Source organism: Oncorhynchus clarkii, chromosome 6, assembly GCF_045791955.1.
Source record: "Oncorhynchus clarkii lewisi isolate Uvic-CL-2024 chromosome 6, UVic_Ocla_1.0, whole genome shotgun sequence".
Classification (NCBI taxonomy): Eukaryota; Metazoa; Chordata; class Actinopteri; order Salmoniformes; family Salmonidae; genus Oncorhynchus; species Oncorhynchus clarkii.
The window spans coordinates 43,882,059-43,954,147 of record NC_092152.1 but is presented as its reverse complement, the minus strand read 5'-3'; the positions used below and the strand labels follow the sequence as shown (position 1 = coordinate 43,954,147).

General features: G+C 42.5%; 1 protein-coding gene across 1 annotated transcript; it reads left to right on the top strand.

The window, feature by feature from the left end:
* Positions 1-13,729: 13,729 nt before the first annotated feature.
* LOC139412097 (calcium-binding protein 7-like) lies at positions 13,730-69,711 on the top strand. Its single transcript, XM_071158890.1, has 5 exons — positions 13,730-13,841; positions 68,101-68,244; positions 68,385-68,497; positions 69,099-69,249; positions 69,581-69,711. The coding sequence occupies exons 1-5, from the start codon at positions 13,730-13,732 to the stop codon at positions 69,709-69,711; spliced, it is 651 nt and encodes a 216-aa protein (XP_071014991.1).
* Positions 69,712-72,089: the final 2,378 nt, after the last annotated feature.

The window sequence follows — 72,089 nt, the reverse complement described above, 5'->3', positions numbered from 1 at the left end:
AAGAGGCATTGAGGAGGTCAGACTGCTTTGTTCTTCCAATAGACACTCAATTAGCCTGACGTTTAGGCCCCGATGCAGTCAGTGCCTTCCTTTGTTACCTCAGGCATCTAATGATTTCCCTCTCCCGTGCTGGAGCCTGTGTGTTAGTGTCTCCTACTGTTGTTTTCTGGCTCAACTCTATGTCAGTGGTGTGATGAGTCTTTCGGTCTCAGGGCTAGCACAAGATGGCAGTGCTCCTACTCTCACTGCCCACACCACTCACTGCATAAGCCCTCTCATCTGTCTGAATTCCAAATCGGGAACTAGATTTTGTACCCGCAAGGCAGTTGCGTAGATGTTAGACAGGGTTACAGTAGGTGGTAGAGGATCAATTCGGAATTCATTGTATGTTGTCTAGTAGCATTTCTCATAACCAAACATTAGCTGACCCTGTGTCAGTGCTTAGGTACAACTCCTTCCCACTCATTGCCACTCATGGGCAATTGTGTGCTACGAGCTAGCATATGCCATACCATGATGGCATGGAACTGGGCTCAGCTGAACTAGGGGGACTAGGGGAACAGGGGTGGGTAGCTGAGCTAGGGGGACTCTGGTGATGCCCATCAGGGCTCTGATGACAGCGTGGCGCCACAGATTTAAAGATTTAAACCTCATCATACCGAGCCCAGCTCCTCAGCTCCCTGGCAGTTATTCACCAAAGACAAGAAGGTGGCTCACAGGAGGCTCTTCCTCAGACTCTTTTTTTCTATTGCCAAATCTCTTCTTCAGTCTGCAACAAGGATGTGAAGGAGAGAGACAGGTTTTAGGGAAGAAGCCTGATTGCATTGTTAGAGATGAAAAAAGGTGAAAGATTAATAAAGAGGGAAAGAGAGAGGGGTACACTACCGGTCAAAGGTTTTAGAACACCTACTCATTCAAGGGTTTTTCTTAATTTTTATTTTATTTATACATTGTAGAATTATAGTGAAGACATCAAAACTATGAAATAACACGTGTAATCATGTAGTAACCAAAACAGTGTTAAACAAATCAAAATATATTTTATATTTGAGATTCTTCAAAGTAGCAACCCTTTGCATTGATGACAGCTTTGCACACTCTTGGCATTCTCTCAACCAGCTTCACCTGGAATGCTTTTACAACAGTCTTGAAGGAGTTCCCACATACAATGAGCACAGGTCATCTGATGCAACACTCCATCACTCTCCTTCTTGGTCAAATAGCCCTTACACAGCCTGGAGGTGTGTTCGGTCATTGTCCTGTTGAAAAACAAGTGATAGTACCGCTGAGCCCAAACCAGATGGGATGCTGTATTGCTGCAGAATTCTGTGGAAGCCATGCTGGTTAAGTGTGCCTTGAATTCTAAATAAATCACAGACAGTGTCACCTGCAAAGCACCTCCACACCATAACATCTCTTCATCCATGCTTTACGGTGGGAAATAGACATGAGGAGATCATCCGTTCACCCACACCACATCTCAGAAAGACACGGCGGTTGGAACCAAAAGTCTCAAATTTGGACTCCAGACCAAAGGACATATTTCCACCAGTTGAATGTCCATTGCTTGTGTTTCTTGGCCCAAGCAAGTCTCTTCTTCTTTGTTGGTGTCCTTTAGTAGTGGTTTCTTTGAAGAAATTCGACCATGGAGGCCTGATTCACGCAGAACAGTTGATGTTGAGATGTGTCTGTTTCTTGAACTCTGTAAAGCATTTATTTGGGCGTATCCTATGCAACAACAACATGAACGTATCCTATGCAACAAAGGTAACTCTCAGTCTTCCATTCCTGTGGCGGTGCTCATGAGTTTCATCATAACGCTTGATGGCTTTTGTGACTGCACTTGAAGAAACTTTCAGATCTTGAAATGTTTAAATTGACTGACCTTCATGTCTTAAAGTAATGATGGACTGTTGTTTCACTTTGCTTATTTGAGCTGTTTTCACGCTACATACACTCTAAAAGTTAGCAATAGGCTAGACAGCCTCTTCTACTGTAGAGTTGATCTACAGTCATTTTGATCTCCAATCCAGGGTTTTAACCAAGCCTAGCCCTGCTTAGTTTTTATCTTTGTCTCTGAATACTACCAATGTGCTATTGTGAGAATAATTACTGAGAGACCTCTTAATAACTAAACATATTATTAACTGTTTGTCACACTCTTCTTCCTAATAATAAGGATCGGAGGACCAAAGTGCAGCGTGATGTGAATACATTATTTTAATGTAGGACGAAATAACACGAAGTACACTAAACAAACAAAATAACAAAAGGAACGTGACCGCTATCAACACAGAGTGCACACATGCAATATCCATAGATATAGATAATCACCCACAAAATACTCAAGGAATATGGCTGCCTAAATATGGTTCCCAATCAGAGACAACAATACACAGCTGCCTCTAATTGAGAACCAATCTAGGCAACCATAGACATACAAAACCCCTAGACTGGTAACAACCCCATAAACATACAAAAGCCCTAGACATGTTAAAAAACATATATGCACCCATGTCACACCCTGACCTAACCAAAATAATAAAGAAAACACAGAATACTAAGGTCAGGGCGTGGCTGCACACCAAAGCCTATATGGGAGGGTCTGGGTGGGCATATCTCCGCGGTGGTGGTTCTGGTGAGGGACGTGGACCCCGCTCCACTTCTGACTCGGCCCACTTACGTAATGTCTCTGGAGCGAGAACCCTCACCACCGACCACGGACTAGAAGACGCCACTGGACTGATGGTCGAGTCTAGAGTGAGTGGCGCCTCTGGACTGACAGGCGGAACTGGCAGATCTGGACTAGAGGGAGACTCTGGCAGATCCCGACTGGAGGGAGACTCTGGCAGATCCCGACTGGAGGGAGACTCTGGCAGATCCGGACTGGAGGGAGACTCTGGCAGATCCGGACTGGAGGGAGGCTCTGGCAGCTCCTGACTGGCTGGAGGCTCTGGCAGCTCAGGACAGACGGGCGATTCTGGCAGCTCAGGACAGACGGGCGACTCTGGCAGCTCAGGACAGACGGGCGACTCTGGCAGCTCAGGACAGACGGGCGGCTCTGGCAGCTCAGGACAGACGGGCGGCTCTGGCAGCTCAGGACAGACGGGCGACTCTGGCAGCTCAGGACAGACGGGCGACTCTGGCAGCTCAGGACAGACGGGCAACTCTGGCAGCTCAGGACAGACGGGCGACTCTGGCAGCTCAGGACAGACGGGCGACTCTGGCAGCTCAGGACAGACGGGCGACTCTGGCAGCTCAGGACAGACGAGCGACTCTGGCAGCCTGGTGCGGGGGGCTGCCACCGGAGGGCTAGTGCGTGGAGGCGGCACCGGATAGACCGGACCGTGGAGGCGCACTACAGGTGTCAAGCACCGAGCCTGCCCAACCCTACCTGGCTGAATGCTCCCCGTAGCCAGGCCAGTGCGGCGAGGTGGAATAGCCCGCACTGGGCTTTGCTGGTGAACCTGGTGCCATTTACCCCGGCCCGAGGAGACGCACTGGAGACCAGATGCGCTGAGCCGGCTTCATGGCACCTGGCTTGATGCCCACTCTAGCCCGGCCGATACGAGGCACTGCTATGTACCACACCGGGCTATGCCTGCGCACCGGGGACACCGTGCGCCTCACAGCATAACACGATGCCTGCCTGGTCCCTCTCTTTCTTTCGCTGCCTCCTTGCTGTCCAGAATCTCCTCCCATGTCCAGGAATCCTGAGATCGCTGCTGCCCGTTATCACGCTGCTTGGTCCTTTGGTGGTGGGTGATCCTGTCACGCTCTTCTTCCTCCTCCCCTGACGAGGAGGAGTAGTAAGGATCGGAAGACCAAAGCGCAGCGTGATGTGAATACATTCTTTTAACCTCTCTGAGCACGGAACCCGGTAGCGGGCTGAAATTCCACAACATACGGTGATCGCTACATAAATAGTTATATTAAACATTCATGAAAATACAAGTGTCTCACATGTATCTAAAGCCTAGAATCTTGCTAATCCAACTGCGTTGTCAAGATTTAAAAAAGGATTTACTGCGAAAGAATACGATGCGATTATCTGAGTATAGAGCCCCATAAAAAACAACAATTTCAACCAGCACAGACGTAACATAATCACAAACTGCATTAAAAAAATGGTTTACCTTTGACGATCTTCATCTGTTTGCAATCCCAATGCTAATTGTTACACAATGAATGATATTTTGTTTGATAAAATCCATTTTTATAACCTAACACAAAAACATTTTGTGAACCGCTTGTGTCGTGAATTCCGTCTCATTTCATTTTCAACTACACATTCCAGGTAAATAACCCACACAGAACGTGACTTTTCCAGTCATGTTTGGTTTCACTGCAATCAACTGGTTTGTTTGTAACACAATCAAACCTGATGGGTCATTTTGCGGGACGTATTGACTGAAAGAAACCGATTTGAAGACAACAAGTAATGACATCATTGTGCACCAATGATTTGCCCGCTGTTTCATTGATTGACTGTATTTTAACCAAATGACCACTGATCGTCTTGAAACCTAGCTGGGTAGATAGCCAATGAGCTGAGGTAAACGACAATAGGTCATGTTTATGTGTTGCTAGACCAACCCATGTAGTAAGCTCCGGCGTAAAGAGAGTAATTCGCTATTAAAGTTTCATACCGGAAGAGCAACACATATTACACACAGCGTTGTTTCGCATATTCAGCTGTTTATATATCAATCATTATGGCGACTAAGTCAGGGAAAGCTAAATCTAAGTCTAGATATACAGATGTACAGGCAATTTTAGAATAAATTGATTGGGAAAGTGAGACAGAGATTGTTGTAGGACGATTCATTTAGCGATTCCCAAGTGGAGGAATATTTTTTGAAAGGGAGAGGACATCGTTTTGGAATGGTAAGTTCTTCTCATGCTAATGCCCTTGTTTGAAATTAATAATATAAAATATTATTTGTGATTTTTTTTAAATTTTAGAAGCAATATATAAACATGTAATGTCATGAAATGTGAGATGCGTGTGTCTGCCGCCCCACCCCAACCAACATGAAATAGCCTATTTGAGGCTGTTGAGGGGAGGGCAGGCCCACAACAATGGCCAAAGTGAAATGGAGACAGTAGATACAGCTGGTCTGTTGTAATATAATAAAGACAGTAGATCTAGCTGGTCTGTCATAATATATTCAACCTTATGTTCCCTGTACTCTATATATGTTTATTATACCTGTTGATACAGGGCTCATATGTGAAACTATTCTAACTGAACATTTTCTTTCACAGTGACACTGACTCCGAATGGCAGCCCCCAGAGCCAAGGTCTCCATCCCCCACTGAAGCTGGTTCATCCAGCTCCTGCCACAAGTGGTGTTCATCTGCCCAAATTTATTTTTGCAGGCATGGATGTGCCTCAGGGCCAAAAGGGCACAGCATGGAGGCGTCGCTGTGTTCTTTGCAAAATTAAGTCCCCCATCACCTGCTCAACATGCTTGGTGACCCTCTGCTTTACAGCAGAAAGAGACTGCTATGGCACCTGGCATCAGCAGCACAATATTGTGTAGAGCTTTGGCAAAGTGGGTGGGGTTATATCCTGCCTGTTTGGCCCTGTCCGGGGGTCTCATCGGATGGGGCCACAGTGTCTCCTCCTGACCCATCCTGTCTCAGCCTCCAGTATTTATGCTGCAGTAGTTTGTGTCGGGGGGCTAGGGTCAGTTTGTTATATCTGGAGTACTTCTTCTGTCTTATCCGGTGTCCTGTGTGAATTTAAATATGCTCTCTCTAATTCTCTCTTTCTCTCTCTCAGAGGACCTGAGCCCTAGGACCATGCGTCAGGACTACCTGGCATGATGACTCCTTGCTGTCCCCAGTCCACCTGGCCTTGCTGCTGTTCCAGTTTCAACTGTTCTGCCTGCGGCTATAGAAACCTAATCTGTTCATATTTACTCTTGAGGTGCTGTCCTGTTGCATCCTCTACAACTACTGTGATTATTATTATTTGACCCTGCTGGTCATCTATGAACGTTTGAAAATCTCGGCCGTGTTCTGTTATAATCTCCACCCTGCACAGCCAGAAGAGGACCTGCCACCTCTCGTAGCCTGGTTCCTCTCTTGGTTTCTTCCTAGGTTTTGGCCTTTCTAGGGAGTTTTTCCTAGCCACCGTGCTTCTACACCTGCATTGCTTGCTGTTTGGGGTTTTAGGCTGGGTTTCTGTACAGCACTTTGAGATATTAGCTGATGTACGAAGGGCTATATATATACATTTGATTTGATAGAGGACTGAGGGTCTTCCAAATATTGAAAGTGTATAAATAGTTACCCATGTTATTTTGTAAATGTATATATTTTTTTCTTCATATTTTTTTCTCAATGTTTTGGGGGGGGGGGGTGTGTTAGAATACCATTTTGGTATTTTGTATATAGTTATTTGTTTCAAAATGTATACCTTCACCTATTTGGCCACTTGGGTACATTTGGGCTACTTGTGTGGGACACCTGGGGGACTTCATGATAAATGTCATGTAGCACACTCATTTTGGAAGTTATCATTCTGAAACTTTGCACAAGTACTGATGCCCTCTTATGTTTTTCACTGAAATTGTCCCCATCATCCTATCTGAATGTTTGTTTTATCTTGTTCATTTTAAATATTTTTAAAAAAGTATGTTTTTTTTCATTGTATTATCTAAACCAGATCTATTGTGTTATATTCTCCTACATTCAATTCACATTTACACAAACTTCAGAGTGTTTTATTTCAAATGGTACCAAGACTATGCATATCCTTGGTTCTGTGCCTGAGCTACAGGCTGTTAGATTTGGGTATGTCTTCAGGCGGATTTTTAAAAAAGTAGGGGGTAGCTCTATTAACAACACTATCAACAAGGCAGGTCCTACAGGCCCTAGTTTTGTTACACCTGAACTATTGTTCAGTCGCGTGGTCAGGTGCCACAAAAAGGGACTTAGGAAAATTGTAATTGGCTCAGAACAGGGCAGCATGGCTGGCCCTTGGATGTACATGTAACAGTATAACTTTACCCCGTCCCCTCGCCCATACCCGGGCGCAAACCAGGGACCCTCTGCACACATCAACTACCTTGTATAACTACCTTAATTTTGATGGAACCCAAGAAGTGTAGCTGCTGTTTTATAATTTGGGCTAACTATCCTTTTATGTCACCAAATTCACATAGACATATGAGTTATATATCTGTCATTCTCATTGAATGCAAGTCTAAAAGCAGTAGATCTATTCTATGTGCACTATTTTTATGCTTCCCAGTCTTAAGTTTTGTTTTTGTGTCTTTTGCTTTGTTTGGTACACCAACTTCAAACAGCTGAAAATAAAATATTTGTTGTTATTAAAAATATTTCACAGCGATTCTTAACACGAAATATTGCTTGTTTTGTCAGATAAACTGTAATTAGGTGAACCATTATAATTTTCGCAAACAGGAAATGGCAGAGCGTTTTCTGCATATTGCACCTTTAAGTATGAAAAATGTTTCTGGATTTTCAGACAGTGGCTCTTCAATGTCTTTTTGTTCTGTGATTAATAAACTATTGAGTGTTTTAAAAGATAATTCAAGTCACATAGCCTACGTTCCCAAGTGTTGCTTCTGAGACTGAGGTATTTGCGTAACAATGGACAAAGGCATATATATATATATACACACTGCTCAAAAAATAAAGGAAACACTAAAATAACACATACTAGATCTGAATGAATGAAATATTCTTATTACATACTTTTTTCTTTACATAGTTGAATGTGCTGACAACAAAATCATACAAAACTGATCAATGGAAATCAAATTTATCAACACATGGAGGTCTGGATTTGGAGTCACACTCAAAATTAAAGTGGAAAACCACACTACAGGCTGATCCAACTTTGATGTAATGTCCTTAAAACAAGTCAAAATGAGGCTCAGTAGTGTGTGTGGCCTCCACGTGCCTGTATGACCTCCCTACAATGGCTGGGCATGCTCCTGATGAGGTGGCGGATGGTCTCCTGAGGGATCTCCTCCAGACTTGGACTAAAGCATCTGCCGACTCCTGGACAGTCTGTGGTGCAACGTGGTGTTGGTGGATGGAGCGAGACATGATGTCCCAGATGTGCTCAATTGGATTCAGGTCTGGGGAACGGGCGGGCCAGTCCATAGCATCGATGCTTTCCTCTTGCAGGAACTGCTGACACACTCCAGCCACTTGAGGTCTAGCATTGCCTTGCATTAGGAGGAACCCAGGGCCAACCGCACCAGCATATGGTCTCACAAGGGGTCTGAGGATCTCATCTCGGTACCTAATGGCAGTCAGGCTACCTCTGGCGAGCACATGGAGGGCTGTGCGGCCCCCCAAAGAATTGCCACCCCACACCATGACTGACCCACCGCCAAACCGGTCATGCTGGAGGATGTTGCAGGCAGCAGAACGTTCTCCACAGCGTCTCCAGACTGTCACGTCTGTCACGTGTGCTCAGTGTGAACCTGCTTTCATCTGTGAAGAGCACATGGCGCCAGTGGCGAATTTGCCAATCTTGGTGTTCTCTGGCAAATGCCAAACGTCCTGCACGGTGTTGGGCTCTAAGCCCAACCCCCACCTGTGGACGTCGTGCCCTCATACCATCCTCATGGAGTCTGTTCCTGATCCTTTGAGGAGACACATGCACATTTGTGGACTGCTGGAGGTCATTTTGTAGGGCTCTGGCAGTGCTCCTCCTGCTCCTCCTTGCACAAAGGCGGAGGTAGTGGTCCTGCTGCTGGGTTGTTGTTATATGTAATTACAGTCCATCAGAGACATAATGAATATAATGTTGAGAGTGAACACAACCACACACACACACACACACACAAACACACACACACACACACACACACACACACACACACACACACACACACACACACACACACACACACACACACACACACACACACACACACACACACACACACACACACCACACACACACACACACACACACAGTGCCTTCAGAAAGTATTCATACCCCTTGACGTATTTCACATTTTGTTGTGTTACAGCCTGAATTCAAAATGTATTAAACATATGTTTTTTTTCAAATGTATTGAAAATTAAATACAGATATCTCATTACATACATATTCACACCCCTGAGTCAATACTTTGTAGAAGCACTTTTGCCAGTAATTACATACCTGATTACAGGCGTGAGTCTTTCTGGGTAAGTCTCTAAGAGCTTTCTACACCTTGATTGTGTAACATTTGCCCATTGATCTTTCAAGAACATTTCTGCGGCATTAGTAAAGATGGGATCAATACATGTTGATGATTTAAATCCTGTGCTGTTTGTAACTAGCCTGGTAGGTTGACTGATAACCTGAACCAGGTTGCAGGCACTGGTTACATTTTAAAGATTTTTCTTGAGTGGGTAGCTTGATGAAAGCCAGTAAATATTTAAATCACCCAGAAAATGTAACTCTGTTGATATCAAATACATTATCAAGCATTTCACACATGTTATCCAGATACTTACTGTTAGCACTTGGTGGTTTGTAGCAGTTTCCCACAAAAATGGGCATTAGGTGAGTCATATGAACCTGTAGCCATATTACTTCAACAGTATTTAACATGAGATCATATCTAAGCTTAACAAGAATGTGGTTCTGAATATAAACAGCAACACCTCCACCATTGGCATTTCTGTATTTTCTGTAAATGTTCTAAACTTGTGTTGCTACCACTGTATCATCAAAGGCATTATCTAAGTGAGTTTCAGAGATAGTCAGAATATGAATGTCATCTGTTACTAGCAATTTATTGATTTCATGAACCTTGTTCCTTAAGCTACATATGTTAACGTGGCCTATTTTAAGCATGTTTCTTCTGGGATGCTTACTTGTTTTCATTGCTTTACTGGGAAGTTTAGCAGATCTAAATATGCTCATGTTATTTACAGTGGACTTCCTACTAGGGCACACTGCCTCAGTGCTAACAGTATAAATCTGGTTCATAGGCACATCATTACTGCATACAATAGCTATAGGATCAGCAAAGGCATTCAGGGCAGTTATAGGGACATAAATGAGGTTACTTACATTGTGTCTACCAACTCCCCTGGTACAATGTACATTTGCTGAAGCATTATGGCAACTCAGCATCACAATGGTAGGGATTAACTGAGCTGGGCTTGGGTCATTAATAAGTCAATGCCTCAACTCAGCCTTATAATGCTGTGAAATGATCCAGGAACCCAAATGATTTTGGTGGATCCCATCCTCCTTATAAAACGTGTTACGTTTCCAAAAGTTATCGAAATTCTAAACAAGAGTTGCACACATTGAGCTTCAATAGTCACGTAGCCAGTTGTGAGGTGAAAGAATCCAGCCAAAACTTTCAATGCCATGATTTAGAGAGAGCACAGGGCCAGATATGATGGGTTTTTTATTACTTTCTAGCAGAGTGTCAATCAGCTCTATAAAATCCAGTTTCAACTCTTTAGAGCTGCCCTTTATAATGTCGTTAAAACCCACATGGACTACGATATAATCGATTTCCATGTCCTGAAGTAGTAAATTCAGGAGCAGCTTAGTAATGTGATATTCTCGAACTCCAGGATAGGACATTGTTTTTGCACCAGGAACGGTCACATTTCTTACCATGGAGCTGCCCAAAATCACGGCTGGCGAGAAAGACGAGGAAATCCACCCACTCCCACACATCACAGGATTCGGAGAACCGCTTATGGATGGGTGAGGCCTCCAACAGAGCGAGAAGCCCGGCTCGATCCAAAGCAGGGATGGAAGGTTGCCAACGTCGACTTCAAAATCGTAGGAGTAGACACTGCGGCCGGCAGGCACAGGTACAACCAGCGATGAAGGTGCAGGAAGATCAGGCTCCAGGACGACAAAACTATTCGTTGTTTGTATCCGCTTATTTCCCCAGTTTCTTACGTAGGCTGGCGACCTGCGTGATCAAGGAAGCCACCTCAAGCCTATAATCCTCAGCAAGCAAGCTATGGACAAGGTATGACAGCAATCCATGCTTTGGTTTTATTTCCCTGACACTGTTTCCAAATGCTAAAATTTTAGCATTTGTGGCACAAATCTCCTTCTAGCCACGGTATTGATATTAGCATTTTTCACACATCATGTCCAAATGGTTAGTGCCGATAAATTTGGAAACAGGGCCATGAAATCTAAACCAAATCCTGTATTGCTGTCCCTAGACTGCTTATAGGGTAAGGAAACCAACATTTTATTTTGGAATTTGGGTGAACTATCCCTTTTTTAGAACTTCATGAAAGACACTTGTGACTTCACTTACTTTAACTTTAAATGCCTGCCTGCCCTATTATTACACATTTATGTGGACTCCCCTTCAAATTAGTGGATTTGGCTATTTCAGCCACACCTGTTACTGACAGTTGTATAAAATCAAGCACACAACCATGCAATCTCCATAGACAAACATTGGCAGTAGAATGGCCTGTACTGAAGAGCTAGTGACTTTCAACATGGCACCATCATAGGATGCCACCTTTCCAACAAGTCAGTTCGTAAAATTTCTGCCATGCTAGAGCTGACCCGGTCAACTGTAAGTGTTGTTATTGGAAACCTTTAGGAGCAACAACGGCTCAGCCACAAAGTGGTAGGCCACACAAGCTCACAAAATGGGACCACCAAGTGCTGAAGCACGTAATGCATATAAATCGTCTGTCCTCAGTTGCAACACTTGCTACCGAGTTCCAATCTGCTTCTGGAAGTAACGTCAGCACAATAACTGTTCGTCTGGAGTGTCATGAAATGGGTTTCCATGACTGACCAGCTGCACACAAGCCTAAGATCACCATGCGCAATGCCAAACGTCAGCAGGAGTGGTGTAAAGCTCACCGTCATTGCACTCTGTAGCAGTGGAAACGCATTGTCTGGAGTGATGAATCACGCTTCACCATCTGGCTGTCTGACAGACGAATCTGAGTTTGACAGATGCCAGGAGAGGGCTACCCGCGAGAATGCATTGTGCCAACTGTAAAGTTGGTGCAGGAGGAATAATGGTCTGGGGCTGCTTTTCATGGTTCGGGTTAGGCCCAGTGATGAGAAATGTTAATGCTACAGCATACAATGATGTCCTAGACAATTATGTGCTTCCAACTTTGTGGAAACAGTTTGGGGAAGGACCTTTCCTGCTTCAGCATGACAATGTCCATGTGCACAAAGCGAGGTTCATACAGAAATGGTTTGTTGAGATTGTTGTGGAAGAACTTGACTGGCCTGCAGAGAGTGCTAACCTCAACCCCCATCGAACACCTTTAGGATGAACTGGAACTCCGACTACGAGCCTTGTGGCTGCTCTTGTCCCTGTAGCAATGTTCCAATATCTATTGGAAGCCTTCCCAGAAGAGTGCAGGATGTTCAAGCAGCGAAGGGTGGACCAACTCCATATTCATATTCATGGTTTTGGAATGAGATGTTCGACAACCAGGTGTTCACATACTTTTGGTCCTGTTGGCATCACATTCAGTGGTTTCTGGTCAACAACCTCAATGGCACACATGGCTGTTCAGTGTTTAACATTTGGTGTGCAATTTAAGGTTTCAGATATAAAAGATAAAATGTATTAATTTGAGAGGAGAGGCGCCAGGGGATAAATCATCGGTATGCTATTGTGCCTCGTTGTCATTAATCACAGCTCTCGTTGTTTATGTGATACCAGTGGAGCACGTGTGACGCTACGGGATTTAGTTGCGCGCTGTCTGGATTTCAGGTTGAACGCGTAAAGAAAGATGCACACACAGTTGAGTCGGGGTACGGAGTGTGTGTGGACGGGTGTGTGAGAGAGCTGACTATACACAGGGTCCAGGGCTGCCGTTCACAAGAGTCCCTTACCTGTGCGGAACAAATAGTGAATTGGAGATGAAAAGGCGCCCCCGTGCCAATGACCAAAATAAGGGCGAGCGAGTGCTTAGGCTGAACGCATAGGCTATTTTAGTGAATGTTCTAACGATTCCTGAGACAGTTTTGAGTGAAGGTAAATTTGGACTCTTAATTCCTACTCTGTCAGTCTTTAATTTGTATTTTTCACCTGGATTTGTATCACTGTGTGATTTTTATCACTGAGTGCTCAATGGAAGAAGAAAATAACTTGCATTCAAGAGATCCAACAAGTGGCTGAATTAATATTATTTATCTGCATGAACGACTGGACAAAAACAACGGATTAAGCATCGTTGAATTGTCTCATTTTCTTTGTCTGCCTCTTTTCTACCGCAGTGAGATAAACCGCTTGTCTTTTTTATTTGCATGTTGCGCTGAAAGCTCACTGGCAGTGTGTCTCAGCAGATGGAGTCGCCGTGATGTGTTTAGTTTTGTTCAGCTAATAGCAATTATACCTGTGGCAATATAGGCATGTTTCAAAAGTTGCCAATTAATTCCCTCAACCTAGGCTTGATCCATCTCGCAATGTCTGTAAACATAACTGTCAACTATCCAGATAAATAAAAACGATATACTGTGACAACGTCACGTCTATAAAAAATAATAATAATCTATTAGGCTTCTTAGTGTTCATTTACCAAAGAACGGGGGAGGAATTCACGGATCTTCTCCTCTCTCCTGCCTCTCGATCCTGTGGCCACAGCGGTTCCTTCCTATCCATGGATTTGACCCCCGCACCCTCTTTGAAAGTAAAGTTGTGAACGACTCTCTGAAGAACCACTCATATGAAGACCAGGTCAAAGGTGGCAGCCCCAGACCGTCACCGCAGCCATGCCTATCATGCATCCAATCACCTCCAATTTGATGTACCGGGGCATCTGCACTATCCCGGACATGCTCGCCTACCGAGCTCCGGTCAACCTGCCCGAGGACGAGGTTGAAGGTGAGGATGAGACTTTACCTGTTATATAATCTGCTCTGTTTCGGTTACCAGCTCTGATCGTATTCTGTTGCCTAGTCAATATATAATCATGGCTCTTTCAATGTGTGAAAAAATGTCAGGTTAAGGCAGTTGTATTCACTATAGGCTAATTGGTGTGGCTCTCAGCGAGCGGTTTGAGTTCATTCAGACGAAGTTGCTGTCAACGTTATCAGATTAAGCACCATGGACAGCGCCACTCAAAGCGTCTGCATTTCAAGCAGTCCCTCGCCTCACCGTGATAACAATGTGTGACTCCGTTTAGACCACCCAACCACTGTAGATTGTCATTCACAGATTTTTATTTTTTTCTACCTCAACTTTATAATTTAATAAATTATGAAGCTATCAATTAATCAATTAATTTAATCATCAATAAGTGGGATACTTGTGTGTGGTTCGAGCTTCACCTGTTTGCAGGTGAAAGGGGAATTGTGAGAGGAGTGGGAATTGTGAGAGTAGTGAGATGTCCACATATTCTACAAGCCTGTCCATTGAGTCCACATATTTTGTTTATTGGTGTATAATAGTGCCTTATTGTGGACTTGCTTATCAGTGACTGACCAGTACTTGTTCTGGTAAGAAGGCAGTACTAGCATTGATACTGTCTCTCGAACAAAAAGGTTAGAGATGTGTGTTAATGTATGTATTGCTGCACCCCGGCACACGTTGCCCAATAGCAATAATGTATGTATCCATATAAATAGCACTTGAAATGTAAACCCCTGGCAGACACATAATCTGTATTACACAGAAACCTTGTAGAGGAATCCTCTCAATGAGACAGAACACTCATGCGTACATTGTGACTGAAATCTCACACTGTCGTGGTGGAAATCACCTATTGTATGAAGTTTCAATTTTTTTTATGTCAAGTGTACAAGTACAGTGAAATAGTACAGTCATTGTTTATTTCAAGGTACAGTATGTATTTCGTTTTGCTCTCTGATCTTTATTAGCCGATAGAACTTGCAGGATATCATGGTAGCCAATGTTTGTGGTAGCCATTATGCCTGGATTTACTGTTACTGTTGCTAGTAACGTTAGTAACGTTAGCACTCAGGTTAGCATGTGGCTAGCTATAGCTAACATTTCCCAACGAGAGCATTTTAGCCAGTTTTCTTATATTTACATTTAATGAATACCATGATGGTAAAGGTTTATCTTGACTTTGTGTAACAGTATGAGAAATGCTGATGTGCTGAACTGTTAATAAGTGATTTAATTCAAGGTTGCTAGTGGTTAGTTAGTAGGGGCAAGCCAGTAGGTGTGTAAAAGTGTCTATGCTAAAAGTCTGAGCGTTGTATAAGTGATACAGTTGAAATAGGGAAGTTTACATACACCTTATCCAAATACATTTGAACTCAGTTTTTCACAATTCCTGACATTTAATCCAAATAAAAAAATCCCTGTTTTAGATCAGTTAGGATCACTACTTTATTTTAAGAATGTGAAATATCAGAATAATAGAAAAATGTGATTTATTTCAGCTTTTATTTCTTTCATTACATTCTCAATGGGTCAGAAGTTTTCAAACACTCAATTAGTATTGAATAGCATTGCCTTTAAATTGCTTAACTTGAGTCAAACATTTCGGGTAGCCTTCCACAAGCTTCCCACTGTCACGATCGTCGTCCTCCTCGTCTGAGGAGAAGTAGTTGGAAGGCTCGGACGACCAAAATGCGCGTGGTATGTGCTCATCGTGAATTTAATGAACAGAGAACACTTGAACAAACTATACAAAACAATAAACGAATAACGACCGTGAAGCTATAATAAGAACTGTGCTCACACAACCAACTAATATAGACAATCACCCACAACCCACAATGACAAAACAGGCTACCTAAATATGGTTCCCAATCAGAGACAACAACTAACACCTGCCTCTGATTGAGAACCATATCAGGACAAACACAGACAAACATCCAACATAGAATGCCCACTCAGATCACACCCTGACCAAACAAAACATACAAACATACAAAGCAAACTATGGTCAGAGCGTGACACCCACAATAAGTTGGGCGAATTTTGGCACATTTCTCCTGACAGAGCTGGTGTAACTGAGTCAGGTTTGTAGGCCTCCTTGCTTGGACACACTTTTTCAGTTCTGCCCACAGATTTTCTATAGGATTGAGGTCAGGGCTTTGTGATGGCCACTCCAATACCTTGACCTCGTTGTCCTTAAGCCATTTTGCCACAACTTTGGAAGTATGCTTGGGGTCATTGTCCATTTGGAAGACCCTTTTGCGAACAAGCTTTGACTTCCTGACTGATTTCTTGAGATGTCGCTTCAATATATCCACATAATTTTCCTGCCCCATGACGCCATCTATTTTGTGAAGTGCACCAGACAACATGATGCTACCAACCCCAGGCTTCACGGTTGGGATGGTGTTCTTCGGCTTGCAAGCCTCCCCCTTTTTCCTCCAAACATAACAATGGTCATTATTGCCAAACAGTTCTATTTTTGCTTCATCAGACCAGAGGACATTTCTCCAAAAAGTACAATCTTTGTCCCCATATGCAGTTGCAAACCGTAGTCTGGCTTTTTTATGGCGGTTTTGGAGCAGTGGCTTCTTCCTTGCAGAGCAGACTTTCAGGTTAAGTCGATTTAGGACTCATTTTACTGTGGATATAAATATTTTGTACCTGTTTCCTCCAGCATCTTCACAAGGTCCTTTGCTGTTATTCTGGAATTGATTTGCACTTCACACCAAATTACGTTCATCTCTAGGAGACAGAACGCGTCTCCTTCCTGAGCGGTATGACGGCTGCGTGGTCCCATGGTGTTTATACTTGCATACTGTTGTTTGTACAAATGAACATGGCACCTTCAGACATTTGGAAGTTGCTCCCAAGGATGAACCAGACTTGTGGAGGTCTACAATATTTTTATGAGGTCTTGGCTAATTTATTTAGATTTCCCCATGATGTTAAGCAAAGGCACTGAGTTTGAAGGTAGGCCTTGAAATGCATCCACAGGTACACCTCCAATTGACTCAAATGATGTCAATTAGCCTATCAGAAGCTTCTAAATCCATTACATAATTTTATGGAATTTTCCAAGCTGTTTAAAGGCACAGTCAACGTAGTGTATGTAAACTTCTGACCCATTGGAATTGTGATACAGTGAATTATAAGTTAAATTATCTGTTTGTATACAATTGTTAGAAAAGCTACTTGTGTCATGCACAAAGTAGATGTCCTACCCGATGTCACGCCCTGGTCTTAGTATTTTGTGTTTTCTTTATTATTTTTGGTCAGGCCAGGGTGTGACATGGGTTATTTATGTGGTGTGTTTTGTCTTGTTTTTTTTTTGTAGGTTATGGGATTGTGGTATAGTAGAGTTGTCTAGGTAAGTCTATGGTTGCCTGGAGTGGTTCTCAATCAGAGGCAGGTGTTTATCGTTGTCTCTGATTGGGAACCACATTTAGGCAGCCATATTCTTTGAGTGTTTTGTGGGTGATTGTTCCTGTCTCTGTGTTTGTTTGCACCAGATAGGGCTGTTTTGGTTTTTCATGTTACGTTTTTGTATTGTTCGTTATATTCTTTATTAAAGATGTATGAAGATAACCACGCTGCATTTTGGTCCCCCTCTCCTTCGACGGAAGAAAACCGTAATACCCAACTTGTCAAAACTATAGTTTGTTAATTTAACTATTTAATAATAACTAAAAATGTTACACTGAAAAATCTACACTAATTAACACTGGTGAATGTATGTATGTTAATGTAATGTTGCCTATTGTTTTTGTCTATGTATGTTTGTTTATTGCAAGAAAAAAAATCAAATTAAAACAAGTCATGACGGAAAACCATTCAGAAAAGTGACTTCAAGAGACGGACACACGAGTGAAAACACAGCTGGAGTGAAGCCGCTGTCCACAAAATATAGTAAAGAACCATAGCATACCAAGTCCTCATTGCTTTTGGAAAAAAAATGTGGCACTCTGAATGAAGTCAACTTATCATCTGACCATATAATTTGATTGAATTGTTCTGTATCAGCAAAAAAAGTAATATAGACAGTTGAAGTCACAAGTTTACATACATTTAGGTTGGAGTCATTAAAACTTGTTTTTCAACCACTCCACACATTTCTTGTTAACACTCAGTGTGGTAAAATAACCCCACTGTTGGATTCCAATATGAATTTCACATCACTTTGCAAGCCAGCATAATATGACTTGCAGGCCTGATGTGGCCTGTAGACTGAATTTCAGGGAACTGTATTAGGGTAAAACTAGGCACTCAAAAGATCTTATGAAATATGTATTGTATTATATTAATTTTAATGACAACATATTTACTTAGGATCTCTATTGGTGAAGACCACAGGACTTAAAATGAATAAATGCAACAATCGTGTCTTTGTCACTAGCAAACAGTCATGGGGGGTAACTCAAAAATTAACTCGATAGGCACCTTGGGAAATGTGCAAATAATGCTTAAAACCCTACAGCAAACCCTTAAAACCCTTCAATTCCGGTCCTGGAGGTCCAACATACATCTGGTTTTGTATTTATGTATGGTTCTTTAGAGAACCTCAAATGTTTCCCCTGTGGTATCGCTCTCAATAACCTTATTTGGTTCCAACTTGGACCTTTTATTTGTAAGGGTGTATAGAAACCCAGTGGATTAATAATCTCAATGATAGAGAAATGCTCACATTGTGACAGAAATCTCCTATTGTGGCGATTCACTCAGTGTTGTGTTGTCTGGCTGGCTTACCCTTGTCACCTGATTGAGGTTTATGGATCAGCTACTGTATATTTATAGCTTGTATTTAAAGGGAACACAATTATACTGTAGTGTTGAGTTCAGATAGAGAGAGGAAGAAAGGCTCAAGGCACTCAACCCACTCTCAAGTCCCAGTTTGAGACAGACAGCATTTGGCTGCATGGTTGAGCTTTGACAGATTGGCTGAAACTGTTGGTATTTGGTGTTGCTTTTCGGTGTGAATAGATGTATATCAGTGTACAAACAATTCAAATGCCTCACATTTTGGCTTATCTGACCATGACAGAATGCATGCATAAGTGTGAATGACAGCATCTGATTATGTCTTGCAGGTCAGGTCTTGTGAGAGACCTCACTGTGTGGTTGGTTACCAATGAGGAAATTCCCTGGGACAAAAACCAGATGAATAGCTAATTGAACCTGGAGTCACATATGCATGCACATACACGCACAGGGTCACACGTGCACACACGCACTCACTCACACTCGCTCTCACTCACACTGTAAAGATGGCACTGGAGAAGAAGGCTGAAGTTTTACGTGTCCCTAACCAATTGTGGTTTTTTTTGTTCGTTTCTTTGCGTTGTTTGTAACTTATTTTTTCACTTATTTTGTACATAATGTTGCCGCTACCGTCTCTTATGACCGAAAATAACTTCTGGACATCAGGACTGCGATTACTCACCACGGACTGGCAGAATCCTTTTTTCCCTTTAACGAGTGTGACGAGCCCAACGTGAATGATATACTGCTCTCCTGGGAACAGGCCCAGATCCCCGTGATTTGCGTGAAGAGAAGGAGGAGGCCAAAGGGCAGGCTGCCTTCTGAGAATTCGTAGGCGATCGAATAAACCCCCACTTCCTTCCATTCTGCTAGCAAACAACCAATCTTTGGAAAATAAAATAGATGACCTACGCGGAAGATTATACTACCAACGGGACATTCAAAACTGTAATATCTTATGCTTCACGGAGTCGTGGCTGAACGTCGACACAATCAACATAGAGCTGGCTGGTTATACGCTGTACCGGCAGGATAGAACAACGGCGTCTGGCAAGACAAGGGGCGGTGGACTATGTATTTTTGTAAATATCAGCTGGTGCACGATATCTAAGGAAGTCTCGAGCTATTGCTCGCCTGAGGTAGAGTATCTGATGATAAGCTGTAGACCACACTATCCACCTAGAGAGTTTTCATCTGTATTTTTCGTAGCTGTTTACATACCACCACAGACTGAGGCCGGCACTAAGACCACAATCAATGAGCTGTATTCCGCCATAAGCAAACAAGAAAACGATCACCCAGAGGCGGCACTCCTATTAGTTGGGGACTTTAATGCAGGGAAACTTAAATCCATTTTACCAAATTTATATCAGCGTGTTAAATGTGCAACCAGAGGGAAAAAACTCTGGACCACCTTTGCTTCACACACAGAGACGCATACTGTCACGTCTGCTCCCTCTCCGGCCTCTAGGTCCCCAGGCTCCTCGTTATGGCGCACACCTATCACCATCGTCATGAGCACCTGCACGTCATCAGACTCACCAGGATTCCATCCCTTCCCTGATTACCTTCCCTAAATATGTCACTCCCTCTGATTCCTTCCCCAGAGGTTATTGTTTCTGTTCCAATGTTAAGTTTGTGCGTTGTTCGTGTTTGTTTTGTTTTATGTTGCGATTATTTATTAAAACACTCACTCCCTGAACTTGCCTCCTGACTCTCAGCACACATCATTACAGAATAACGCCTCACCTAAGGGAAGCATCAGGGAGTGTTTTTTGTTTTTCGTTTCGGTGGAAATGATGTCGGGTCCGGAAGCCGCTACAGGCTCTCATGCCTCAGCCGAATCGCCAGGCTCCCCTGTTACAGCCGGCTTGTCAGTCTTTCATGCCTTCACCGGATTGCCAGGCTCCCCTGTTTCCACTGGCTCATCAGGCTCTCATGCCTCAGTCGGTCTGTCAGGTTCCCGCGGCCCAGCCGGCAACAGATTTGCGCGTCAGCAGGGGTGATCGGTCCGCTCCTGATCCCCGGGATCGTCCCTTTGGTTGGTGTCCTGCGGTTGGAGCCGAACGCACCGGTGAGGGGGAACCGTCATGTCTCTCCGGTGCTCTAGGTCGCTATGCTCCTGTGTCTCAGCTGCACGGACAGGTTTCCCGTGCCTCAGCAAAGGTGACCGGTCCGCTCCTGATCCCCGGGATCATCACTAGCAGATAGGCCTTCGGCAACGTCGCAACGGAAGAGCCTGTTGAGACCACCTCGGACGATTACGTCGGCAGACCATAGTGATAGATCGGCGGGGCTCCGTGTTGGCAGTAAAGGGTACAGGCCAATTGGCAAAAGAGGTATTGTAGCCCAAGAAATCAGCTGGTGGACCTCTTCGGCTAGCTGGGAGATGGGCCTAGCTCAAAGCTAGCTTAAGGCTAACTGGTGCTTGCTTCGGGACAGAGACGTTAGCCAGGAGTAGCCACTCGGATTGCAGCTAGCTAGCAGCGATGCTCCGGTGTAAAGGTTCAGAGCTTGCAGTAGGCATCGGGAGATGTGGTAGAGAAAAAGCAATCCTATATGCTCTGGGTTGATATCGCCCTGTGTAGACTGGCAGGTATTGACCGAGCTGAGGCTGGCTGGTGTCCGAGTTAATGGTGAAGACCGCTAGCAGTGGATAACTGACTACTAGCTAGTAGCTAGTTAGCTGGCTAGCCTTTGATGGGTTCGGGTTCTAAAGTATAAAAATAGCAGATCCTTACCACATTGGGTGAGGCAGGTTGCAGGAGAGTATATTCAGTCCGTAGATGTAAAGTCAGATTAAAATATATACGAAATATATACAAAAACATTTCAGGAAAACAATATTTACACGGGACAGGACGGGACAAGACAAAACACACGTCCGACTGCTACGCCATCTTGGAACATTTCTGGTCCAAGCACACCAAGACAGTCGTGAAGAGGGTACGACAAAACCTATTCCCCCTCAGGAGACTGCAAAGATTTGGCATGGGTCCTCAGATCCTCAAACAGTTCTATAGCTGCACCATCGAGAGCATCCTGACGGGTTGCATCATTGCCTGGTATGGCAACTGCTCGGACTCCGACCGCAAGGCACTACAGAGGGGAGTGCAAACGGCCCAGTACATCACCGAGGACAAGCTTCCTGCCATCCAGGAACTCTATACCAGGCTGTGTCAGAGGAAGGCCCTGAATATTGTCAGACTCCTGTCACCCAAGTCATAGACTGTTCTCTCCGCTACCGGAGAGAGCGCCAAGTCTAGGACCAAGAGGCTTCAAATCAGCTTCTACCCCTAAAGCCATAAGACTCCTGAACATCTAATCAAATGGCTATCCAGACTATTTGCATTGCCCCCCCACACCTCCCTCTCTTTTACACCGCTGCTACTCTCTGTTGTTATCATCTATGCATAGTCACTTTAATAACTCTACCTACATATTACCTCAACTAACCGTTGCCCCCACACATTGACTCTGTACCGGTACCACCCTGTATATAGTCTCGCTATTGTTATTTTACTGCTGCTCTTTAATAACTTGTTACTTTTATTTCTTATCCGTATTTTTTAAACTGCATTGTTGGTTAGGGGCTCGTAAGTAAGCATTTCACTGTAAGGTAACCTTCAGTGTAACCTGTTGTATTCGGCGCAAGTGACAAATACAATTTGATTTGATTTGACATGCACACAGGCACTCACGCACACACAGACTCACATACGCACACACAAACACACACTCACACGTGCATGCATACACACACACAAGATGTGAGCAAGTACGTGCATGCACGCACACACACACACACACACACACACACACACACACACACACACACACACACACACACACACACACACACACACACACACACACACACACACACACACACACACACACACACACACACACACACACTTTGGACTCGGCACAGCACAGTAAACCCATTCTGTGCTGTGACTGGTTACAATTAGAAAAGCTGGCTGAAAAACGTGAATAACAAAATTATTACATTTTGTATGGATGATGAGTTTCAACTCTCTATAGACTGAGCATGTGATAAAATCAACACTCCTCGAGTGTATGCCAACAGGGTTGTTCAGACAGTGAGTAGTTTCAGAATATGTATTTCTCTCTCTCTCTCTCTCTCTCTCTCTCTCTCTCTCTCGCTTTACCAGCAAACATAGAGAAAAATAGAAGATGAAATACACTACCTAGTTGCTTCTTTTGTCAACAGACTTATTGATACTGAGACCAACGTATATTTAAGGGATGAGCCCTGAATTACGGAAATGACAGAAAATACACACATCAAAATATAAATAAACAGAAAGAAAAACACGGTCATAAAAAACAAACACATTCATCAGTAATAAGTTCCTCAATCAGCTTTCTGAATTGCCCTAGAGGCACCAGAACAACCAAACAGACAAGTTTTTGTAAAAGGGCGCTATGTAATGAAAACATAACAATGTATCAACCTATGCGACATCAAAGAGGGCAAACCAACTTTCTGGTAGAGAATTCAGTGATGAGTACTAAAACTGTGCCCGTAATAAAGCATAAACTGCATTTAATTATAAACTGCATGTAATGGCTTTAATGAAGTTGAAGTCTAGGACCAATAGGAACGTCGACTGAATAATCTGCTTTCTACTATTTAGTGAAAGGATGACCTATTTCTAGAGAACAAGCCCATTTTTGTTATCAGCTTCTAACTCATCAATATGCTATTAAATTACATATTTTCATCTTTCCAAATGCCAAGATATTTGTAAGCAGGGACATGATCAATATGGACACCATCCAAAGGAGATACAGTATGCTTAAATCATAATTTTATTTTTATTAGTTATTTTTATGCACTCTAGAGAACATCATGTACTTACTTTTCAATGCATTCAGTACTACACTGAACAAAAATATAAACACAGCATGTAAAGTGTTGGTCCCATGTTTCATGAGCTGAAATAAAAGATCTCAGAAATGTTCCATATGTAAAAAAACGTATTTCTCTCAAATTATGTCCACAAATTTGTTTACATCCCTGTTAGTGAGCATTTCTTCTTTGCCAAGATAATCCATCCATCTGACAGTTGTGGCATATCGACAAGCTAATTAAACAACATGATCATTACACAGGTGCACCTTGTGCAGGGGACAATATAGGCCACTCTAAAATGTGCAGTTTTGTCACACAACACAATGCCACAGAGGGAGCATGCAAGTTTTGAGGGAGCGTGCAATTGGCATGCTGACTGCAGCAATTTCCACCAGAGCTATTGCCAGATAATTAAATATTAATTTGTCTACCATAAGCTGCCTCCAATGTAGTTTTTAAAAAATTGGAAGCTTTTAACCTGCGGGATCGTCTGAGAATAGCCAACCAGACAGCTGATAAAACTGTGGGTTTGCACAACCGAAGAATTTCTGCTGAAACCATCTAAGCCTAAGGGAAGCTTATCTGTGTGCTTGTCGTCCTCACCAGGGTCTTGAACTGACTGGAGTTCAGCATTGTAACCGACTTTAGTGGGCAAATGCTCACCTTCGATGCCCACTGGCACGCCGGAGAAGTGTGCTCTTCATGGATGAATCCCGGTTTCGACTGTACTGGCAGATGGCAGACAGAAAGTATGGCGTTGTGTGGGCAAGCGGTTTGTTGATATTAACGTGGTGAACAGAGTGCCCCGTGTTGGCGGTGGGGGTATGGGCAGGCATACGCTATGGACAACAAACACAATTGCATTTTATCTATGGCAATTTGAATGCACAGAGATACCGTGATGTGATCCCGAGGCCCATTGTCGTGACATCATCACCTCATGTTTGAGCATGATAACGCACAGCCTCATGTCGCAAGGATCTGTACACAATTCCTGGAAGCTGAAAATGTCTCAGTTCTTCCATGTCCTGCATATTCACCAGACATGTCACCCATTGAGCATGAATAGGATGCTCGAGCTTGATGTGTGGTCCAGTTTCTGCCAATATCCAGCAACTTCGCATAGCCATACAACATTCCACAGGCCACAATCAACAGCCTGATTAACTCTATTTGAAGGAGATGTGTTGTGCTGCATGAGGCAAATGGGGGACACACCAGATACTGACTGGTTTTATGTTCCACGTCCCTACTATTTTAAGGTAGGGACGTGACCAAAGGTATCTGTGACCAACAGATGCATATCTGTATTCCCAGTTCTGTGAAATCCAATTTACTTATTTCAATTGACTGTTTTTCCCATGTGAGCTGTAACTAAGTAAATTCATGGACATTTTGGCTTGTTACACATTGAGTTCTATCTATTAAGTAACTCCTGAACCAGTTACATGCAGCCAAGTCTAGGCCAATTGAGGAAAGCCTCTGAATTAGCAATGAGTGATCAACAGCATCGAAGGCCTTTGCCAGGTCATTGAAGAGGGCAGCACAATGTTGCTTTTTATCCATACAATTAAGCAAATAATTTATAAATAGGGATGCAGCAAAGCAAGTGCGATGACCTGGTATTAAACCTGACTGATGTACATTTAGAATACATTTAAAAAAATAAGAAAGATCTTAGCTAAGAATTAATCAGGGATTCTAATATTTTAGCTAGGCAAGAAAGTTTTGAAATAGGGTGATTAATCATTTAGGTTACAAGGGTCACCAACTTTGGGAAGGGGGAGTGCATGGGTTGCCTTCCAAACCTTGGGTGTAGTACCAGATATAATAGTCAGGTAAAAAATATGGGTTAATATTTCAGCAATCAGGAGGGCAGAGTTGAAGAAAAAATGTATCAAGCATATCAAATCAAATCAAATTATTATTTGTCACATGCACCGAATACAAATTCAGCTAGAGGCTGGCAGAGAGCAGTTGATTGACTGACTAGGGTCAATTAAACCAATGTTTGGAAGGCAACCCATGCACTCCCCCTTCCCAAAGTTGGTGACCCTTGTAATAAAAAGCCTGCTGAGGTAAAATTACGATTAAAAACATCACTTATCTCATTCTTCTCAGTTAATATGCCATAGTCAGACAGAACATGCTTAGGCATTTAAAAAGAGGAATTTGTACATTTCAGTCCATTTACTGTTTTCCAAAATTTTGAAAGATCACCAGCAGAGTCAAAGACCTTAAAAATGTGCTTGATTTAGCATTCTTAATCAAGATAGTACATCTGTTTCTCAGTTGTCTGAAAGATTGCCAGTCCACGACAGGGGCAGTGTAGCTGGCAAAGCTCCAAACTCTCAGCATATGAGGACTGATGATGTGAATGATACATGGTGTGAACAGCACTATTTGGTGCACTACACTCAACAGTGTTTTGCCAGACCCTAGGGTAGTGGTTGGTGCTGTGTAAAGCTGGGTTGAGTTGAGGTGGGTCTGGTTGAGCTGTGCTGTGTTGTGATGTGCCGTGTCTGTTTGAGTTGTGCTGAGGTGGGCCTGGTCTGGTAACATGGGAGGGAGGTTCTGGCGGAGTTGAAGAGGGTGGTGTGCAGAGCATTGTGGCCAGCGATGCTACAAACTCTGTGTGGGGCCTCTGTGACTTTGTACGGCTTGGGAATAGCTCAGTGTACAGTGCCTTGCGAAAGTATTCGGCCCCCTTGAACTTTGCGACCTTTTGCCACATTTCAGGCTTCAAACATAAAGATATAAAACTGTATTTTTTTGTGAAGAATCAACAACAAGTGGGACACAATCATGAAGTGGAACGACATTTATTGGATATTTCAAACTTTGTTTTGTTTTGCTGGCCAGTAAAGACTATTTTATAAATCAGATATTTTGTGGGCCAACTCCCCGCACTCGCTTTAAGGAGCGTGTGACGGTTCAGGCACCATGTTATGCGGTGATACGCACTGTGTCTCCAGTGTGCATTCACATCCCCATGCTTATCAATTGTTTCCCATTTTTTGATCCTCATTACCAGTTCTTTCCATGTTTTCGTGCAGTTTTGGTGTTCAGGGGCCTAATTTATAAACGTTGCGTAGGCTTGCATGTTTCCAGTCTGTCAGTCCTGAGTTTGCTAAATTAATTTTCTTCTTAGAAAGTTTGCTGCAGAAGCAGAAGAGGCTGGTGTTTCTTACAGAATACACCAATCAACTTCTAGGGATTTTTTTCACCACTCACCAAGGTCTTCCTGAAATACTGGTGGTGGCAACTTCTTCCATCACTCTCATTCCTTGGGAAAACAAAGATAGGGGGTACCTCACTTGGTCCTCTGCAAACTAGTTGTGTCCCAATGCTGTCAGTCAGAACTTAAGGCCAGTCAGCAGGGTCTGTAGACAGTGGTTCATCCTCAGCAGCATGTTTTGGTGGGGATGCTGCTAAAGGCATTTCTAATGGAGATCACAAGGGCATTAGTTAACACACGTTATTCACAGCATTTCTAGTGGTGGAACATCCCACATACATACCCAGTAATAATACAATCATCAATGTTACCTACAATATGGAAACTTAAAACTTTGCAAAAGGGAAAATATTTATACACCTGAAGAATCCTGCTGGGGAGAAGTGGAAGCAAATGGGTCTTCATCCTCAGGCTCAGACAACATTTGCAAAGACACCTGTGTGGCTGAGGAGGTGGATGGCTCCTTATCCTGAGGCGCCAAGATAATTTTTGAAGAGGCCTGTGTGGCTAAGGAGGTAGATGACTCCTCATCCTGACCAGTGCTAGAGGGTGCTCCAAAATATTTCAGAAGTGCCTCCTGAATTTGCATTGAAGGACAGTATACATACATTTGTTGCACAAATAAATATACATGTCATTATGCCCAATTTATCAAACTTTCAGAATAGGAACCAAATGAACCATACAACCTCCTTGGCTAATATTAGGCATAAGACTAGGCATAAGACACTCCAAAAGACAACAAAAGATACAAAATATCAGCATAATATAGACGTATTTTAAGTTAGCCTACAGCATTGGAAATTCCCCTTACTGAGCTCAGGACCTAGTCAATACAATCACAGAAAACCTTTATGATGTCACCTAAATGAAAGTTAACCAAATTAATAATGTGCTAGTTAGGTTGTAATCGTTTTGCTGCAGGCTACATACATTATCATGATGAAACTATATCCAATGTTATGAAAGCAAGTAGGACAGAAAACTGAATATTGTCGCCCTATGTGTAATAGCATAGCAAGCAATATAGCAACGTAGGCTAACAAACGTAAGTGTTATACTAGCCTATTTCATTACATGCATAATATTATACTCATAAAGAGATGACAAAGTTGAAATCGGAAGTTTACATACTTAGGTTGGAGTCATTAAAACTCATTTTTCAACCACTCCACAAATTTCTTGTTAACAAAGTAGTTTTGGCAAGTCGGTTAGGACATCTACTTTGTGCATGACACAAGTAATTTTTCCAACAATTGTTTACAGACAGATTATTTAACTTATAATTCACTGTATCACCATTCTAGTGAGTCAGAAGTTTACATACACTGAGTTGACTGTGCCTTTAAACAGCTTGGAAAATTCCATAAAATGATGTCATGGCTTTAGAAACTTCTGATAGACTAATTGACATCATTTGAGTCCATTGGAGGTGTACCTGTGGATGTATTTCAAGGCCTACCTTCAAACTCAGTGCGTTTGCTTGACATCATGGGGAAATCAAAAGAAATCAGCCAAGACCTCAGAAAAAAAATTGTAGACCTCCACAAGTCTGGTTCAGCCTTGGGAGCAATTTCCAAATGCCTGAAGCTACCACGTTCATCTGTACAAACAATAGTATGCAAGTATAAACACCATGGGACCACGCAGCCATCATACCGCTCAGGAAGAAGACGCATTCTGTCTCCTAGAGATGAATGCACCTTGTGTGAAAAGTGCAAATCAATCCCAGAACAACAGCAAAGGACCTTGTGAAGATGCTGGAGGAAACAGGTACACAAGTATCTATATCCACAGTAAAACAAGTCCTATATCGACATAACCTGAAAGGCCGCTCAGCAAGGAAGAAGCCACTGCTCCAAAACCGCCATAAAAAAGCCAGACTACGATTTGCAACTGCACATGGGGACTAAGATCGTACTTTTTGGAGAAATGTCCTCTGGTCTGATGGAACAAAAATAGAACTGTTTGGCCATAATGATCATTGTTATGTTTGGAGGAAAAAGGGGGAGGCTTGCAAGCCGAAGATCACCATCCCAAACGTGAAGCATGGGGGTGGCAGCATCATGTTGTGGGGGTGCTTTGCTGCAGGAGGGATTGGTGAACTTCGCAAAATAGATGGCATCACGAGGCAGGAAAATTATGTGGATATATTGAAGCAACAACTCAAGACATCAGTAAGGAAGTTAAAGCATGGTCGCAAATGGGTCTTCCAAATGGACAATGATCCCAAGCATACTTCCAAAGTTGTGGCAAAATGGCTTAAGGACAACAATGTCAAGGTATTGGAGTGACCATCACAAAGCCTTGACCTCAAACCTATAGAAAATTTGTGGGCAGAACTGAAAAAGTGTACGCGAGCAAAAGGCCTAAAAATCTGACTCAGTTACACCTGCTCTGTCAGGAGGAATGGGCCAAAATTCACCCAACTTATTGTGGGAAGCTTGTGGAAGGCTACAACCGAAACATTTGACCCAAGTTAAGCAATTTAAAGGCAATCCTGCCAAATACTAATTGAGTGTAAGTAAACTTCTGACCCACTGGGAATGTGATGAAAGAAATAAAAGCTGAAATAAATAATTCTCTCTACCATTATTCTGACATTTCACATTCTTAAAATAAAGTGGTGATCCTAACTGACCACAGACAGGGAATTTTATTAGGATTAAATGTCAGGAATTGTGAAAAATGTAATGTCTGTATTGTTACGACTTCAAGGAGTAGTGGGTGTGGAGTCAGGCACAGAGAGCAGAAGGTTTAGGACAACCATATTTATTCCGGTGACAGAAAAGGTCACGCCAAAACTCCAGGTGCATACAATGACCGGCCCAAAAACAGGACCCAAACAGTCCGGAGAAAATAAGAAAATAGCACATCCACAAAATGAACAGAGAAACAAGCCCGTACAAAAGCAGGCGGGCATAACGGGCTTAAATAGCCCTAACCAAAACCCAAACGAGAAACAGGTGTAACCAATAAGACAAAACCAACAGAAATGGAAAAGGGGATCGGTGGCAGCTAGTAGACCGGTGACGATGACCGCCGAGCGCCACCCCGAACAGGAAGAGGAGCCACCTTCGGTGGCAGTCGTGACATGTATTTGGTTAAGGTGTATTTAAACTTCCGACTTCAAATGTAGCTGCATACCTTTATCTTTAGCGTGTTTCTCCTCTTCTTCTTTTCTATTTTCCTAAACTGGGCACCTGATGGCTTAGACCTTTTCTTATCCATTTGTGTTGATTTAGCACTTGAGCATCAATACATTTCCCATCCTCCAACACTGTCAACCAAGAGTCAATACTAAACCAATTCACCTTGGTGGTGTGCGGACTGGTTTTATATTATTCTTAACAATTTCGCACAAACCAGAAAAAAATGCAACAATATGTCTGTGAAACAATATATTCACAGTATTATGAATGAATTGTGATTTATTTGGTAGCATTTCGTAGTGTGAATGATTTGACTAATTGCATTAGTACTGTACAAAGTTAGAGGTACACTATTTGATAGATTCCCCCGCTCCCACTACCTCGGGCTTCCAGTGGGGAGACCTGAGGTCAACCCCTCCCCATCTCGTACTCCTGAGTGGGAGACCTTCCCAGGCAGTAGCCTGCCTAGCACACAAACTAGGATCAGGGCGCCCAATCCGACAAGGTTAATTGACAAACAGTCCCACACGTTGACATGATATAATTGAATTGCCGTGCAAATGATCAATAGCAAACGGATTGCCCATACCTAAATCCGCTGCTGCTTGCCGGAACCAAGTCGATCAATTTCTCCAAATAAAACTATCTTCCGTAACCTCTAGATGTGCAGAACATTGCAATGCACTAAAATAATTAAACTCTTCACATATAATACAAATAATTTGACAAAAAATGTAAAGGAGGAGCACTTCTTAAGGGCTGCTGTTCATGGAATTGGTTGCTAGGAGATGTCGTAAGAGCTAGCTGTCTAGCAGCCATAAATCTCCATTTGACAGGGTAATAGAATCTCGCTTTGTGCAACAGGTAGTGGCAATTTAATGCAAGATTCACAATAAAAAAGTATTCATGTATTATTCTGCTGTGTTATGCTTCACCCAATTCAGTTGTCCACCACAAATCATCAGCAAATGGCAAAAAGAGTAGAACCAGCTCTTCTTTTATACTATGACTTGTCTGTTAGATGTTCAATGTTTGATTTTTTAAATTTTTTTTAATTTAAGGAATAGTTTCACCATATTAAAACAGTTGACCTTAAAATGAAGGAATAATCACTAATCACATTAAATAAATAATAGTCTTCAGAAATGACTGGCAAAGCAACAAAAATAACTAGCCTTTATAATGATGATGAATACTTGGAGATATGTTGGGATTAAGTGGGTTAAAATCCCCCTGAAAGTCACAGAGTCACAAATGCAGAATTCCTTTAGCAAGTCTTTATTCATATTAACAATCAGATTGATTGAATTCTCCATGTGGTCTATATTAAATGGCACTTCATTTATTCTAACAGGCTTTGAAAATGCAATTTTGGTGCACAATCTTTACTTAAAATATCAAAAAGATATAAAAGGCACTCATTTCATGAGACAACCCTTTTATTTGTGGTCTACAATAGCCTCAGGCTCTTTGAACAGACACCGTTTCATTTTGAATTTGTCTAATGATATGAGACTAAATGAAAGGTACTGGCTCACTGCAATCAGCCTCTTTCAAAATGAGCTAAGCCGCTAAGGCTTAACACACAAATCTGTGCCAGACGGCTAGGCCATGGTGGGTAGTGTTTCAGACAGACAAAATTATAAAAACTGTTTTATAGAAAGACACATCCTTTTAAGCAGCTGTGTGAATCACAATAATCACAAGTGTGCTTATTTTGAACAATTTGAATACTCACCATTCAAGATTTTAATCAACATGTAGGAGCAAAGTTGGGGTGGGAGAAGATTGCACAGAATTTACGTCCAATAGTACATAAACTCTTTAATGTACAATCCATATTTGGCTTCTGAGTCTGTTGGGGGGAGGGGGAGAATTGTCTCTGGTTGTCAGAGATGTTAAATGATTTAGCATCAGCCAGGCGATTGAGGAGGCATGGAGGGGTCAAATTGGTGTGTGAGAGGGTATGGCCGACTAATGACACACACAGCCCAAAACTAGATTTTCAATTACCAGCTTGAACACTCAGGAGGATGAGGCAACCAGCATCGCTCTCCCAACGCCTGAGAGGGGTTGTCAAAAGCTATAATTGGAACAGAATAGAATGCATTTTGTTGTTGCTCTGGAGGCTTAAGTGTATGTGGGATAACATTTTGCAAATGTACAAGAAGACTAGGATTAAGGTGATGTGATCTCAACATTTCCTCCTACACTACTGGGGAGGAATGAGGGTTGATCCTATTCAAAACAGATTCCCATCATCCTCAAATATGATGAGAGCCAGATGTATGGGAGGGAGACAGTACACAGAGATTACCGGGATAGCATCTATGTAAATCATCCTCAATGATGTCTGAGGTGAATATGATTGCACCCTAGCACTGATCCACTTTCGTTGTAGCAAGCTTACAGTGGCCCATGAGCAGCCCACAATTGGCAAAGGAAGCGGCCCAATGTGCATACTGCTCATTGGCTTTGCAGTGGGCCGACACTTCAATAGCGCCATATTGACTTGGTTAACCATGAACGGTGTTGTGATGCTAGTGGCATTGGTGGTAGACATGGGTCCAATATCAGCTGCCAGTTGTCCGATAAATGCTTGCTAGCTCGCCTACAACCACTGATTTAGGTTTCCCACCTTTTAAAACTCTCCCAAGCAAACACTCCACACTCCTTGAGCCATATTCATAGGTAGGCATGCCGAAAGCTCTCTCTTGATCACTGTCAGGTTAACTAACAAATGCAACTGTTTATATAGCGAGTGCGCTAGCGTACCCCTTTGGGATAAACTGTTTTACAGACTCATAAACTGTTTTACAGACTCATCCAAAGTAAAGTGTTTGGAATCATCTGAATCAACCAAATGAACAGTCACATCTCTCCATCACCGTGCCTCAGGAACTGTGATGGGCTTCCACCTTGATTCATTAGGAAAACCAAATGGCTGTCATCTAGGATTGAGATACTATTGGCTGTCGTCCTCCAGAGACAGGAAGCTGAGGCAAATCTAACAGGAAGTGACTTCAATAATAGAACACAAATAAGAAGAAGTCTATCTTATGTGCTTCTCTGAGACACATAGTAATACTACTCAGCCTGTATTGTAATATTGTCTTTCAGTTTATCTTAGTAGCTGTAGGAAAGACATTGTTTTCTTATTTTCTACCAGGTTGTATTTTTTACTGCAGCAGAAGCGCAACAACTGTTAAATGCAGAAAAGTGCATGTCTATGAATGTATTTGCTTTTATGCACTGTCTATTGTTTTGATTGACAAACTCACTTTGGATCTCAAAACCATTTCACAATGACAGCAGTGTATTCCTAATGACACTGACAGCCTGCAAGGCTATGTTGATATTTATGTTGCTCCCCTTGTAAGTGCAGAGGAAACACTGACAATAGCTGATAACCTCAAGGTGAAGGTTTTCTTTCCATTTCTGTGGAAATACTTGAGTGAATGCAAATGGGGATATTTAAAGACTCTGGCATATGCTCATTAGGCTTAGGCAGAAATGATGAACATAATGTATGCCTGTGCAGAATTTATGGGTGTTGTGGGGGTGTATTTTCAAGGGGTCAAACATCACCCGTCCTTTGAAAACATATGCTGCCGTGGTGTTAAGGACAACAACACATACTGGAACAGTGACCAATCTTCATTGCAAAGATGTGTTGGCTGGTTATCAGGTTCTCTGGGTGCAGGAGGACCAAATACACATACTGTACCTTGCACTAAAAGAGCAACTTGTTACTCCTGATCGTTGAGAATCTTTAATCTATTTAGTCCACCCCAAGGCTTTACTTGTTTCCCAAGGGTAATGAATAACAAATTATTACTTTTGATATTGCCGGTAGACTTACGGTATGTTAATAGTTTATGGAGTTATTAGGAATCAGGGTTAAGGATTTCATACAAAACTAAGATGTGAAAAAGTGTGCATTTAAAATTCTATAAGCTCTACGTTTTATTTAATCAATGCCATCATGTTTCCCATCTTCTGTCAAGGCCATGTAACAATACGAGGTGTATCTGGTGAATTCCTGTCTATAACCCTGCATTGTCCACATCTAACAAGGAGTTGAGTTATGAGCCATCGACGGCACTCACAGTCCTGTCATCATGCAATTAGTATTGAACAAGATGACAATATGCCATCGGCCTATTGAGCTATCACAGCATCAGAGATGTATGACTTCAGTGCCATGCTGCTCAAGAGAAGTTGCACTGTAATGAACAGATGGATGATGGTAAGGATGACTTAAACTCCCTCTCTCTCCTTAGCAAGAGGATAATGAAGTGAATTGCAAGATTACTTGTTTGACAAAGTGTAAATCAATTGTGTAGTACCCACCAGGGTTGGGGTCAATTCCATTTAAATTCTAGCCAGTTCAGAAAGTAAACCAAATTCCAATTCCAACATTTTCTCATTGAAGAACATTGCAAGATAATGAAATTCCAACTCCAAATATGCCTACAGAATTTACTGGAATTAAAATTAAATTGACCACAACCCTGGTAACCACCCATATTTGTTCATTTTTTGTAGTACTACTGATTGATGAGACAGAAGCAGTAGAAGCAGAAATGTCTACATCTAAATTAAAACATGGATGGAGGTGAGAAAAAAATAGGCAGCCATTGAAACAGAGAGATAAAGATTGTATGTCTAATAAATGTTTGTTTTTTTAATGAAAATAACATAATTTACTTTCCTGAGCCTCCTATTGCCATTGAAATTCTCAGTCTGATTGTGTGGGCATGTTAATACAAATGTAAATACATATACAGAGATCTGATTGGCAGATAGGACCATCTAGACCAGGGTTTCCCAAACTCGGTGCTGGGTTTTTGTTTTTTTCCCTAGTACTACAGATCTGATTCAAATAATCAAAGTTTGTTGATGAGTTGCTTATTTGAATCAACTGTGTCATGCTAGGGCAAAAACCAAACCATGCTCCCGGGGGGGTCCTGGGACTGAGTTTGGGAAACTCTGATCTAGACCAACGTTTCCCAACTCCAGTCTTCCAGTACACCCAACAGAACATATTTTTTTTTGTAGCCCTGGACAAGCACACCTGATTCCACTTGTCAACTAATCATCAAATCATCAAGCCCTCTATGAATTGAATCAGGTGAGTTTGTCTGGTGCAATAACACAAATATGTGCTATTGGGGGTACCTGAGGACTGGAGTTGAGAAATTGATCTAGACTCTAGACTAGAGCTTACCCCTTCAAAGTAGGATGAAACACACAGTCATGAAACTCATTTTTCAACCACCACAAATGTTTTAATAAACTATAGTTTTAGTAAGTCGGTTAGGACAACAAAAAAAGTGTATAATTCGTATAAAAAGTATAATTCACTGTATCACAATTTCAGTGGGTCAATGTCAATTCCAATTCCAATTCCAGTGGGTTACATACACTAAGTGACTGTGCCTTTAAACAGCTTGGAAAATTCCAGAAAATGATGTCATGGCTTTAGAAGCTTCTGATAGGCTAATTGACATCAATTGAGTCAATTGCAGGTGTACCTGTGGATGTATTTCAAGGCCTACCTTCAAACTCAGTGCCTCTTTGCTTGACATCATAGGAAAATCAAAAGAAGTGTAAATATTTGTATGAACATAACAAGATTCAACAACTGCGACATAAACTGAACAAGTTCCACAGACATATGACTAACAGAAATTGTATAATGTGTCCCTGAACAAATCGGGGGTCAAAATCAAAAGTAACAGTCAGTATCTGATGTTGCCACCAGCTGCATTAAGTACTGCAGTGCATCTCCTCCTCATGGACTGAACCAGATTTGCCAGTTCTTGCTGTGAGATGTTACCCCACTCTTCCACCAAGGCACCTGCAAGTTCCACATGTCTGGGGGGAATGGCCCTAGCCCTCACCCTCCGATCAAATCAAATCACCAAATCAAATCAATTTTTATTTGTCACATACACATGGTTAACAGATGTTAATGCGAGTGTAGCGAAATGCTTGCGCTTCTAGTTCCAACAATGCAGTAATAACCAACGAGTAATCTAACCTAACAATTTCACAACATCTACCACATACACACAAGTGTAAAGGGATGAAGAGTATGTACATAAAGATATATGAATGAGTGATGGTACAGAACGGCATAGGCAAGATGCAGTAGATGGTATCGAGTACAGTATATACATATGAGATGAGTAATGTAGGGTATGTAAACATATAAAAGGGGCATTGTTTAAAGTGGCTAGTGATACATTTTTTTACATAATTTCAATATTAAAGTGGCTGGAGTTTAGTAAGTATGTTGGCAGCAGCAACTCGATGTTAGTGGTGGCTGTTTAACAGTCTGATGGCCTTGAGATAGAAGCGGTTTTTCAGTCTCTCGGTCCCTGCTTTGATGCACCTGTACTGACCTCGCCTTCTGGATGACGGCGGGGTGACCAGGCAGTAGCTCGGGTGGTTGACCAGGCAGTAGCTCGGGGTGACCAGGCAGTAGCTCGGGAGGTGCTGCTGCGCCTTCTTCACCACGCTGTCTGTGTGGGTGGACCAATTCAGTTTGTCCGTGATGTGTACGCCGAGGAACTTAAAACTTACTACCCTCTCCACTACTGTCCCGTCGATGTGGATAGGGGGGTGCTCCCTCTGCTGTTTCCTGAAGTCCACGATCATCTCCTATGTTTTGTTGACGTTGAGTGTGAGGTTATTTTCATGACACACACTCCGAGGGCCCTCGTCTCGTCATTGTTGGTAATCAAGCCTACCACTGTAGCGTCGTCTGCAAACTTGATGATTGAGTTGGAGGCGTGCATGGCCACGCAGTCGTGGGTGAACAGGGAGTACAGGAGAGGGCTCAGAATGCACCCTTGTGGGGTCCCAGTGTTGAGGATCAGCGGGGTGGAGATGTTGTTACCTACCCTCACCACCTGGAGGCGGCCCGTCAGGAAGTCCAGTACCCAGTTGCACAGGGCGGTGTCGAGACCCAGGGTCTCGAGCTTGATGACGTGTTTGGAGGGTACTATAGTGTTAAATGCTGAGCTGTAGTCGATGAACAGCATTCTCACATAGGTATTCCTCTTGTCCAGATGGGTTAGGGCAGAGTGCAGTGTGGTTGCGATTGCGTCGTCTGTGGACCTGTTGGGGCGGTAAGCAAATTGGAGTGGGTCTAGGGGGTCAGGTAGGGTGGTGATATGGCCCTTGACTAGTCTCTCAATGCACTTCATGATGAGAGACTAGTCGTTTAGCTCAGGAACCTTAGCTTTCTTGGGAACAGGAACAATGGTGGCCCTCTTGAAGCATGTGGGAACAGCAGACTGGGATAAGGATTGATTGAATATGTCCGTAAACACACCAGCCAGCTGGTCTGTGCATGCTCTGAGGCCGCGGCTGGGGATGCCGTCTGGGCCTGCAGCCTTGCGAGGGTTAACACATTTAAATGTTTTACTCACGTCGGCTGCAGGTAGCAGGCCTTGTCAGTGGCACTGTATTGTCCTCAAATTGAGCAAATAAGTTTTTTAGTCTGTCTGGGAACAAGACATCCTGGTCCGCAATGGGGCTGGTTTTCTTTTTGTAGACCGTGATTGACTGTAAACCCTACCACATACCTCTTGTGTCTGAGCCGTTGAATTGCGACTCTACTTTGTCTCTATATGGACGCTTAGCTTGTTTGATTGCCTTGCGGAGGGAATAGCTACAGTGTTTGTATTCGGTCATGTTTCTGGTTACTTTGCCCCGGTTAAAAGCAGTGGTTCGCGCTTTCATTATCCCTCGAATGCTGCCATCAATCCACAGTTTCTGGTCTGGGAAAGTTTTAATAGTTGCTGTGGGTATGACATCACCGATGCACTTGCTAATTAACTCGCTCACCGAATCAGTGTATTGATCAATGTTGTTGTTTGACGCAATGTGGAACATATCCCAATCCACGTGATCGAAGCCATCTTGAAGCGTGGAATCAGATTGGTCAGAACAGCGTTGAACAGACCTGAGCGCGGGAGCTTCCTGTTTTAGTCTCTGTCTATAGGCAGGGAGCAACAAAACGGAGTCGTGGTCAGCTTTCCCGAAAGGAAGGCCGGGGAGGGCCTTATATGCGTCGTGGAAGTTAGAATAACAATGATCCATGGTTTTACCATCCCTGGTAGCACAATCAATATGCTGATAGAATTTAGGGAGTCTTGTTTTCAGATAAGCCTTGTTAAAATCCCCAGCTACAATGAATGCAGCCTCAGGATATGTGGTTTCCAGTTTACACAGAGTCAAATAAAGTTTGTTCAGGGCCATCAATGTGTCTGCTTGGGGGGGAATATATGCGGCTGTGATTATAATCAAAGATAATTCTCTTGGTCGGTAATGAGGTCGACATTTGATTGTGAGGAATTCTAAGTCAGGTGAACAGAAGGACTTGAGTTCCTGTATGTTGTTATGATCACACCACGTCATGTTAATCTTAAGGCATACCCCCCCGCCCCTCTTCTTACCAGAAAGATGCTTGTTTCTGTCGGCGCGATGCGTGAAGAAACGAGCTGGCTGTACCGACTCGAATAGCGTGTCTCGAGTGAGCCATGTTTCCGTGAAGCAAAGAACGTTAGTCTCTCTGGAATGCTACCCATGCTCGGATTTCATCAACCTTGTTGTCAATAGAATGGACATTGGTAGTATGCTAGGGAGTGGTGAGCGAGAGCCTGACCAGAAGACCTTTTATGGCGTCGTTGTTCTGGTTTGCCGGTTGGGATCCGATCCATTGTCCTGGGTGGTGGGCAAAACACACGATCCGCTTCGGGAAAGTTGTATTCCTGGTCATGATGATGGTGAGTTGACGTTGCTCTTATATCCAGTAGTTCCTCCCGACTGTATGTAATAAAACCTAAGATTACCTGGGGTACAAATGTAAGAAATAACAGGTTAAAAAAATAAAATACTGCATAGTTTCCTAGGAACGCAAAGCGAGGTGGCCATCTCTGTTCGGCGCCGGAAGTAGGAGCCAATAGGTCCCAGACGTTCTCAATGGGATTGAGATCCGGGCTCTTTGCTGGCCATGGAAGAACACTGACATTCCTGTCTTGCAGGAAATCACGCACAGAATGAGCAGTATGGCTGGTGGCATATTCATACTGGAGGTTCATGTCAGGATGAGCATGCAGGAAGGGTACCACATGAGGGAGAAGGATGTCTTCCCTGTAACGTACAGAATTGAGATTGCCTGCAATGACAACAAACTCAGTCCGATGATGCTGTGACACACCGCCCCAGACCATGAAGGACCCTCCACCTCCAAATCGAGCCCGCTCCAGAGTACAGTTCTCGGTGTAACGCTCATGCCTTCGACGATGAACGCGAATCCGACCATCACCCCTGGTGAGACAAAACCGCAACTCGTCAGTGAAGAGCACTTTTTGCCAGTCCTGTCTGGTCCAACGGCGGTGGGTTTGTGCCCATAGGCGATGTTGTTGCCGGTGATGTCTGGTGACAACCTGCCTTACAACAGGCCAGAAGCCCTCAGTTCAGCCTATTGCGGACAATCTGAGCACTGATGGAGGGATTGTGCGTTCCTGGTGAAACTTGGGCAGTTGTTGTTGCCATCTTGTACCTGTCCCGCAGGTGTGATGTTCGGATGTACCGATCCTGTGCAGGTGTTGTTACACGTGGTCTCCCACTGCGAGGACGATCAGCTGTCGGTCCTGTCTCCTTGAAGCGCTGTCTTAGGCATCTCACAGTACGAACATTGCAATTTATTGCCCTGGCCACAGAACTGCAGTCCTCATGCCTCCTTGCAGCATGCCTAAGGCATGTTCATGCAGATGAGCAGGGACCCTGGACGTCTTTCTTTTGGTGTTTTTCAGAGTCAGTAGAAAGGCCTCTTTAGTGTCCTAAGTTTTCATAACTGTGACCTTAATTGCCTACCGTCTGTAAGCTGTTAGTGTCTTATTAACGACCATTCCACAGGTGCATGTTCATTAATTGTTCATGGTTCATTGAACAAGCATGGGAAAGAGTTTAGACTCTTTACAATGAAGATCTGTGAAGTTATTTGGATTTCTATGAATTGTCTTTGAAAGACAGGGTACTGAAAAAGGGACATTTATTTTTTTGCTGAGTTTAGTATATTTGCTGAGTGTACAAAAAATAGGAACACCTGCTCTTTTCATGATATAGACTGACCAGGTGAATCCAGTTGAAAGCTATGATCCCTTATTTATGTCACTTGTTAAATACACTTAAACCAGTGTAGATGAAGGGGAGTAGACACGTTAAAGAAGGATTTTTAAACCTTGAGAAAATTGAGACATGGATTGTGTGTGTGACATTCAGAGGGTGAATGAGCAAGACAAAATATTTAAATGCCTTTGAACTGGGTATGGTAGTAGCTGCCAGCCGTATCGGTTAGAGTATGTCAAGAACTGCAATGCTGCTAGGTTTTTCACGCTCAGTTTTTCACACAGTTTTCCGTGTGTATCAAGAATGATCCACCACCCAAAGGAAATCCAACCAACTTGACACAACTCTGGGAAGCATTGAAGTCAATATGGCCCACCATCCCGGTGGAATGCTTCCGACACCTTGTACAACCCATGGCCCCGGGAATTTATGCTGTTCTGTAATCATTGCCTATTACCGACCGGGTACGCAGGGCACATGCCCAGGGGCCCTGACCTCTAGGCCCGCCCCACTGATTTTGTTATTTACTCTCACTCAGATATCATATTAACATGGCATAAATAAATAATGGCAAAATGTGTATAATTTCAGGAAAATAGCTGTAAAACGGCAAACAATTTAAAAGATATTTAAAGCAAACACATTTGTTTACCTTTTGTTAACAGGAATTTAAGCTTTCTGCCATTATCAGATATGTCTATCTCCTGGGACATCTTCTTCCTCGTGGACGGGACACCGATCCCCGAAGAATTTATCAAAATACTTTTTCTGCTAACAGATCCCTCTGTACGTATTCAATTATTGTTTTTAATCCCGGTGCTGAGTTCAACCTAAACTAACTAGAGCAACAAGAGTATGGACAAGTAAGAGATGGATTTCATGCATTCTTTATTGTGAAAAAGAGAGAGAGGAAAGAAAGGAGACACTGGAGGACGTGCACGGCATCATAAATCTACTGTACACATAGCTTTACTAGGCAGACCAGCCATCACAAAGCTTTAGCTAGTTGTTAGACCTGACAGCATTGATCATTCTACAGACACTGAAAGAAAGCTATCCAAAGCTGTACAGCGGCCTTGACATATAACATCAAGCTAAAACCCAGTGCAGAACCCTACTCACTCCACACTCCACAACTGATTCCTCTGACATTGCTGCCAAGAGTGAAGAAAGAGCTAGAGGTCATACAAGAGTTCAAGGTTGTCGTCATAGTGGAGGAGCACAAGGACTGGAGTGTCAGCATGGTGGTTGTTCCAAAGAAGAATGAGGACGTGCGGATATATGTCGATTTCACTCGTCTCAACGAGTCAGTATGTAGGGAAAAATACAAACTTTCCACTGTTAAACAGACCCATGGCTCACTTGCCGAGCGAAGATCTTCAGCAAGCTTGACACAAACATGGGTTTCTGGCATATCCCGCAAGCTGAGGAGTCGGTTAAGCTAACAACCATCATCACATCTTTCGGACGTTACTACTTCAACAGCCTGCCTTTTTGTGTCTCTTCTGCACCTGAACACTTAAAGAACAGAATGGTGACAGAGGTCACCGAAGGCCAGAAACCAGATCCGAGTCCAAAAACAGTGCAAGGGGATAGGCAGGCGGGTAGTCAGAACAGGCAAGGGTCGAAACCAGGAGGACTAGAAACAAACAGAGACTGGGAAAAATAGGAGCAAGGAAAACATTGGTTGACTTGGCAAACAAGACGAACTGGCACAGAGAGACAGGAAACACAGGGATAAATACACCGGGGATAATAAGCGACACCTGGAGGGGTTGGAGACAATCACAAGGACAGGTGAACCAGATCAGGGTGTGACACATTGTTGTTTTCCAAATTAATTGGACGGATTACAGTGTGGGCCAGATAACATCTGTGAATTTATTGGAGCTAGGGTAGGGTTAAATCATTTACTTTCCTTTTGATTGATTGCAGAGAATCACTGGCTATAGCAATACTTTATTACCTGTGAAATTAACTGTGATTAGTTTGTGGGTGAATCGCTTATTTGTTTTTCAATCAAAGAAACCACCGTGACGATATTGTGTCTTCGTTTAATGAAAAGTAATTCATTGGATATAGAATAAGATACTGTACACATATTTTATGTTATCAAAATATAATTGTGCAGTTACCAATATTCCAACTTTGTTGATATGCAAGATCAGTTGGATACACACTTAGAAAACAGGTTTCCAAAAGGGTTCTTTGACTATCCCAATAAGATAACCCTTTTTGATTCTATGGAAAGGGTTCAACATGGAACCCGAAATAGTTATACCTGGAAGCAAAATCTTTGTACCTTGAACCAAAAAGGGTTCTTCAAAGGGGACAGCCAAATAACCCTATTAGCTTCTAGAAAGCAAATGTTTTTCTATAGAGTGCATGGATTGTGGAAATTTTCTGTAAATAGCTTGGATACATTTAGGATCAATTTTGTACAGATTTGTTTCTATGCGTAGTATTTGATATTTGCATTTGACCTTTTTGGGTGTTCTCATGGTTCTAGCGTGAAGGCTCAGGTTTATCCCACAGAAACAGAATGAACACCAACTTAGAGATCCATCGCAGCTCTATGTAACATCCTATATCCATGGGTCAAATTGGAATTTGTAAAGTGGCAGAGCTGCATAATTCTTAGCATCTGGTGGAACTCTACCCTACTGACTTCTTGCCCATTTTACCCCTATATTTAACACATTGGGTGAGTAATATAATCAGGTCAGAACTTATTGGCACCCTTAATAAAGATGAGTAAAAAATACTGTTTAAAATAAACAATTCAAATATTGAGCTGTGTTGTATGCAAAAAAAGGAGAACATATACTAATAAAATTGCTCAGAGAAAGGGGTTTTGTTTAACAAGTAATATATTGTCTCTCGAAAAAGATAAGGGTCAAAGTGTTTGGCACCCATGTTTTCAATATCTTTCAATACCTCACCCTGCAAGGATAACTACAATGAACCTTTAACAAATATATATATGAGATTGGAGAACACATTGGGAGAGATTTTTGACCATTCCTCCATACATAATATTTAAAAGGTATTGAAAACAGGGGTGCCAATTATTAGGACCCTATCGTTTTGAGAAAAAAATACTTTTTGTTAAACAAAATCTCTACCATTTTTTAAAATCTATTTTTGTTAGCTCAGAATTTGTATTGTTTATTTTATACAATATTTTTGTACGATAATCTCGGGGACTATGTGGGACAGATGTTTGACAAGTTTGGCATTGGAAGTCATGGAACGATCGGCACACTTCGACAAAGCATTGGGACAATTAGCTTTACTCAAGATTCTGTTAAATACCGCAGAACTTTTGCGGATCACATGAATCACTCCCTTACCAAACAATCGCATTACTATCGTTCCCATCGTCCGCCTCATAACGCCAGCCAGGCCCGATCTCTGAGGCACAAATAAATCTATTATCCACTGTTTACTAAAAAAGTGTATTACTTTGAAATGCACCTTTGTGTGTGTGTGTGGGTGTGAGTGTTCGATCATGGTTGATCTCCAGAGAGAGGGGTGTTGGACTGGGAAGAAAGAGCAGGTGTGGAGGCCTGGGGGCCTGAAAAGTGCTATAGGTTCCCAGGTGCACAGAGCTGAAGTGGTAGGCCCAGGGAGGACAGGCAGGCGGGCAAGCTGGGCAGAGAGAGTAGGCCTAGAGGCCTGGAGGTATGGACTTAGGCTGTGGAGAGGAAAAAAGATCCATGGCTGGGGAGTGATCTGAAGTGATAGGCCCAGAGAGAGTAGGCCTAGAGGCCCCATCACCCCCATCAGCCCCTGGTAACCTGTTTGTAGAGCGAGAAGTGCAATGAGCGAGAAGTGGGACCCAGCAGAGCTCCTTCATTGATTATTATTGGGTAAATAATTGCCTAAAACGACCAGTGGAGCACCCCTATGGCTGATCCCACGTGGGGGGGTGTTAGCTCCCCCTAGAGGGTCTCGCCTAACCCAGCCATGGACCCCGTGCCCACCCCCGAGGGCCCCTGGAGCCCCCCCTCCCCGCACCCCATGACAAGGTGCACAGCTGGACTTGTTGTCCATTTGGGACCTGGGATTCTTGGTTTGCAGGTCCTGGATAAAAAAAAATGGCCTTCGTGGACAATTAGGCTAATGCTCTACATGTTGACCCAGTGAACCATTTTGAAAGTGAAGGGCACCGAGGTCCGCTACAATTCCAGATTTAGTTTAAATGTTACTGATAATAAATGATTGTATTTTTTTTCTGACTGTAATATATGCCACTTAGCAGATGCCTTTATCCACATTGACTTACTGTACAGTGAGCGCATACATATTTAGCAGGTTTGAGATCCCTGCAGGAATTTAACCCGCAACAGAGGACCACAATCCCGTGAGTATGTTGCACATTAAGCAGGGTAATGTACTACTTCAAACCTCATAACATATCTGCTACCACTAGAGAGGGTTTTCATTCAAAGCTGGGAGTTTACCAAAAACACAGACAGCATCCCCTTTAGAATACTCCAGAGCCGTGTTAGGACCCTGTTACAGCAATATTGAAAAAATGTTGGATGTGCAAGTAGGCCCCTTTCCAGCAGAAGATGGGTTAGTGGTTTAAAAAGAGCCTGCAGAGCCACACATCACACACAAACACAGTTAAAAGATCGTAAGCATAGATTTTTAAGGGCCTTACATGAAGAGCTGCTGCAATCACTGATGTGAGGGAGTCGTCCTGGCAGATGGGAGCTTGACTGGAGGAGTACAACACACACGCAGACAGGGTCTGACTGGAGGAGGGAGTACTTCTCTGGATCTGAAGCATGGAGAGAAACCCAGGATTATAGGAGTGTGTGTTCATGCGTTTGTTTGTTTGTTTTGTTTGTGTATGTGTGTGTGTGTGTGTGTGTGTGTGTGTGTGTGTGTGTGTGTGTGTGTGTGTGTGTGTGTGTGTGTGTGTGTGTGTGTGTGTTTGGTTGGTTGGTTGAGTGGATCCCAGGATGGTAGGAGTGGGTATTTCCTCTCCTCATGCCACTTCACAGCTCTCAAAGCCATCACTGCAGCTAGTAATTAGGAAATTTTAACAGCAGATTATTAAAAACTAAACTCAAGGCAATAATTTTACTGTAGGCAATGGATGCCTCAAAATCCTCAATAGATACAGTGGGGCAAAAAAGTATTTAGTCTGCCACCAATTGTGCAAGTTCTCCCACTTAAAAAGATGAGAGAGGCCTGTAATTTTCATCATAGGTACACTTCAACTATGACAGACAAAATGAGAAAAAAAAATCCAGAAAATCACATTGTAGGAGTTTTAATGAATTTATTTGCAAATTATGGTGGAAAATAAGTATTTGGTCACCTACAAAAAAGCAAGATTTCTGGCTCTCACAGACCTGTAAGAGGCTCCTTAAGGAGCCTTCTTTAAGAGGCTCCTCTGTCCTCCACTCGTTACCTGTATTAATGGCACCTGTTTGAACTTGTTATCAGTATAAAAGACACCTGTCCACAACCTCAAACAGTCACACTCCAAACTCCACTATGGCCAAGACCAAAGAGCTGTCAAAGGACACCAGAAACAAAATTGTAGACCTGCACCAGGCTGGGAAGACTGAATCTGCAATAGGTAAGCAGCTTGGTTTGAAGAAATCAACTGTGGGAGCAATTATTAGGAAATGGAAGACATACAAGACCACTGATAATCTCCCTCAATCTGGGGCTCCACGCAAGATCTCACCCCGTGGGGTCAAAATGATCACAAGAACGGTGAGCAAAAATCCCAGAACCACACGGGGGGGACCTAGTGAATGACCTGCAGAGAGCTGGGATCAAAGTAACAAAGCCTACCATTAGTAACACCCTACGCCGCCAGGGACTCAAATCCTGCAGTCATATGGTCAGATGAAACCAAAGTAGAACTTTTTGGTAAAAACTCAACTCGTCGTGTTTGGAGGACAAAGAATGCTGAGTTGCATCCAAAGAACACCATACCTACTGTGAAGCATGGGGGTGGAAACATCATGCTCTGGGGCTGTTTTTCTGCAAAGGGACCCGGACGACTGATCCGTGTTAAGGAAAGAATGAATGGGGCCATGTATCGTGATATTTTGAGTGAAAACCTTCCATCAGCAAGGGCATTGAAGATGAAACGTGGCTGGGTCTTTCAGCATGACAATGATCCCAAACACACCGCCCGGGCAACGAAGGAGTGGCTTCGTAAGAAGCATTTCAAGGTCCTGGAGTGGCCTAGCCAGTCTCCAGATCTCAACCCCATAGAAAATCTTTGGAGGGAGTTGAAAGTCCGTGTTGCCCAGCAACAGCCCCAAAACATCACTGCTCTAGAGGAGATCTGGATGGAAGAATGGGCCAAAATACCAGCAACAGTGTGTGAAAACCTTGTGAAGACTTACAGAAAACGTTTGACCTCCGTCATTGCCAACAAAGGGTATATAACAAAGTATTGAGATAAACTTTTGTTATTGACCAAATACTTATTTTCCACCATAATTTGCAAATAAATTCGTTAAAAATCCTGCAATGTGATTTTCTGAATTTTTTGTCTCATTTTGTCTGTCATAGTTGAAGTGTACCTATGATGAAAATTACAGGCCTCTCTCACATTTTTAAGTGGGAGAACTTGCACAATTGGTAGCTAACTAAATACTTTTTTTGCCCCACTGTATGTCCTGTGAAGTGTGCTTTCATTCAGGTACGCAGATTGTTAATCTAGAGACTGAAAAACAGCTTCTATCTCAAGGCCATCAGACTGTTAAACAGCCATCACTAACATTGAGTGGCTGCTGCCAACATACAGACTCAAATCTCTAGCCACTTGAATAATTAAAAATTGGATCTAATAAATGTATCACTAGTCACTTTAAACAATGCCACTTTATATAATGTTTACGTACCCTACTTTACTCATCTCATATGTATATACTGTACTCTATACCATCTACTGCTTCTTGCCTATGCCACACGGCCATCGCTCATCCATATATTTATATGTACATATTCTTATTCATCCCTTTACACTTGTGTGTATAAGGTAGTTGTTGTGAAATTGTTAGATTACTTGTTAGATATTACTGCACGGTCGGAACTAGAAGCACAAGCATTTCACTACACTCGCATTAACATCTGCTAACCATGTGTATGTGACCAATAAAATTGTATTTAATTTAATTTATTTCAGCATTCAGCAATATTTGTTTTACCTTGGAAGTAGTCTATGGTTCATGGTTGACTGTAAACTACAGATGTAGTATCTTAATTTGACCAGTTTCTCACAGCAGGAAATTAATCCTGCAGCAACAAGAGATGTGAATTATTATAATTAATGAACATTTATTTTTTTGCATTTTTTGTTAGGGCAAATCAAGTCAAATTTTTTAAAATGAAAATGACAAACTTTAGAAGCCTTTTTTAAATAATTGGCATTTCCTGCAGCGCACAGGATCACACAGCAGTGTGATCAAACTAAGATTGCACACTGTACTATTCGTGTACTACAGCCACCACAGGCTAAGTTTAGCATCAGCTACTTGCAAACACAAGGGTTCTATAACACCCTCTGAAACACCTTGGCTGAAAGGCACTTCAAAACTGCTCAATAATAATAATATTAATAATTCTGTAGATTAGGTTTCTAGCACCCCTGTATTGATCAGGGTGTTTCATTTGGTGTAGTCGACCGGATCTTTTTTTTTTAGTCCAATCCTGCTGATTGTTTTGTACAACTCTGTTACATGTTTTGTTGACTGTGCCCACATGTTCTCTCAGCTTATGTGGGCTCAATCAACAAAACTCCTCCATAATTCTACTCCCACTTTAGCATTGTCTGAATTCTGAGCCAAAATCACCTCAAAGTAAGATCAACCCAAGTCCTTCAGACAAGTTTCAGATAGGAAGTCTCCTTTGAGTTTCCTGTGAATATTGCTGCTATCCCAACATAACTTACATGTTGAACTGATATCTGTCTGGCTCCCAAGTAGTTTCTGTCTGATCAGATACTAACTTAGTTGTGAGCTTCAGTGAGATACTGTTAGTGACTTTGTGCTTTATTGATTTACAGTACTCTGTGGGGAAAAAGACTAGGACACCTTTCTCTTGTGGGGTTAAACTTTAAATGGTTTTGTAAAACTCAGTGATCTCCAGATCTTCCCTAGTGTGTTTTATCCTCCATCAAGCCCCTAGGGGACTGAACGTAATGGCGTTCTATCTTTGAAGTCCAACAAGCACCTTTTTACATCAAAGCAAATGCCACTCAGTACAAATAAAATGGTGGCAAACACTCCCAGAGAGAGGAGGATGCGGCTCTGAAGCTCACCGAAGCAAACAGGAACAAAGAAAAAGAAAGGGAACAAACACAGATCTGTTTAAAGAAGGTCAAAATCAGTTACAGGAAATCTGCGGCAGCAAGGAAACATTATCTGAGATAGGGCCAGGGTCAGGAAGTAATGCTTGCTTACTTGATCTGTTTTTAGGTGAATATTTTCTACAGCATGTCAATCTTTTCCATCCCCTATGGGCTATACTATACCTTACGTTTTGTCCATGACCATATGCTGTCCATCGCCCTAGGTTGTATCTTGTAGAGATAGACAACTTTAGTACACGGTGAACTGATATTTGAACAGGTAATGTTTGAAACAGTCACATTTACATTCAGGGCTATAGTTTAAGTTGAGGATTCAGAAAGTGGTGGAAACGTCCCCATAATTGATATGATTCCCCGTTATCATTTTGTATAGAAATCTTTCAAATAATTTTTTTCTGATATTCCCCTCCTCATTTAATTGTTGATCATATTCATAGGAGATTCATAAGAGATTGACAGTCTTTAATTTGACTAATAAATTGTGAATATTACTGTTACAATTCTCTGCCCATATGTCTGAAAATGTGATTGCATCTCACTAGTAGAAAAAATTGATAAAAAGCAGAGCATTTACTATAGATTGCCCTTTAACCTCTGTAGCCTTCTGCCTGGTGTGTTTAACTTGTCTAAAGTATGGTATCTTTAAAGCAATTTTTTTATTTGTATTTTTATTTGTATTTTTTTTCTAGTTGAGTATATTATTTATATTGCTTTGTCTTGTCTTGTCTGTATGTTCAAAACTTAATAAACAGAGTTGAAAAAAAAAATGAAAAAAAAAAGCAGAGCATTTTATGTCTCTTGGGGACAATTAAGACAGGACATGATCTCTTTGTAGATTTAGCTGTGTGTCATGTGGCCCCAAAGAGAAACAGAATCTGCAGTATTATGCTGAATCAAGCTCCATTTGAAGAATAATTGGAGTGCACGCTATACATTTTTTTTTACATCTTTGGGCTTTGTGATTCTTTTCAGATAAATATAGTTAGGGGTTTGTCTTCATTTCAAAAACAGTAGTTTGAGGTATTTTGATTCATGCACTGTAAAACTGGATAAGTTAGCAGAAGCAAATACATTTGTGGCAACTGATTGCTTCAGTTTTTTGTAGTTATGAAACTTAAAAGTATTGATGTATACAATACTTCATAATTTCTGTTAATTAATATACACATTTGATTACATGTAACTTAAAGTAATTACAATTACTAACTTTATTACACTGATCTATAGTGACTTAAAATATATATCGATTTAACCAATTTTGTATATGTAAACATAACACACACCTTTCAGGTAGTTTTACGACAAACTTCATGTTGAATGAACGTAATATTTTTTGTTATGCTTACTTCCTAGCCATTAGCCTGTACTCAATTACAATTAAAGTTGCGACAACTAATACACAAATTAAAAACTATAACTTACTTAAATCAAAAGGTAGTTGTACATCTAATCAAAACCTTTGTGGCAATAGTTTTTTTTAGTAGCATCAACTAAAACTAAATAAATGCAATGTTAATAGACATTAAAAAAAACTAAAAAACATGTACAAATGAATGCTTTTAAACCAGGAATATAATGGATTAATTGTTGCATTAACAATAACACATTTCCTGAAGAAGAAAAAAACTCCTGATCAAAGTACATTTAAAGAGAATACAGTAAAAGGTTCACATGTTAGATAACATAGTGCAAGGTTCACAATTAAAGAGCACAGATTGAGGTCAATGTGGCAGGGGAGGTCAGGTTCTGTTCAGTCATTTTGGTAAGTAAACTGAAAATCTAATATTTTCCTCATTGCCTTCTTTGAGGAAAACATTAGAATTTCAGTTCACTTCCTGAATTGACTGAATTTAAAATGGAATTGACCCGACACTGACCTCCACTGAGACATTGCTCTTATGTAATCCCCAAAATCAACTTGTCAGTGTTACAAACGGTGGACAACACGCTTGAAAAAAGTAACAGTTGTAGACCTATTCAAGTGCCATGTTAATAACGGTAGACAACATGCTTAAAAATAGTCATCTCAATGCATTTGAGCAAGGAAATAATAAGTTAAGGAAAATGGTAGATCTAAGAAACACCATGACCTACAATTATTAGCCTACACACTGCAAAGGTTCACTTTTAAAGAGAACACTTTACAGTAGCACTTCCACCATGGTCGGTGTCAATTCCTTTTCAATTCAAGAAATGGAAAAGGAATCAACCGAGGGTGTGACGGTCAGGTTCTGGTTTGTAATTAACTGGAACTCTACATACTTCTGCATTTGGAATAGACAGACAACAAAGGACAGTAATTTAGAAGTTATCACAAGTTTGGAACACAGAATCACAATTTAACTCAGTATAACTAATATATTAAAGCAGGTCAAATTAGTGTAAAAACAGTATTGCAATTTTACCTGCGACTCCATGCCCAGAGCACGCCAGAGATCATGGAACTCCTTTACAGGTAGAGTGTCAGTGACTATAACCTGGCGCAGCAGGGCGAATGTGGTCTCCATCTTCCTATTGATCAGGGGTAAGTTCCTTTCCATCTTCTGAACTTCTTAGACCATTTCCTGCCTCAGCGTTTCAAGACTCCACAAGTCCTCTCCAAGGGGGAAGTTTGGCAGAAAGTTATCTTCAGCCCATTTAGTGCAGTGGTTCATTCTCTGGATAGTTCTGCTTCTTTTTCCTGCATTTACAGACCTCCTGACATCCTGCTCTCCTCAACTTAGTTCTGTAGTTACCCATCTTGAATTTGATGCTGTTCTTCCATCCATTCCACCCAGTGTCAGATCCTGCCTCTTTCAGAGAAGTGTTTCGTAACAAGAGCTTTAGCTGCCTTTCCTATCTCTCGATCATTTGGGTAAGCCTTGAAACTGTACACAGTAGTAGAAATGTCATATTTTTGGTCTCTAGACAACTGAAGATATATTTCATTCCTTTCAAAGGCAGAATTTTCTTCTCTAAGATTCAACTCTACCTCCAATGCAAAAGTAGGCATGTGAAAAACGTCTGGTGGCCACCTACTGAGGCGCTCTGGGGAAGACACATCTGAAAGTATTTCTGTCAGCTGTAAAACTTGTATCTCAATTGGACAGACAGGTTAACTTGTGTAGATGATAGCTCATAGGAACAAAGATGTTCTACATATCATGACTCAAAGTGACTGCAGAGAAGATAAAATGGTTATTCACAAGATATATCTGAGCAATTTTGCAGAGCTGAGGCAGCCCCCCATTGACTAGAACTGACACAAACATGCCAGGGGCATAGTCTGTGCCATCAACGGTGACCTTCGATGTAGTGTAGATTGTGCTGCTAGTTGTCTGTCCCCAAATGTATACTTGAGCTAATTCTGGTAGTGTTAAAACTAGGATATAGTTAACATTAGATGTTTGGGTCTGTGGTGTGACAAATGATGGAGCACTGAGATGATACGCCATCATGTACTGGTGTCTGGTTGCCAATGTCTTAAAGTTCTGTGTGTCTTGTACAACCCTTTTGAAGAAACAATGTTTGCCCTCAAACCGCACAGTCAAAGTCTAAATGTGCACCAAGGACCCAAAACACTTAATAAGGTTGGGATAGTGCTCGACATAGTGATGTTTAGGGCAAAGTCTATACTCAGGGAAGATCTCTAAGAATCAGTCTGTGATCACTAATTTGACACTGCAAATACTTAATGGTCTCATCTGTAAACGCTGGACACAATGCCAATTCTATAATTTATTTCAAGTCCATCAAAACTATGAACCATCACCCTCTGGGACTTCACGGCCCACCAACAATGGGAGTAATCTGAAGAGAGTGGCATTCTCATGTCCATTCCCCCCTGTTGTCCTTTTAGAAGTGAATGTCTTGGGAATGGGCTGTGATCTATCAACTTTGTCTGTGTACTGATATGGAAACAGTGCTATCTTCCTGTTTAAGTAATTGAATGTGACGTACTTAAGGCAAATCATATCTTTTAAGGCAAAGAGAGTTTAACAGGACAAATACCTTCCAAAAGAACATGAAGTATATCTGGTGGAAAACCTGTGATGGGGTGGAAATACCGCAGTGACTCACACAGGACACAATCCACTTTCACACCAAACTGACTGCTCAGAGTATCACTTTGCACAACATTTTGTACATGAATGTCATGGTTGGCTTTAGATCTCAGGCTAAACTCTCCTTCATTGGACCGAAACTGTTTGTTGGTGGCCAGACAGAATCTACAAACCTACTCTGCTCTGAAAGACTAGAACCCCCCCCCCCCAATCCATGGGCAGCAAGATTGTGAGCCAAAACACAAAAGATGGTTCCCTTGACATTCTGACCAATGGATTCAATGAAAACGGCATCCTGATCAAGAGAACGAATGTCATGTAATAATGGTACAAGTACAGCCACAAAACCATACTTTTGGAGGTCTGTCACTTTACACAGTACAACAAGCTGTACAGTGTGTAAGGCGGATTAATATTTATTGGGTAGATTGGCAAGGACCCAGTATACTGCTTATCGTTTGTGATTTTTTTGGGATGTGCCAAGTGGGTTAGCAATTTCGAAATCATCAATATACAGTTGGAGTGACAGTTTAAGTTCTCCTGTTGAGAATAAGTAATTTCCTTGAAAATTTGAACCATCTTTGTGGGACATGTAGTGACTTGGCTCAATATTTGGTTCTGAGATCTTGTTTATAATATCAGTGTTTTTAAACAGTTCTTGAATCATCTGAAGTATTGGAACATAGACCAATGTGTATCCAGGCTGCTCGAAGTCTAAAACATAATGTACCAGATGGCGTTTTCTCCTCTCGGAAGATGACATCTGCGCACCTTCAGCAGTAGCACTTGCAAGAATATTACTGTCCATGACCGCATCGACAACTTCTTTAAGCATAGTATCACTAATAGTGTGGTCATGCTTCTGCAATACCTCGTTAAAGGAGAATATCTACTTTAATATGTGGTCAACTATTTATTGTGTAGCTGTGTCTGACACAATATACTGCATTTTTTAAATAGCTACATTTTGTTTCAGCTGATTCCCCAATTCACCAGTGGCATCATCTGTTTCTGTGCTCTGTCTGGGACATTCTTCACATAAGTCATCTGATCTAGTGGCAGGAGGGTTATGAGTTTGCTGACAGACAATGTCATGACAAAAATGTGACCTAACATTCACTTGGTGTGTTCTACTCTTGTGTGAATTAAATGACAAGTACACATTTAACTACTAGCCTTCTGTCTAGAGCACCAACATCCTTCAGTCAGGCCTGTAGAGAGAAAGCATCAATAAAGAATTAGTATTACAATTTGTAGTGGTAACAGTTTTAGGGTTGGAAACTAGTATGTAAGCCTACTACTGTTCATTCAGAGAATTACAGAAAATGATATTCATAACTTTAGATATGTGTTTCACACTCAAGCCAAATATCAACGTCAGAAAATAAGCATATGTTATTTGAATAGTACATAACTAATTCAGAATTCATGTTAACTTTCAAAACTGCATTGTAATTAGGAAGCATGCCATTGACTCAAGCTTAGGCTGCGCCATTTTTTAGCACCTGTCACATTATACTCAGCAATTACAGACATCCTATCAGATATCAAGGTAAGACCCAGATGCAGACCGTGTCGAGGTAACAATGTTTATTATAGCAACAGGGGAAAAGCTACAGGACGGCAGGCAGGCTTAGGGTCAGGTCAGGCGGAGGTCGGTAATCCAGAGGTGGGGTAAAGGTACAGGATGGCAGGCAGAGTGGACAGGCACATGGGTACAGGATCAGGACAGGCAAGGGTCAAAAACCAGGAGGACGAGAAAGGAGAGACTGGGGGAAAGCAGGCGCTGACACAAAAATGCTGTTTGGCTTGACAAACAAAACGAACTGGCAACAGTCAAACCTAGAACACAGGTATAAATACACAGGGGATAATGGGGAAGATGGGCGACACCTGGAGGGGGGTGGAGACAATCACAAAGACAGGTGAAACAGATCAGGGTATGATAGTACCTGGCGTCTTACCTGGGCGCATATCTGGTTGACCGGGGTGGTGTCGGTGGAAGTCGGCAATGAAGTCGGCAATGAGGGCTGGGTCCAAGATGTCTCTAGCGGGGACCCAGCATAATTCCTCTGGGCCATAACCCTCCCAGTCAACCAGGTACTGAAAACTGCTGCCCTGTGGTCGAACCCTCAGGAGCAGCCACACCGTGAACGCCGGATGGCCATCAATGACACAGGGAGGAGGGGTGGGCCTGGAAATAGAAGACAAAGGGCTGTGAGACACAGGTTTAATTCTAGACACATGGAATGTAGGATGAATACGAAGGGTACCGGGCAACAGAAGGTGGAGAGCAGAGGGGCTGATGATCTTGGAAATGGGGAAAGGGACGATAAACCGGAGGGATAGTTTGAGAGACTACACCCAGAGGGGCAGATCCCGGGTGGACAGAAATACCTTCTGCCCGAGATGATACTAGGGAGCCAGGGTCCGATGGCGATCCGCTTGTCGTTGATACCTGGCGGTGGTCTTGAGGAAGGCTCTCCTCCTGGTATGACGTCCCCGGCGGACAAACATCTGGGCAGAAGGTATGCCAACCTCCTCTTCCTGCTCAGGGAAGAGCGGGGGCTGATACCCCAGGAAACACTCTAAGAGAGATAGGCCCATGGCAGAGCATGGAAGGGTGTTGCGGGCGAATTCGACCCACACAAGCTGCTGGCTCCAGGTGGTGGGGTTGGCAGAGATCAAGCAGCGCAGGATAGTTTTGAGGTCCTGGTTGGCTCGCTCCGACTGAACGTTGGACTGGGGGTGTAACCCGGAGGACACTTTGGCCGACAACCCAATGAGGGTGCAGAACACCTTCCAGAACTGGGACGAAAACTGAGTACCCTGGTCAGAGACCATGTCCACTGACAGTCCATGCATCCATGAGCTTGGCCATCTCTTTGGCAGAGGGTAGTTTGGGGAGAGAAATGAGGTGGGCAGCTTTGGAAAACTGATCCACTTCGGTCAAGATGTCGGTGTTGACATCAGATGGGGAAGACCCGTAACATAGTCCAGGGAGATGTTTGACCAGGGATGGTGTGGGAAAGGCAGAGGCTGGAGGAGACCAGTTGTAGCTTGCAAGGAGTCTTGTTCTGTGCACACACCGTGCGAGCTGCGACGAATCCGGACACGTCAGGAACCATAGTAGGCCATCAAAAGCGCTGTCGCACAAAAGCCAGGGTCCGACGGGCGCCAGGTGGCAGCCAAGCGAGGACCGCGGAGTGGACGGCGCCATCAACAAACATCCGGTTATCAGGCCACCCCCCCCCCCCCCCCCCGGGGTTCGGCTGGGAATGCTGCACTTCACGGACCTGCTTCCCTATTCCGCAGCTGAATGCAGTTGCCAGGCATGAAGTGGGAAGGATGTTCTCGGGTTCCGGGGTAGTAGTCGTGGGGCTATAGCGGCGGGACAGTGCATCCTGCTTGACATTCTTAGATCCCGGCCAGTATGAGAGGGAGAAGTTGAACCGTATGAACAACAGGGCCCATCTGGCTTGCTTGGAGTTGAGGAGCTTGGTGGTGCGGAGATACTCCAGTTTCTTGTGGTCAGTCCACACGATGAACGGATGTTCCACCCTCTCCAGCCAGTGCCTCCGTTCCTCCGACGCCATCGTTACCGCAAGAAGCTCATGATTCCCCACATCGTAGTTTGTTTCCATCACGTTGAGGAGATGGGAGAAGAAGGTGCAGGGATGTACCTTGAGGTCAAGGGCAGAAAGCTGGGACAGGACAGTCCCCACTCCGACATCCAAAGCATCAGCCTCCACCATGAACTGACGAGATGGGTCAAGATGAACCGGATTCGAGCTGTGGTAAAGCAATGTTTGAGGTCCCGGAACGACCGGTCAGCAGCTGGAGACCACGTGAAAGGAACCTTGGGCTAGGTGAGGGCTGACAGGGGGGAAGCCAGGGTGCTGTAACCCCGCATTAGAGCGGCAATAGAAGTTGACGAACCCCAGGAAACGTTGTTGCTGCAAAACCCTGGATGTAGGCTGAGACCAATCCATCACTGCGCTCATCTTCCCGGGATCCATCTGGACACTCCCAGCAGAGATGATGTAACCGAGAATGGGGATGGTGGAGCGATGAAACTCGCACTTCTCCGCCTTCACAAACAACTGATTCTCCAGAAGGCATCGAATGACCTGCAGGACGTGGAGCCCGTGTTCTTGAGGGGAGCGGGAGAAGACGAGTATGTCATCAATGTAGATGAATACGAACCAGTTCAACATGTTGCATTCACCAGAGCCTGGGTATTCGGGTGTCAATGCACGGGCGCAGGGTCATGTCCTTTTTCTCCACGAAGAAGAACCCTGTGCCGGCAGGAGAGGAAGAGGGATGGATAAATCCAGCAGCTAGGAAGACAACAATGTAGGTATCTATAGCCTTGGTCTCTGGTCCCAACAGAGAGTACAGATGTCCCCAGGGCAGCGTGGTGCTAGGGAGAAGGTCAATCCCACAGTCATAGAGTCGGCACGGCGGAAGCGACTAGCTGAACACCTACCGGAGATCCTGGTACTGGCAGAGAGGTCAGAGGCACCTTCCGAGCCCCCAGGAAGACATCCCGGGGCAGGTTGTGCTGACTTCAGTCAATGGGCATGACAGAACGGGCTGATGATGGCACCAGTAGACCAGTTAATGAGGGGATTGTCTCGTTGGAGCCAGGAGAATCCCAATACCACGGGAATCAGAGGGGACTTGATAAGCAGGAACTGGATAGTCTCGCTGTGCTTCCCCGACATCCGTAGGTTGATGGGAGTGGTGTTGTGAGTGACTCGGCCTATAGAGCATCCGTCCAGTGCTCTAACGTCCATGGGAATGGAAAGGGGCTGAGTGGGGATGTTGAGCTTGGACAACAGGATAGCGTCCAAGAAGCTCTCGCCGGCCCCAGAGTCAGTGACAACCTTTTGGACTGTTCTCTCCACAGCAGAATGGCATGAAAAGGGGTGCGACCAGGCGAAGCAGGAGCCTTCTCCATATGGCCCACCAGAGTACTTGCGCCTATCGGTGAACCTGGTTTCTCTAAAGGACAAGAAGACACAAAATTACCAAGATTCCCGCAATACAGACAACTCTTAGTGTCAATCCTGTATTGTCGTTCCGTTGGCGACGCCCCAGCTCTACCTAGTGGCATAGGCTCAGGAAGCGGTGACTTGGCCATCTTCGACAGCCCTCAGGGCAGGTCGGTAATCCTCGGGTTCTCTTGGCAACGAAACCATTGGGAGCTTCCGGGATGACTAGGAGACAAGGTGGGATCCCTGGGTGTGCGAGTGAAATCCAAATTCCTTTCCCTCCATCGTTTCCATAATCGCCCATCGATATGGATGGTCAAAGTGATGAGGGAATCGAGCTCCGTAGGTATTGCAAGCTCATACTTGTCCTCCTCCGAGACGCTGTGCAGGAACATATCGAACAGTGCCGCTTGATTCCAAGCACTCTCCGCTGCCAACATGTGGAAATCCACCACATAATCAGCTACACTGCGGGAGTCCTGCCAAAACTGGATTAGCTTCCGGGCGGCCTCTCGCCCAGAGAACGGGGCATCAAAGACCTCCCACAAACCAATCCAAACTAGCGCATCTGACCGACTGTTGTTCCCACACGGCAGTAGCCCAGGTAGGCTATCTTGCGATCTGAGAGGAAGGAGGAGGGCTGAAGCTCGAAGATGAGTGCACACTGAGCGAGGAATGCCCGACAGGTGATCGGCTCTCCATTGAAGCATCCCGGAGGAGGTAAGCGGGGCTCCTGAGAAGGTGGAGTGACCGAAGAGACAGCGCTGTAGCAGCTGAGTCGCTGAGTGGGGTTACCACCGTAGTAGGCAGCCTTCCAGGCAACCCGTGGAATTGCTCCAGCAAACTGTCCAATGCCCAGTCATGGCATTCAGCCAACATTTGGACCCCATCCACAAGGCCACGAAGCAATTCCTTGTGCATACCGATTGTGGCTCCCTGGGTGAAGATGGCATTGCACAGTTGGCCCGGGTCTGCTGGGTCAGTCATTACCATTTTCTACATTGTAGAATAATAGTGAAATTATCTAGTAACAAATGAACATCGTTATGTTTGGAGGACAAAGGGGGAGGCTTGCAAGCCGAAGAACACCATCCCAGCTGTGGAGCACGGGGCAGCAGCATCATGCTGTGGGGGTGCTTTGCTGACGGAGGGACTGGTGCACTTCACAAATAGATGGCATCATGAGGCAGGAAAATTATGTGGTTATCTTGAAGCAACATCTCAAGACATCAGTCAGGAAGTTAAAGCTTGGTCGCAAATGGGTCTTCCAAATGGACAATGACCCCAAGCATACTTCCAAAGTTGCGGCAAAATGGCTTAAAATGACCAAGTTAAACAATTTAAAGGCAATGCTGACAAATACTAATTGAGTGTATGCAAACATCTGACCCACTGGGGATTGTGATAAAATAAAAGCTGAAATAAATCATTCTCTCTAGTATTATTCCAACATTTCACATTCTTAGAATAAATGGGTGATCCTAACTGACCGAAGACAGGGAATTTTTACTAGATGATTCCATATAGGCAGTGGTGCAGTGGTCCAAGGCACTTCATCTCAGTGCTTGTGGCGTTCTTATCTACAATGACGGCTGACATCGGCCAAATACGGACGACGCTGTGCCAATTGTGCACCGCTCTATGGGACTCCCAATCACGGCCGGTTGCAATACAGCCTGGAATAATTTTTTAAATATGTGTTAAAAAATAAATAAAAACCCTGGAATGAGTAGGGGTGCCCAAACCTTTGACCGGTACATGACGTCAGACATAATCAAGGTCAAACTTGACTGTCAATCTATCATCACAAGTCTTGATATCAGAAGACCTGATATCAGATAAACTCTCCGATACATTTCATCTGATTAAACAAATACCAGTCTCACAAAATCAAAAGTGTTATGGGAACCTAAAACAGTTATGCTACTGCAACGTTTTCACATATATAATGTTTACAGAGCTTAATACAACAAAGTACTGTTTGGGTTTACAGTGTGTTAATAGATGTCTTGTGCTGACAGCTATGGCATTGATATTAGTAATATACTGTAAACGTACAAAACTTTAGGAACACCTTCCTAATATTGAGTTGCATCTCCTTTTGCTCTCAGAACTGCCTCAATTTGTTGGGACATGGACTGTACAAGGTGTCGAATGCATTCCATAGGGATGTTGGCCCATGTTAATTCCCACAGTTATTTCAAGTTTCAAGTTATTTCAAGTTGGCTGGATGTTCTTTGGGTGGTGGACCATTCTTGATAGACACGGGAAACTGTTAAGCGTGAAAACCTAGCACTATTGCAGTTCTTGACACACTGAAACCGTTGTGCCTGGCACTTACTACCATACCCCATTCAAAGGCACTTAACTTCTTGACCATACTTGAGACGCAGACGTCTCAAGTATGCCCCTGGAAATGCAAATGCGCTACGCTAAATGCTAAATGTACTCGTTACAACTCAATCTTTGATCAAAATTCACAAGCAGGGTATTGAATTAAAGCTACACTCGTTGTGAACCTAGCCAGCAAGTCAGATTTTTAAAATGCTTTTCGGCGAAAGCATCAGAAGCTATTATCTGATAGCATGCACCCCCCAAAATGCCAGCTCGACACGTAAACAACAGATGTTGCGATAGCCGGCGCTACCCAAAACGCAGAAATAAAATATAAAACATTCATTACCTTAGACGAGCTTCTTTCTTGGCACTCCTATATGCCCCATAAACATCACTATTGGGTCTTTTTTTCGTTTAAATCGGTCCATATATACCCAAAATAGCTTTGTATGGAAGTTGTGTCATTCAGAAAAAATCATTGTTTTTAAACGCTGCGTAATTTTTTAAAATTAAAAAAGTCGACGATAAACTTTCACAAAACACTTCGAAATCCTTTTGTAATCCAACTTTAGGTATTAGTAAACGTTTATAATCTATCAAAATGATTACAGGGCGATGTCTCTTCAATAGGTCTTCACTTGCAAAAACAATGCCATCTGATATCTCCCACAACTGCATCCGGGTGAAGACTGGGAAAATGGAGGTCAGATGGATGGATTTTCCAACAATTAATTCAATTGAAAATTAGGACAATGGCGCCATCGTGCGGAATTTGTATGAATTGCAGGCAGATTCCCATTAAATTCTGTTCTCTTTTAACAACTGGTGGAAGTGACTTATGGAAATTATTTTTTGCTTTCAGAGAGCAGTTTTTCTTGCGTTTTTCAATGAAACACACGATCTGTTATAGTCACAGCCGTGATTTAACCAGTTTTATAAACTTCAGAGTGTTTTCTATCCACACATACTAATCATATGCATATACTATATTCCTGGCATGAGTAGCAGGACGCTGAAAAGTTGCGCGATTTTTAACAGAATTTTCAAAAAAGGAGGGGGTAGAAGTAAGAGGTTTTAAATATGAAATATTTTGTCTTGCCCATTCACCCTCTGAATGGAACACATACACAATCCATGTCTCTATTGTCTCAAGGATTAAAAATCTTTGTTTAACCTGTCTCATTCCCTTCATCTACACTGATTGGAGTGTATTTAACAGGTGACATAAATAAGGGATCATAGTTTTCACCTGGATTCAACTGGTCAGTCTATGTCATGGAAACAGCAGGTGTTGTTTCCATGACATGGAAATGCGTTGTGTACATTTTGATGTGTTATGGAAACCTATTGCATGAATGTTGAGCATATAAGTGATGAATGTTAGCTCTGTATGTATGGTGTCATGACATCAGATTAATCCACCACACTGGTAAGTATTGAAGACATATCTTAATTAGCCCTATCAGATTACCGTAAAGCATATTATAGATTTTAGTAAATATCGTAGTAAAAGGTTATAGTAAAAAGTCCACTCACAACGCTTGAGAATTCTCTTCTGCATAACACATGTAACACTGTTATAACACTGTAATACTTCATGGTCTCATTAGAATGTGAAAATAGTGGCATTTAGCCATTGTAACGAGAGCTGTCACAGAAGTCCCTGACACCAACCTCGGTGCCCATGTACCAGCCACCGAAGGGGTGCTTCTAAATGTTTAGAAATGCTTACAAATGCTTTATAAAATGATCATAATACCTCCAAGATGTTGTAGCGAGAGCTGTCACAGAAGTCCCTGACTACCAGCTCTGTGTCCATGTACCAGCCACTGAAGAGACAGGTGGTGAATTCCAGCCCCCACACCTCTAGCAGCATGCTAGATACAGCAGGCAGGCTGTCCCACTTCAGATTCAAGTCCATGAACCAATCATACTTGTGTGCCGAAGCATGGAAGGACAAAGAGATGCACTCTAATGAATAACAGTCAAGGTTTGGAGGAGAGATGGTGAATGTGACATAACTTGACTAATTGATTCAAATAAATCGGCTAGCACCTGGTCAGTCTGTCATGGAAAGAGTTCCTAATATGTTGTACACTCAGTGTATAGACTGTATATATACTAACAGAATAAAAATGCAACATGTAAAGTGTTGGTCCCATTTTCATGACCTGAAATAAAAGATCCCAGAAATGTTCCGTACTCACAAAAAGCTTATTTCTCGCAAATTCTGTTCACAAATTTGTTTACATCCCTGTTAGTGAGCATTTTTCCACTCAGTGTATATCGTCTTAAGTTGTATGTAACCAGGACAAAGAGCATATTTCTCTACGCAAGCCTGGGCAAACACTGGATCATATACAGTGCCTTGCGAAAGTATTCGGCCCCCTTGAACTTTGCGACCTTTTGCCACATTTCAAGCTTCAAACATAAAGATATAAAACTGTATTCTTTTGTGAAGAATCAACAACAAGTGGGACACAATCATGAAGTGGAACGACATTTATTGGATATTTCGAACTTTTTTAACAAATCAAAAACTGAAAAATTGGGCGTGCAAAATTATTCAGCCCCCTTAAGTTAATACTTTGTAGCGCCACCTTTTGCTGCGATTACAGCTGTAAGTCGCTTGGGGTATGTCTCTATCAGTTTTGCACATCGAGAGACTGACATTCTTTCCCATTCCTCCTTGCAAAACAGCTCGAGCTCAGTGAGGTTGGATGGAGAGCATTTGTGAACAGCAGTTTTCAGTTCTTTCCACAGATTCTCGATTGGATTCAGGTCTGGACTTTGACTTGGCCATTCTAACACCTGGATATGTTTATTTTTGAACCATTCCATTGTAGATTTTGTTTTATGTGTTGGATCATTGTCTTGTCGGAAGACAAATCTCCGTCCCAGTCTCAGGTCTTTTGCAGACTCCATCAGGTTTTCTACCAGAATGGTCCTGTATTTGGCTCCATCCATCTTCCCATCAATTTTAACCATCTTCCCTGTCCCTGCTGAAGAAAAGCAGGGCCAAACCATGATGCTGCCACCACCATGTTTGAAAGTGGGGATGGTGTGTTCAGCTGTGTTGCTTTTACGCCAAACATAACGTTTTGCATTGTTGCCAAAAAGTTCAATTTTGGTTTCATCTGACCAGAGCACCTTCTTCCACATGTTTGGTGTGTCTCCCAGGTGGCTTGTGGCAAACTTTAAACAACACTTTTTATGGATATCTTTAAGAAATGGCTTTCTTCTTGCCACTCTTCCATAAAGGCCAGATTTGTGCAATATACGACTGATTGTTGTCCTATGGACAGAGTCTCCCACCTCAGCTGTAGATCTCTGCCGTTCATCCAGAGTGATCATGGGCCTCTTGGCTGCATCTCTGATCAGTCTTCTCCTTGTATGAGCTGAAAGTTTAGAGGGACGGCCAGGTCTTGGTAGATTTGCAGTGGTCTGATACTCCTTCCATTTCAATATTATCGCTTGCACAGTGCTCCTTGGGATGTTTAAAGCTTGGGAAATCTTTTTGTATCCAAATCCGGCTTTAAACTTCTTCACAACAGTATCTCGGACCTGCCTGGTGTGTTCCTTGTTCTTCATGATGCTCTCTGCGCTTTTAAAGGACCTCTGAGACTATCACAGTGCAGGTGCATTTATACGGAGACTTGATTACACACAGGTGGATTGTATTTATCATCATTAGTCATTTAGGTCAACATTGGATCATTCAGAGATCCTCACTGAACTTCTGGAGAGAGTTTGCTGCACTGAAAGTAAAGGGGCTGAATAATTTTGCACGCCCAATATTTCAGTTTTTGATTTGTTAAAAAAGTTTGAAATATCCAATAAATGTCGTTCTACTTCATGATTGTGTCCCACTTGTTGTTGATTCTTCACAAAAAAATACAGTTTTATATCTTTATGTTTGAAGCCTGAAATGTGGCAAAAGGTCGCAAAGTTCAAGGGGGCCGAATACTTTCGCAAGGCACTGTATTTATTTTGATACAGGTAAAAAACAATGGCACATTTAATCTACGGCAAAGTTTATTTGTAACGTGGTATTCAACCTTTTAAGATGTTTTATTAATCTCTGTCTTTAATCAATCAGTAAGTTAAGCCAATTAAGAGATATAGCACCTTCTAAATGGATTTGCCACCTTCTCTAAAGGTCTTGCCCCTCCTGAGAGGCAGCATCTGAACTTTTCAATAGAATAGGTGTCTGCTCTGCTGCAGAGCTAACTGTTTAAACAGCTAACACTAGCAAACAGATGGAGCCAGGGACCTCAGGTGGATGTATAAACAATGGGATCGGGAGCAGCCGGGCTAGCCATGAGGTGAAACATTTATCTGGAGGCTTTCAATAACTCAACCCCATACCTGCAATAATACATTGGATAAACGTGAAAAACAGCTGCAGTAAAATGTAATTATACTCCACTTTATAAATTGTTTGTCACATTGTAATCTGTTGTAATCCATGATGGGTTTCCATTTTATTTGCGCCATAAAATTCCCAAAGCCTTGGCAACATCTTATGTACACAATACCAACACATTATGTCATCATTCATCCTCACATTTTGTTTTTGTTTTCCTCACACAAAATATTTGTCAAAAGTAGTCAGGGGTTTATTTTGTCCAGACTTGCCTATACATCCTTATTCTGAAACCCCACTACATCAATGCAACAGCAAATCACATTCACTACACTGCATATCATTAACAATGAGTTTTAAGAGTGAACACAGAATTACAAAAGCTTGAGCATTTGTAATAGATTAGAAAAAAGTTGCAACTAACATTTCCCTTGTGCATTCAATTCTAGATTTATTCATAGTCAAATCGGGTTTTGTATCTTTTCAATTCCCACTTGCAAATGTTATCTATGATGTAATCACACAGAGCTATATTTCATTTACCAGCTTACACTGACTTAACACAAATATAATATTATACATGATTATTTTGAATATGTGCTGTTGAATCTTGGCTCCTGTGAAAGAAAGAGTAGCAACCAGAGAAGATTTATCCTACAGTAGATCTAGCTATCATCTACTGTATCTACAGAGATATATTCCCTAAACTACATATTTTATGATCAGTCATTAAGTTCTGCTTTTCTGATGTATCAAATACTTATGTCATGCAATAAAATGCTAATTAATTACTTTAAAATCATACAATGTGATTTTCTGGATTTTTGTTTTTAGATTCCGTCTCTCACAGTTGAAGTGTACCTATGATAAAAATTACAGACCTCTACATGCTTTGTAAGTAGGAAAACCTTCAAAATCAGCAGTGTATCAAATACTTGTTCTCCCCACTGTATATATCAGTATTTATTTTACTGATAACCAAGGGCATACTACAAGACAGCATTTACAAATTAATTAAGCATGTGTGTTTAATGAATCCACAAGATCAGAGGCAGTACGGGTGACCAGAGATGCTCTCTTGATAAGTGTGTGAATTGGACAATTTTCCTGTCCTGTTAATAAGCATTCAAAATGTAACGAGTACTTTTGGGTGTCAGGGAAAATGTGTGGAATAAAAAGCATACTGTTAAGTTCCAAGAAATGTTCTATACCAACAAAAAGCTGATATCTCAATAGTGTGCACAAATTTGTGTACATCCCTGTTAGTGAGCATTTCTTATCCACCTGACAGGTGTGGCACATCAAAAAGCTAAACAGCATGATCATTACACAGGTGCACTTTGTGCTGGGGACAGTAAAAGGCCACTGTGCAGTTTTGAGAAAGTTTGCAATTGGCAGGCTGACTGCAGCAATATCCTCTGTTGCCAGAGAATTTAATGTCCATTTCTCTACCATAAGCTGCCTCCATTGTCGTTTTAGAGAATTTGGCAGTACGTCCAACCAGCCTCACAACCGTAGACCATGTGTAACCACGCCAGCCTATGAAGCAGCTGAATAATCTCTGTACAAACTTCCAGAAACTGTATCAGGGAAGCTCATCTGCATGCTTGTCGTCCTCACCAGGGTCTTGACCTGACTGCAGTTCAGCGTCATAACCGACTTCAGTGGACAAATGCTCACCTTCGATGGCCACTGGCATGCTGGACAAGTGTACTCTTCAGGAATGAATGCTAGTTTCAACTGTACAAGGCAGATGGCAGATAGTGTGTATGGTGTCGTTTGGGCAAGTGGTGGGGTTATGGTATGGGCAGGAATAAGCTACGGACAATGAACACAATTGCATTTTATCAATGTAGGGATACCGTGTCGAGATCCTGTGGCCCATTGTCGTGCCATGCAGCCACCGGCATCCCATCATGTTTCAGCATGATAATGCACGGCTCAATGTCGCAAGGATCTGTACACAACTGCAGAGGCTAAAAATGTCCCAGTTCTTCCATTGCCTGAATACTCACCAGACATGTCACACATTGAGCACACATTGGCCACAATCAACAGCCTGGTCAACTCTATGCAAATGAGATGTGTTGCAATGCATGAGGCAAATGGTGGTCACACCAGATACTGACTGGTTTTCTGATCCACATCTCAACATTCTTTTTAAGGTATCTGAATTTCCAGTCGTGAAATCCATGGATTAGGGCTGTAAACTGTAACTCAGTAAAATCTTTAAAATTGTTGCCTGTTGCGTTTCTATGTTAGTTCCGTGTACATTATTTTCTTTAGGAATGTAGTGAAGTTAAAATTATCAATGAAATATAAATTGTAAAGTACAGATACCGTACAGATAGCTTTCTCACTATCTCTTACCAGAGTGTGCATCTGTTAGGCAGTGTTTTATATGGAATCATATCACAAAACAAGTTGTGGAGGGACACAAAATGCTCTGTGTCGGTTTTGAATTATTTTGGAATATTGACAAGTGGCAGTGTAGATGCAAGTGCGCATCGTCTCAATTGTCAATATGACCAAAACAGTGGCAGACTTGAGTAATCACTGTCAAACACATCAATTGCGTTGTCTTATGTAAACATGTCCGAGGCCCGAGGTGCTGTGTAATGGTTAGGTCTGTCTCACTGTTTGAAGGGTGTTATGATTGGATAGAACTTAATTAGCACAGCTTCATGAAGGGTTTCCCTAGGTGATACAATCCCGTGTTAGTGGGTAAGTGACATGATTGTAATCCAAACCCAACCCTCATGTAAGTCGTGAGTTACACAAATCTCACAAAACTGTTTTGAAATATACTGACTTTGGCTCAATCCCAACAGTTTGCAGTTTGAAATGTAACAGTCACATTTCCTTCACATGTTTCCTGCAATTTCTATGGGATTAATGATTAACAAGTGGAAGCAATAAAAAAAAATGAAAACCCCTATTCTGAACTAATATTTATACCAAATGTTTTAAGGTCTATGCACAGATCGGCTACAAAGCAACCCATCCATAGGAATACAGGTATTTTTTTATCCTCTACGACACAATAAGCAATAAAAGAGTTACTTCAGCTGCATTGCAAGACAAATATCTTCAATCTCTAACGTTAACGTTACTTCAATAACGAACTATGACAAGTCGGACTTAGAATTTATTTTTTGAAGGAGCAAGTCAAGTTTACAAAATTGTTCATTAAATTTCCAGTAACATTGAATTCTTTATTTCCACTGGGTTTCACAAGATGATAGCCTTGCTTTCTGGTTTGCTCAGGAGTTCCTAAAACATTAAACAAGACAAATTACAATTCGTATAACTGTGAACCGCACACATAGAAAGCTAAATGCATAGCTAGCTGGCCAATGTTAGACAGATTTTTGTCAATTAACTTCATGACAAAAAAAAAAAGCATTATAATTTGTCTCTACAGCTAACATATTCCTGTTAACTGTAAATGATTTGTTATAAAGTTATAATTCCTTACATTTGCTTCAATCCTAGTATTTTTCTCATCCATTACTCTTCAAGCAACTCTCCAGGGTTGGGTTACAGAACATCATTCTCGATTAGCTTTGTTTCGAGGGCCAAGTAGATGGCTGTAAAGGCACTACGCCTCACTCAAAGTTTAATTGGATACCATTACGACTTGATGACCAAAATGATCCTACTTAATAAAATATGTCAATTTGAGCACTGGAATAAATGTTCCTGACTAATATCGATGCGATATTACCCCCAAAATTGCTGCAACTTACAAGTCGGTTGGAGAGAATCAACTTGAGCAAAGTGATGTGTAGAATCAATAAAAGTACTATTCCCGGCCAAATAATAGGCCTTGTGCAATTAAGCTCCACCCACCAAACACACACGCACAACCAGACATTAATTGATTGATTGATTTCTTAGGCGCACAGAACAGGTAGGCTGGTTTCATATACTCCTTCGTATGTGTCTTCTCTGCAGAGATCCGCGAGGCGTTCAAGGTGTTTGACCGTGATGGGAATGGCTTTATTTCCAAGCAGGAGCTAGGCATGGCCATGAGATCCCTGGGATACATGCCCAACGAGGTGGAGCTGGAGGTCATCATACAGAGACTGGACATGGACGGTGAGACACGCACACACACACACCGACGAAAATACTCAGGGCACGCACACAGGCACCCACATGGGTATGCATACACGCATTCATGTGTGCTCGCAAACCCACTAGCATAACAGATGTCTTCGCCCCACTGTCATCAACAGGTGATGGTCAGGTGGATTTCGAGGAGTTTGTCACTCTCCTCGGACCCAAGCTGACAGCAGCCGGAATGCCTGACAAGTTCCACGGAACCGACTTTGACTCCGTGTTCTGGAAGGTAAGTAAGCATTACCCGCATCTCTCCTGCTGATTACCACTGACAAGCTGAAGCAAAGTCTTCTGGGTGATCAGGATGCTTCGCTATAGCTGTCATCTATCTATCAAATTATTTATTATTTATCGAGTTTATCTAAGTCTTTGTGACTTGGAACAAAGACAAATGTAATTGCCAGATTTGGTTGGATGGTTAATAGGACAGTGCTATCCCTTTCCTACGCTTGTCTTATTATCAAATTAAGTGAAATCTATGTAGATGTAATCAGGCATTGATTCAGTGACTGTTTCCCAGATAATTACCCTCCCATATTGACAGTAATAGGAGTCACCAAGTATTTAGAGACTGATTCAGGCTTCCCTTGACAATGTCTATGCCTAAACAGTGTCTTTGTGTTCAATCTAAAACAAACACACACGTTGTAATGTGTGTATGGAAGTGTATGTTCCCAAATCAAGACAGTCATTCAATGTCACACGCATCAATGGGCAGTGTTGTGCTTTTCACTCCATTGGGGTGAAAAACATAAAATCATCCTTGAAACAGTATCTCCACCATAGTGACAACAGCTTGTGATTATCTGTGCATGTGTGCTTGTGTCCAGACTGACATGCAGAAGCTGACGGTGGAGGAGCTGAAGAGGCTGCTGTACGATACGTTCTGCGACCACCTGACCATGAAGGACATCGAGAACATCATCAAGACCGAGGAGAGCCATATAGAGAACGCAGGGGCCTGCCAGGTGGATATAGACAGTAAGGGATCTTATAGTACACACTTTGTAGTAAACACTTTATAGTTCACAATGTATAGTTCACTCAGAGCATGCGTCTCAGGTGGATATAGATCATAAGAGACTTCTTGTACACAAGAAGTACACTGTGAAGTACACTTCTTGTACACTGTGTATAATTTTTTTTTTTTGAGACAGGCATATAGATTAACTGAGAGGGAGTAACAGGTGAGAGATATGGAAAGTTGACGTGGTGGGAAAATGCATAGCCCGGAGGTAGCTGCGTTATATATACAGTAGCTCTTTTCCTCTAAAATATCTTCCTTGTCCTCTTGCCTCCCTTCCCTGTCAAGCAGCTAGTCCAACGCAGCAAGTCAAGCAGACGTGTGTACGCAAGAGCCTGATATGTGCTTTCGCCATTGCTTTCATCATCAGTGTCATGCTTATCGCAGCCAATCAGGTGCTGCGGAGCGGCATGAAGTAGACGGGGACACCTATGGCCTCCTGACCCTCTGAAAGAGACTAATGTAAGACACCTGGACAAATGACTGAGGAAAAACTTCTAAACCACAAACACAACCATGACCAGAACAACAACAATGACAAAAACAACAACAGACGATCAAACCAACATTAAAATAAACTGAAAGGAAAATAATACATGGCTCTCATCCAATTGACTTCATGGGCATATTTCCCAACTTGCTCCTTAAACTCCTTTCTGAATGGAACCCATTGCACCCCTACTATGTGGGCCTGGAGGATGATCATCATCTGTGCATGAAGTGCATGGATTTAACCAGTCGTCTCTTGAAACATTTGTAGAAGTTATTATAAGTGTATATCCATAGAATTGTGTAACAAACATAGGTGTGTTTTAAATCACGTATGGCCAACTGTGACTTTCACGTTTGTTAACGGGGTTGGGGTCGGAGGTCAAGGTGTCAGGTTAAGGACCAAAGTTCAGTGGTCAGGGGAGGGAATGGAGAATTAGTTTTTCTGTACTGTGTACCAAATAATATTTAATGATAGGAATACTTCACAGTTCTGCATGAACATAAGGGCTGTTTAGTAGACTACATGCTCGTATTGTAAATGTAGTTTGTTGGGGAACTGTTCTTATCGACGTACTGTGGACTATTAACTTCACTGAGCACCCCATGACGATCATCATAGTATATCTTACTGCCAATGAAAAACAGCTCAGACGTGATGGATTGTATTAGCATATCACTGAGAAATCCTAAAGTATGTTATTGATATTTGTTATATGTGCATGACCTAGTGCAGGTAGCTAAGTGGTTAGAGCTTTTTGGCAGTAACCGAAAGGTTGCTGGATCAAATCCCAGAGCCGACAACATACAAATCTGTCATTCTGCCCTTGAACAAGGCAGTTAACCCTTCTGTTCTCCGGTAGGCTGTCATTGTAAATAAGAATTTGCTCTTAACACATTTGTTTTTATTAACATACAAAGAAGAGGGTTGTTAGCTCTGTATAAGATGAATGATGGAATATATTTTGTGCTCCTTGGTCAGTTCTATTTACATGGCTATATTGAGCAATAAATCATGAGTATATACATATCACATGTGATATCACCGGCCAGACATGATCTATATAGTCCTTTAGGCTCATCTATAGGGCAGCCCTGCACTGGAGAATCAAAGCAGGAGCAATTACTGCTTCTGTCCCATGGTAGGTTCTTGTTGTCCTTGGGATGCAAAGCCCGGACGTCTATGAGATAAAAGAAACAAACAAAAATAACTCATCTTTAAAGGACCTAAACAGTTATTCTGAAACTACTAGGAAGTTTAACAAGACAGGTTAAGTGGGTGGGGAGCTTATATTCATGAGCTCACCGTGACTGACAGCTTTTTGAAAGCTCTATGTCAAGCAACTTGGATGTTTTGAGAAGTATTGCAGTAAAATCATCTCAAGCACATTTGGTGATACACAAAGCAACTCAAACAACATTAAAATTGCATCAATTCTATATATATTTGTTATACATCTCCTGTTTGGAATGTCTCTTGTGATGAGGTTTACAGCAGCACTGACAAATTTGTTGGCTTTTGTTCCATGCTGGCTGAATACCTAGCTAACCAGTAATGAACACCAGACACGGATGAATGGGGTAACATATACAGTAAGTAGCTTTGCCATAGATGAAGAGGGTAAACTTTTAATTATATTTACTAATCACCCTACAGTCAAAATGTAGCACCAGTAGAGTAGCTATCTAGCTATATGCACCACGCCTCTCTGCAAACACATCTTTTATATTGGTTACAGGGCAGAACGTATGTAGGTAAGATAACATCATGTTACAATTGGTGTAATAAAATGAGAGTTAAAGGGATGTCACCTTGTACCCTTAATAATGATTCCAAGTGTTTAACATGGGGGAGGGGACCAGTAACTTTATGATAAAACTTTGTCAATGTAGAAGCAACAGTCATTTTTCATGGTCATCATAGTTTGATGACCAAAGTTTCCTTCAGATATTTCATGAAAAACTTGATTAAGACTGTTCATGACCATTAAGGCACTACTGAAACATCAGGTTTCTATCCTCTTTCATTCTGGAGCTATACCGCAGCTATACTGAACATCACATGGCTCGTGAAGCTCTGCAATAAAGCACTACTCCATGCCTGTGTAACATTTACGCTATCCCAGTGGTCTTTAAAGTGTTCTGCATGTTTGCCAATGTTGCCATTGAATGACGTCCATGAATACTGAGAGAATCTGTATACATCTGTAAGATACAAATGTCAACCAAAGCTATGAAAGTAAATCACTGTATGTAGTTAAAGGTCTCTTACAAACCACAAGATAATGAACATTTAATAGCTCATCAT

What these genes read in the sequence shown, in the direction of transcription:
- LOC139412097 (XM_071158890.1), top strand. Translation starts at nt 13,730, where the DNA reads ATGCCTATCATGCATCCAATCACCTCCAATTTGATGTACCGGGGCATC. An exon ending in GCCCGAGGACGAGGTTGAAG is followed by an intron (nt 13,842 to 68,100) that starts GTGAGGATGAGA and finishes TCTTCTCTGCAG; the next exon opens with AGATCCGCGAGGCGTTCAAG. An exon ending in ACAGAGACTGGACATGGACG is followed by an intron (nt 68,245 to 68,384) that starts GTGAGACACGCA and finishes TGTCATCAACAG; the next exon opens with GTGATGGTCAGGTGGATTTC.